Raw genomic sequence first — 60948 nt, forward strand, 5'->3', positions numbered from 1 at the left:
GAGCTCAGAGCAGTGTTTGGGCAGTACGTCAACATGTAACTTCTAATCCCCTTGACATGTGGTAGAAAAATAATGGGTAGGCCATGCTGTATGGGTTCTTGTGTAGATCTTTGTAGGGCAGAGCGTCATACCAGTTTGTAAAAGACAGAAAATATCAAAAGGGAGGATAAGTAACTAAGGATAGAGAGGTCAGGACTAGATCGGCCTGACCATGGAAATGTCAGTGGGAGGAAGGAACTGGATACACAGATGATTTTTCTTCTGCTGCAGAAAAAGATCTAACTGGGGTATGTGCACCCAGTCAAAGAGGACTCAACTGCCCAACTCATCTGCCTCCCTCCAGTGTGTCTCACTCTCACTGGGGAGAAAAAGGGTGAGGGGACTTGAGTGTTGGCTTGAAAGTCACTAAGTTGACTTGCATGCCCTCTGACAGCTGGGAGAATTAAAGGTCTCTTAAATGGTAGAAAAATAGATGGAGATGAAAAACTGCCAGTGGTCTGGGATTGAAGAGAAGAGGGCAAGGGTTCACGCTGCAGAAGAGCCCTCCCCAGGCTGGCAAGACTCCTAGAGTGGAAATATCATTGTTACTGCCCTTAGGAATAAGAAGATGCTGATGATGAGGGAAAACAGGGAATTCAGGAGCACAGCCACCCACGATGGCCTGTGGCTTTGTGGCCTTCCTTTCTTTTCCTTCCTGTTCCCATAGACACTGACCTTTATGGCCTCTGCTTGTCCCTTCACACCCCTTTGCAGGACTTTAGCCCTGTCCTCTCCCTCTTCAATTGCAGATTCCCCACTGCGGTTTCCCTGACTTTTCTAGAGGGGTGCTCTGCTCTGCGGGACATGGGCCAATACCCTCCATCTCTGGGGACCTCTTGCCATGCAGCGTAGGGGGGATTCCAATGGTGTGCCTGTGCCCAGCCTGGGCTCTCAGCAGCTCCTCTCCAGTTTCGTGGGTGTGCCGGTATGTCGGTGGTGCAGAAAGCCCGGGGACAGCATTTGCATCCTCCCTGGGAGCCTGTGTCCCTGCGGTGTGGGGGGATCCCAGCCAGCTGTGAGCACTCCCTGGCAGCAGGACGTTGGCACATTGTGTACACAGGAGTGTGTGAACTCAGTCAAACTTCACAAACAAGGATAAGAACAAAGCCAGGACGTAATCTGTGCTCTAAATATAGCAACTCAAGGTTTCCTGAGAGAGAGAGACAAGCAGAACAGTGAGGCAGAGCAGGTGTCATGGTCCCTGCGGCTTTCGCTTCCCCTTACCTTGGCTTCTCAGCTGGAAGCTGGTGCTGGCCACAGGGCCCAATTTAGACTACGTGTAGCAAAACAGCCCGTCACAGAGAGCTTGTTGCTATGCAGGACAGGAGTCTTACAGTGCCCTGCATGGTGGCACGTCCCTGTGCTGTGCAAGTCCTTTGCCTCCGGCAGAGTTGCTGCAGCCAGCCCCCACCTCCTCCCCATCTCCATTGCTAGCTCCAGTGCTGCTACTGAAACAGCCGAGTGTTATCCCAGCCGGCATTTTGGAGCAGCCTCGCGACTGGCTCATGGACCAACAGTTAAGGGGCTGTGTAACCCCTCCTCCTGCTCTGCAGAAGGAGCCAGCAGAGATGGAGGTCCAGCAAGGAAGCCAGCTTCCCATATCACAGGAGTCTCCTGTCACAGGAGAAAGGTGAGGTGGGTTGAAATAAAGCTCTGGAGCCTGGAGGTTCCCCCTCACCTCCACATCAAGAAGTTAGGCAGCTGGAGTTCCTATGAACACTGACATTCGGCTTGCATCCAGCCCATTGCTTCTTCAGCAAGGGGATGAGTAACACTGCTTGCAACACAGCTACTGGCCAGATTCAGCCCAGCTTGTCCTCTCTGACAGGTCTGGCCACAGCTTTCAGACAGTGGAAGGACTGGCTTTGTGAAGCATGCTGTGAGCCAAGGAGGCTTCAGTCTCTCTGTCAGCCCGTGGAAGACGTTATGGGGAGGGTGGCAGCTGCCCAGCATTCCCTCCCTGGCACGGCTTGGCTTGCTGAGTGCCCCCCAGTGCTAACAGGGTCGGTGCTTATGATTGCTGCCCCTCTGAGCCCACAGGGAGCTGCTGTAAGAGCTGAGCTGGGGCTCCCTGGCCATCCCAGGCAGGCTGCATGAGGAGAACCACCTGTAGCTCTCTGTAGGCTTGGGCACACCTTGGAATGAGGTAGCTGTATATTGGGCATGGCCTGAGAAAATGGAAAGGGGAACCTCTGAACCTAGGGCTAGGTTTACACCTCTCCTAGGGCTGGATCTAGGCAAAAGCTGGCTCGTGCTCAAGTAGGGACTACCAGAACATCAGCAGCCTCAGAAGAAGATCCTCTCTGTTAGAGGCATCACACATGCTTGGCTTTCCTGTTGGCGTGACAGCAGCATGGGCAGCAGGCACCGTGGCCATCGTGGCTGTGCCATCACCCTGGCCTACTGGTTATACCGAAGCAAGGACACTTGGCAGCTGTCAGTGTCCTGTGAAGCACATCTCTCTCCTGACCTGCTTAGTCAGCCGGGCTGGCTGCTTTTGAACCCGGGTGGTGGTACCACAAGTCTTGTGTCTGGAAATAGCTGCTCTCTCAGTGCCCTTTTCTGACTCAGAACAGCAGGTCTGTGAGAGGACACGGCAGCTAAAATGGGACGAAGTCAGAGGACCAGGTGCAGCCTGTGCGAAAGCTTTCGTAGCGTCCCAGGTGCTGATAACGTACTGAACAGGGGAGGGAGGAAAGGAGAGAGAAACCAGCCGCATGCTCCTGCACATGCACGGCACCTCAGGCTCCAGACCAAAGCCCAAACCAGGTGTTTCCTGGGGGGGCGCGAGTGAGGGGGGACTCTGCAGCTACCTCATTTCTGCAAGATGCTTTGGTCTCAATCTTCCACCTCTTCTCCCCTTGTGCCTGCAGACAGCGTGGGAAGTGGAGCTGCCTCTGCACCACTGAGATAAGAAATGCGTCGTGTTGCTTTCTGCTGCTCCTGCACCCCACAAAATCACTCCTTCCTCTGGTTTTGTGCTCTGACCTGAGCACCAGTGGGTAGCTGGGGGTTGTGGCCAGCAGAGAGTCCATTGCAGTGGGGCTGTGCTCCGTCTCCATCCATCCCGATCAGTGTGGTTGCCTGCAGTCACAGGGTTTGACGCAGGCAGGCGGAAGGGACCTGCACCCAGGTGGCTAGCTGAGTTGGGTGAGGGTCTCTAAGTAGAGGTGGCTTACAATGCCTTCAAACTCTCCAGCTCTTCAGGGAGCTGGTGGTTGACTTGCAAGTAAAATGCCACACACCAGCAAAATCCCGCATTAAGGGATTGAGAGCAGCCCTGCTGAGAAGGATTTGTGGGTACTGGTGGAGGAAAAGCTGGGGATGACCAAGGCCTGTGTGCTCATAGCACAGCAAGCCAACCATATCCTGGGCTGCATCAAAAGAAGAGTGGCCAGCAGGTGGAAGGAGGTGATTCTGCCCCTCTATTCTGCTCTGGTGAGACCCCCCCGGAGTGCTGCGTCCAGCTCTGGAGCCCTCAGCACAGAAAGGACATGGACCTGTTGGAGCGGGTTGAGAGGAGGGCCACAAAAATTATCAGAGGGGTGGAGCACCTCTCCTGTGAAGACAGGCTGAGAGAGCTGGAGTTGTTCAGCCTGGAGAAGAGAAGACTCTGGGGAGACCTTACTGCAGCCTTTCAGTACATAAAGGGGGCTTATAAGAAAGACAAACTTTTTAGCAGGGCCTGTTGCAATAGGACAAGGGGTAACGGCTTTAAACTAGAAGAGGGTAGATTTAGACTAGATACAAGGAAGAAATTTTTTACAATAGGGTGGTGAAGCACTGCAACAGGTTGCCCAGAGAGGTGGTAGGTGCCCCATCCCTGGAAACATTCAAGGTCAGGTCGTACGGGGCTCTGTAGTTGGAGATGTCCCTGCTCATTGCAGGGGAGGCTTGACTAGATGACCTTTAAAGGTCTCTTCCAACCCAAACTATTCTATGAGACTATGATTCTACGTGCTGCTCTGTCCCTGGGTCAGCCTGCTGATGGACTGAGCCACCATCCCAGTGCTGTCTGGGTGCCCACTGCTGGAGCGGTGTCCTGCAAGGGGGTCTGTGGTTCATGCAGCACCTGCTTCATGCACGGCTATTTAGTGGCCTGACTGTGCTGTTTCCCAAACCTGAATCCAGTCCTCTATGTGCCCAGTGCTGCCCACACCCTGCTCTGGTGGTGCTCATCCCTGTCCCACCCTGGGGAGCCTTGGCCTGGCAGAGTGGGTGGCTGGGTTCCTGTCTACCCTGGAGGAACAATGTGTGGGTGTGGGTTGAACTAGTTACCAGCTTAGGAAGTTTTTGAGCTGTTCGTAGTCCATCCCAGTACCTGATCTGAAATATCAGTGCATGTGGCCCCCGGAGGCACTTGATCCTTTGGGAATGCTGAACAGCCCAATTCGTCATCCTACCAAAAGGTCTCTGTGATGCCAGGCAGGTTTGTGTCCCCATGTCTGAGTAGCACAGCACAGTGGAGGGAACAAGTAACGTGCTCACTGGGCCGATCTATCTGTTTTGCAACAGGAATGGACTCTGTGAAGAAAAGTTAGAGTTTTTCAGAGTTTGGCAGCTATGGATGGCAGCCATGGTGCATCTGATCGAGTTCACAGTGCTGGCTGAGCCTCTTGGCTGCTCTGTCCCACGCCAGGTGCCAGTCCTCTGGCGACACCAGGAGCTGCTTCAATGGCAATCACTTTTGGCTTTTCAGGGGAGCCAGTGCTAGAGCTAAGAGCATGCTGTAACCCCACAGCTCAGTCGCTGCCTGCAAGCTCTGCAATGCAAAATGCCTGAGAGCCAGCGATCCCCGCGAGGCAGCAGCAGCAGCACGCTGGAGACATAGCAGGGAGGTCAGACTAAACATCAGCTGTGCGCAAGGTTGTTGATGTTTTGTCCTGGAGGAAAAGATCCTGAAAAGACCTTGAGGAAGCAGTGAGGTGAGGTTCCGTGCCTGGATGGGACCCTTTCCCCAGCCGCAGCCTTTTTGGAGAGACCCTTAGCATGTGCATTCGGCTGCTGGCAACGCTCGCTGCCCTGGCACACGTCCCCGGCCTTGCGAGACCCGGGCGTTTATCCCAGAAAGGGGAGGCAAAACAAGCCCCGAGCTTATGCCGTAGCTCAAGAGTCACTTTGTGTTTCGGCATGCTGCAGGAGCTGTGTCCCCAGGGAGGCAGCAGCCGGACCAGCCCCCCTCCTGAGCACCAGCATCCCGGGTTGTGCCTGCGCTGCTCGGGCCGTGGCACCAACCAGGCACTCGCCAGCTGCCACCGAACGTGCCGGCTCTGCTGGTCGCCACCAGCATCGCTTCTGCGGCAGAGCCTGCTGGGCAGGTTTGGCTGGGGCAGGTGCCCCTGGCCCGGGCAATTAGGACCGTCAGTTAAAGTGCGCCAAAAATAATTGAGAAAAAGGGTCTGCTGAACTGCTGTGTGCTGCTCCCGGGCTGGAAGGGGTTGGTACAGTTGTGACAGCATGGGACATGCTGGGGTGTCGAAGAGGAACTGCATGTTCGTGAGATGATGGCATGTGCTCTGTAGAAGGCACCCCCGGGCAACAGTCTGTGGGTTAACGTTTTATCTAAATGTGTCTTTGCCTCTCCTTTATTTATTGCCTCCCATGATTTGCCAGATAGGGGCATAGTCCCTACGGGTCTGAGCTCCTCTAAAATGGTGGGCTAAAGCTTTTTGGAAGTCTCAGTGCAAAATGCTGGCATAAATTATCCCATTTCATTCTGTCTCCAACTTGAAAACGTCCTTTTTCTTTGAAAAGCAGCATTAAAACAGAAAGGAGAGTTGGCTTTCTAGCCTGTCTTGGGAGGGGGAGGAGGAAGAACGGTCGCTTTGTTTGGGGGATGGTTTCGGTTGTTTGTTTCTTTAGAAGCAGACACAAATATCTGCAACATTGGCAGACTTGGGTTTCTTCTTTTTGGATGTTTATTTTTTTTTTTTGATTTAGGAAATTAGGTCTTGATTGCACTCATTTTTCCTGGAAGACTTTGCCCAGTACCGGTGGTGTAGAAGATGGATTTGACACAACCCAAGCAAGGGGGAAAAACAAGAGCAACCAAGAGGCAAAAATGTTTTAGTCGACCGAACGATTCGAATCATACATGTTTTATGTTGGTTCCTTTTAGCAGCCGTTTGTCTCCAGATGTCTGGCAAGTGGTCGGAAGAAGCTTTTTATGTGAAAATTCAAAGAGTAGTTGCTGCTTCAGCCAGCAATGGAGAAGGTTTCCATCTTTGATTGTCCTTATCTAACCGTCTTCTTGTGGGAAACAGGAGGGAGAAAGGGGATGTTAGGGAAAGCTGGTCATGCAAAGAGAACCCAACTCGGGATTAAAAAAACCCCCATAACCCAAACCCCTTCTTGGCTACTTTGGGTTTTTTATAAACCAGAAAGCAAAAGCTCTACAACAAATAAAACTCGGACAAAGCCACAAGTCGCCTGTGACCTTTTGGAGACCGTAAGCGACTGTCATCTTTGCCCCTGGGAGTGACGTTGCAAAGGGCTGACTCACTCTGCAGCACCAGCCCTTTTTCTACCTGGGGAGGACACTTCGGCTTACCTGATACAGTTTGTATCTTGGGAAAGATTGAAACTTGCCTCAAAAAACCTTCTGCATGGTCAACCACTGGCTCTGCCTGGCCGAGGGAGCTTTTACAAAATGCTAACAGAGCTTTTGCTGTGGAAAAAAAAAAAAAAAAAAAAAAAAAGAAAGGGGATAGCTATATTGTTGCTCAAATGGTCTTGGAAAAAAAGAGGTAATTGCATTTGCACGCCATGGGCCCAACAGCTTGAGCAGAAATCTGCAAAAAGCCTGGCTGCCACGGGGCCCCTGTGGCCCATTTCCACCATCCTCCGCAGCTCGGTGCCTCTCTGAGGCATGGCCGGGCTCAGGGTCACCCCTATCAGCGCTGCCCCCCCAAAGCAGCCCTGCGGCAGCAGCTGCTCGGCTTCCCTCCGCCTCAGCCCAGGGGCCAAAGCCTGTCCCAGCTGGTACCACGGCTCCCCGCGCCTGGCCAGAGGAGCGCCGGGGCGGGGATGAGGGACCAAATTCAGGACCACGGTTCTCCATTCACTGTGCTGCTGCTCCTGGCATCTGGTGTCCTTGGGCAAACAAATGGGTTTGTGATAATTTCTTTTTCTTTTCTTTTTTTTTTTTTTTTTTTTTAATTAAGAATGGAAAGTCAAATCTGCCTTACTTAGCTTGGAAGGTGGAAAAAGAATAGGATGGGAGGAAGCTGACTGGATGTGACCTTTCAAATAGGTGCCTGCCAGCAGCAAAGCAAAAGTTAAAGGAAAAACATTTCAAAAAGTGAAATATTTAAAATTTAAGATAAAAAGAAAGAAAAATCCATCAGTATCATAGCTTGGGTCATCCAATAACATTCTCAAAGTTGTGCTTTCTGCCTGGTTTTCTGGGTAGTGCCAAGAAGCTGCCCAGGACCTGGCTGCCTCTGCCATAGCAGCACTGCTGGTGCTGTGCCTGGTTTTGGGCCCTGGGAAGCAGAGCACCCTGTGCCCTTGTCCCTGCCCTCTCCCACATCTTCCCAAAGGGACCAGGAGAGTTTCTCGGGGCCCTGCAGGCTCCTTGTTGCATTGCCTGGTCCTGGGGTTACTCAACTGTGCGTATGAAAATAACTCATATGTCTCAGTTTATTATTTCTCCTAAGCGGATGAGAGGGTTGGAGGCTGATCAGAGCAGAGGAGTCTCCTGGTGAGTTCATTCTTCAAAAGCTCGGGTGGGCTGCTTCTCATTAAGGCTTGTTATAGTGCCAGGAGAAAAGAATATTTCTCTCTGGATTCATGTGCACATCCCTCTACCGCGGTCCTGGAGCTGCTGCAGCTGCTCCTCTCTTGGGATTTGCCAGGCACAGCAAACCCCGTGCTGTTTAGCCTGCGCGGGGTGCTGGCAGCCGGAGATGGAGGGCTGGGAGCCGCGCTGCCCTGGGCACGGCACCCTTCTCTCCCGCGGTGCTGAGGTGCGGGCACACACTCGATTCATGGACCCCGTGACACATCAAAGAACGACTGAAGAGTTCAGGGGGCTCCTAAACAGCTTTGTTCCTCCCCACCCAAAAAACCCCAAGCCAAAACCCCAAAACCTCAAGAAGCGTCTAGAGTCAACATCATTTAGTGGTGATGGTTGTTTAAAACTGCAGCGAGCTGCGCTATGGGATGGGGCGCCGCTGGAACTGCTCGCGGCCCCTCTCGTCCTTGCTGGTTGCTCCGGGTTTGCAGTGTATTTGTTCAGGCCGGCTGATGAGCATTGCCTCGGGCAGGGAGCCTGGGTAAGACCAGGCTCCCGAAGTAGTCCTCCATCAGAAACCCTTGCCGCTGACTCTGCAATGTGATTTCCACAGGTGTAAGGACTGTTTCTAGTTCTACTGCTTGACGCCTGTCTGAATCAATAAAATAACTTGCATCCAACAGCAAGCACCGACGTGCCTTTCCAACCCAGGTGTTCTTCTGTTGCACTTTGAGCCCCTTAGAAAGAAGTCACTGAAGGATGGGGCAGGAGGGAGCGACGGGTTTTGCAGGGGCCAGCCCCAGAATCTGTTTTTAGTGACTTGCTTTGGAGGCTCATTGCTAATTGTGAAATTATTTCTGCACCGTTGCTTCTGTAATGTCTATTTAACTGGTTTTGCGCACTAATGATAACAGTGATGATCGCAGCACATAAGAGTGAAACATTTAAATGTGATGCAGCAGAGGAGAATTTGCCTAACTGCATCAATGGCTCCGAAAATGTCTGAAAGGGCATTTTGCTCGCAGCCACTCCATCTGCACAAACTCCACCATCTTCTTTGGGTCTTGGTACCCTCTGCTGCGCTGAGTACCCATCCCACACCTCCAGGCTCTGCTGTCCTGAGCTGGGACATCAGCAAGTCCCACTGATGGCTGCTACTGCATCAGCCACGCTGCAGAACGTGTCTACGTGCTGTGCTTTGGGGTCGTAATCTGTTGGGGTTTAAAATTTTATTATTTTTTTTTTTTTAAATTCCTGGATCAGTCCCTCAAAATTGCTTTGATATACTGCTGTAACAGAGTTAAGTTCAAAGGGATGCTCAAGGGCAAACAAAACTACCGAGATAGGACATGGAGCATTTCCCTTTAACGTTAACTACTTAATCGGGATCTGCCAAAATAAGCCATCCTACCATTACCATAAAATATGTTTGCACTTTTCAAATGCTCCTGTCTGGTCTCATAACAGAGCAACGATTCTGCTTAGTGATATTCCTTACGGCTCTGGACTTACAGAAATTCTTTAGTGTTGTCGTTCTGACTGTGCTGTTGAGCATCGGCTGGTCTCTGCTCGGCTGACTTCTTACCAAGTTCACATTTCATACTCACAGTGTGTACGAGCTTCTGGATGCATTTTCATAACAAACCAGAGAGGCTCACGTTCCTGAAATATCCTACTGTCCAACCACCTTTGGAAGAGCCCTCTGAAGCCCACTGGGACCAGAAAAGGGGGAGTGCCCCTGCCCTGCAGTGCGGAGCACTTCCAGGGAGAGTTTCAGCTATGCCCAGCAGTTTTCTGTCAGTTTTTCCCCCCCTTGCAGACTCAAAGGGTTTGATGGGCTGCTCTGATTAGACTTTACGTACTGCTGTCTGCAGATTCAAGTGACCTCAGGGTCAGAGGTTTCTTTCTCTGCTCTTCTGTGCTTGGATGAGCACTTGCCAGGCTGGTTCAGCAACTCTCTTTTGGGATCCCCTGTTGCTGGCTTATCTCTGGGTCCTTGCAGCTTATTGAGGAGGTGGCCCAAAGGTTTTTAGGAACTCCTGAATCAACATAGGATGTATGCGACTCTGAGGGCAGAGTTTGGTTACACTTCACCTGTTATTGCTGCTGGCTGCTACTGAGAAGAGTAGGTTCATTTGCTACGGATCCACCTGCCCCAAACTGCACACTTTTTCTTGCGCTCTTTGGCCCTTTCCCTCATGTTCGATCCAGCAGGCACGTGGTGGCTCACTGCTCCGGAAGAAACCCAACTCGGCAAGATCTAATGAAGAGGATGCCGATGGATCAGTGAGCCAGAGAACCAGCAGAGCTAACAAGTGCCAGCCAGGCACTTCCTTTACTGTCACTACTGATTCAGTCAAGGGGCCACATTGCACCTTCCCTGTTCTCATGACGATGTTCACTAGTGTTAGTCTTCAATCTGGTTTAGTGATAGTTTTTGTCAGAGTTAGGCTGATGGTTAGACTCGATGATCTGAAAGGTCCCTTCCAACCTGGGCAATTCTATGATATCCAAAGCCACCTTTGAAATGCCCTTTCCGGGCAGAGAGGGTAACATGTTACTTGCGAATGAAGCGAACCTGTTCAGATTATGTCAATACGGCTTTCCCTGCCAAACCATTAGCAATGTCTGAGTGTGTCCAAGCCGTTACACCAGCCAGCTGCTGTTATTAATCTTTTAAACCATGAGTTACAAGCTCCTTGTTTATGCAAACATTCTGGTGAGAGAGAGTTTGTGATCAGCACTTTCTAGGAAATAAGCATGGTAAACTGCAAGGACAACAGTGGGCACGTTCTGCAGGACGTGTACCTAACCCCACTGCAGGACACTCATGTACCAATACATCTGTCTGGTTTTGTGCAGTGTTGCTTTATGGTAGGGGTGAGTTTGTTACAGTGTCATGCTAGAAACTGAAGTGGTCCTACAAACAAGACTCAATTGTCTTCATCCTGTTGATAAAAGTAGCTCTACTTAGCACTACAGCCACATTGGAAACTTCATCTCCACCCCCTGTCTCCAAGCAGAAGGCCAGATTACAGACCAGTTGCACTAACTACTCGGGAGATGGTGTAACCACATGCCAGGTAAGAACCGCAGCTTGGGTAGCAGCTCAGGTTTATAGTAACCATGAAGACCATCCCACCTAAAGCATTCCCCAGTCATACTCAGGAACCACCTTTCTTGAAGGTACCAGGCACACAGGTTTTTATGGGGAAAAGATGCACAACATCTACTGCTCTGCGACAGGGCACACAGTTGGTCCCAGCAGAGGTACTGAGTTTCATTAAAAGGTCAACAACCCAGTCAGTCATTCTCCTTAGCAACTACTTAAAAAGTGCTTTTCATTGCTTTCTGAAAAAAACCCCAAACAATCCATCAAGAGCAAAATAATCACGCTGAGCCCTTCTTCTGAGTGTTTGCTATTCATGTTAGTATTCAGGGAGTTACAGGATGTTCCCAAAGGACTGAGATTAAGCCCATCACATTTCCCCATCCTTATGGGCGATCTGGGAATCCCATTATGTAGGCAGCAATTCAACTCCAGGCACCAGGCAGAGATGAATCAGGACCACGCTGACTAACGTAGACACAACGCAGATTTGGTGCGTATGCTGTCTTGGGTTTCTAGTCCAGGTACAGCCTCTCCAGACCATCTCCCCAGAACCTGGCTCAGGCTACTCATGCTGTTACTGACTCCCTGGCTACAAAGCAACATCTCACTCCCAAAACCAGTTCCACCCAGAAGTATCAGTATTTAGAGGAGGACACTGAACTGCATCGAGCAACAATTCAAGGGCCTCCTCTAATACTGATGCTTCTAGAGCCAGGGAGCCAGTAATGGCATAAGTAGCCTCAGGCTACTCTTCCTTCCAGAGCACAGGGAGTGGGCATTTAACTACCTTCCTTTTTCTCCTCACCCCCCAAAAAGGGGAGAATAAGACTCCTCCAGTAGATGGGAGGAGGGAAGGAGAAGAGGCTCTGCTGCCTACAGCACCCTTGGAGTAAGGGCTCCTTCTCATAACATTTTGGTGAAAGCGTTGAGCATGCTCTACATCAAGTTTTGCTGCTCTTGTGCTAACCGCACTGTAATCACGAGCAGCTCTGCATCAACTGGACAAGGAATCTGGTTTTCAAGGGAAGCACAGCTGAGAAAGGCTTCAAACAGGATCTGATTAGCCGATTAAAACCAGATGCTGTGCTGGCAGACAGGCTGCTGTGGATCATCTGATACAATCCCCTTCCCCTCGTTTTGGTACATAATGTCCTTCCAAGCAAAGCCACCTCCCCCATAGCTATGTCTACATTGCATTAGGAATCTTGGCATTTTTTCAGTTATACATGTTGTGAGTGGTTTTGCCATTTAAAATATTTTAGAGAGACTGTAGAGTCAAGCAGCTGATTGCTTGTCAGAAACCCACCTGGTATTCAGAGGAGGCAGAGGCCACGCTGCAGAGGGCCTAGGGCATTTTAATCTCTGCAGTCCTTAACCTTTACACAGCACTTTCCCCCCCTTCTCCCTCCTGGAGAAAAGAGCTCCATCTACTCCGGGGTCAGAGGTGGAACACACTCCCCACACACTTTGCTTTAGTTTTAAGCATATGAACTAAGAGGACTCTGCATCCCAATGCTGAGGCATAAAACATTTGGCAGGAGACAGCACCTCGCAGCAGCAGGTTCACTCACCTCCCACTGCTCCAGTGTGGCTCAGGGATGCTTTAGCTCACCCGCATCCTTCATCTTAGCCTGCAGCAGAGACTGCACGTTGCCAGTCTACATACTCAGCCATTTATCCTTCTAACTCGGGACTGATTCCTCTCCCATGGGAGACTGAAGAAAATCCAGTGAGCCAGCTGCCTTAGGCGTACGGGCCAGGTATTAGTGTTTGCTCTCCTTGGCACTGGAGGATCACAAATTGAGTTGTCCCAGGTAGACTTCTTACCCTCTTCCCTAAACACAGCTGAAACACTTCCCTGACTCTCCCAAGACTGCACTTGCTAACAGAAGTCACTGGGATCAGTTCCTATTTAGCCAGAATCAACATATTCAGGAATTTCTGTAATATCCTTAGAGGTGCAAACAAGTTTCAGATTGGGACTATTCGTTCAGTTGCTCGGTCACAGATGTAAGAGGAGATTCATCCCAGGGAGGCCAAGGAAAGGGGATAATTCCTTTTGCTCTTGTTTTTCAGTTTGACAAAGGGGAAAGGCTGATAGCAGCTTGTTGAATAGCAGAACCATCTAAATTAATTTCACATGGAGTGTCTGGTCTCAGCAGTGGGACGCTAATCCGTTGCAGCACTACAGCCACCGAAGTGCTCAGGGACAGACCAGGGAGAAGGCCTAATTCAGCACAAAGCTGAGGCAACAAGAGGCACACACGATAGAAAAATACAAGGTTTTAGGCTACTGCTGGGGAAGGGAAGATGATGGAGAAACTCAGCAGTTCCGTTTTCATTCTAGGATCTTGTAAGCAGGAGAGCGCCGGAAGAGAGCAGCTCAGCTTCAAGTGTACGCAGCAAATTCACACTGGCACAACGGCCTGTAGAAAGCTGACATTCTGACTTTGCCCACAACTTTTTGCCGCTTCCTACTTCCAACAGCTTCCGGTTAAGAAACAAGCAGGAAACGCAACAGGAGAAGCAGCCACTAGATACTTTACTGCCTTGGCATTTGCTTCAAACTCTGGCCTGGCCGAATGACAACAGGTAAGCCAAAATACTGCGTCAGCTGTTCGTGGTCAGACATCAGCTTGACAGACTCCGGCTCTTAAGACATCTAATTGCAGTGGCAGCAAGGGAATATAGGATGCTTTCAAGAGAGGTGCGGTTAATGAGTGCCCAAGCACCACATCTGAGTTTTACTGACAATAACTACGTCACTCAACTGCCAACATCACACAGCGTGTGTGTGTGTGTGTGTGTGATGATGTGGTGATGTTACAGTGGCAATAACAACACTCATGATTACCATAATACACTTCCCTACAAAGACTCCCCTTTTGAGCCTACAGCTGGTGTGAAATAGCTTTAAACAAGGCAATAAAACCTTCATGAGAACTTTTAATTCGGCAGTGACTGCACTGGGTAGAGGTGTTAAAATGCAGGCTGCATCCCCGGCCTCTTCAAGAGGAACGCATTGGATCCACCCTTAACTAGGGCACGCCAGCGCTTACCTCAGCCTAAGCTAAACACAGTTCAGCTGGTATAATGCAATTTTTTGCATATTAGAATAAAACAATCAAACATTTTAATAGCAGTGAGTATCCCAAGCACTTCAATGATTTGTTTTTTTTTGTTTGCTTGGTTTTTTTTTTTTCCCCACTGGCATATTACATTTAAAAGCCTCCATTAAAAAAAAAAAAAACCAAACCCAAATTGGTAAATTGCCACAACTCCAGACTCACTGGAAAATACAGGATCTTTGCAGTACGATGCAGGTCTGTCTTTCCACTGAGATTTGCGAGACTCGGGTTAAAAAAAATAAAAATTAAAGCAAAGTCTTTCAAGGGAAAAATACACACAATAACATGCACAGTGCCAAGATCTCCTTTTTCCTTTGCAAATGCTCTGGAGGCAGATTCGTGCTTCACTGAGCCAAGTAATTTCTTAAAATGACTGGATTAGGGTTTGAGAAACGTGCAGACTGAGTCCTAAGAAGAACTGTTTAGGTTTTATGACTCTGAGCCATCTGTGAGCTAAAGGGACAGAAACCATGTAAAAACTGTGAAGTTGAGACTTTGGTTTTCACAATATGCTCCGAATCACCTTTAATCTGCCTATTAAGTGGACACGGGCTATTCTGCAACAGCCCCGCTGAAAATGCCACGGGTGTGAAAAACAGCAGATGGTTAATGGGGGCGGAAAGCTATACAAATCGTTAGAGAAGCATGGAAAATTCATTGCTGGCTATAAAAGTCACTAGACAAGGGCAGCTGTGAACAGGTAGGTGAAAAGAGGAGGTGGGGACACGTGGTAGCTGCTCTGCACAGACTCATGCTACTTCCTTCTCAAAAACCACCAGAGGAGTGCTGAAAGAATCACAAGTGAGCTGACCATAAGGTGCAACACTCTCAAGTATTAACACCAGGGTGGTTTTCCCTTGCGCTACAGTTTCCAGCTTTTAGCAGCACCTTGGATCTGATAATGGAGTCAGATAAGGACCCTGGGGGACACTTAAAAAGCAAACCCACTTGTTTTTTTATATGTTGTATATGCATGACTACTAAACCTCAGCCAAGTGATTACCTTAATCCGTAACTGACATACCAACATGCTGGAGTGTAAACACAACATTAAGCCAGGAGGCCAAGGTAGGAAAGAAGAGAAACTCAGTATGGCCCATCTTTCACTGCACTCCTAACGCACAAAACCCCTAACTTTCAGACTGCAGACACAAAAGTTGACATGCAATTAGATGGCCAAGACCAAGGGAGGATTTTTTTTTCTCCTGATCATCCCAATAATTTACAGTATCTTTGACCAGGAGAGAAAGAGCTATTTCAAATCAACTCAATGGGTGTGAATAACCACCTTCTAAGACATCTCACAATGACTTTTGCTTACGCTTAAAAGGCAGTTATTGCACAAGTGGCAGAACAAGGAAAACTAAAGTTTGGTAAAGACAGAGTAGCAGATACAAGTCAGGGCACGTAAGCAGCTAGAACGAAAACCATACCATCATTTTCATATTCAGTACTGTTGTGACATTCTTCCTACCAGGGATTCCATCCTTCTATATTTTGGATGGCCCCCCCAATTATGTTTTACAAGGGAGCCTTCTCCCTCCTCTTTTAGCTTTCCATTGGCAGACTGAAAAATTTTTCCTCTCTGGTTCCATAAGTACCCTGTAGCTGAGCTCTCTTACACGTATCATGTCTGTCAAAATCAGTGAGCGTCAGTGTAACGGGAAATAAAAGAGACACCCATATCTCTAAGAAACAATCTCTGCCACCAGAAGCTGGAGTTGCAGTCACCGTTTCCCCCTCCCCTCCATACATACTTCAGGCAGATGGCATTCATTTATCATACAAACACATCTGGCCGTGTCAAAGGAGAACACAAACAACTATCGTTAAGAGAAAAGAAACCACAAACGCTTTTCAATTTTATTCTTACTGGGAGGGTAGTGGCATCCTGACATGTCACATCATCCCATGAAGACCGACAGGGACTTTATCAAGGCTCCTAGCTCACCTAGCATTTATGGTACTAAGTAATCTTGGCTTGGCTGTAGTGCTTTGTTCAGCCTGCAGACATGGCATTCCCAATTCCAGATACTTTTGCTGGGTCAAGACCAAAGTAATCAGCACTAACAGAAAGGGAAAGTAATCAGATGTGAAACACAGGGACCATGATGAGCAGTGTTTCAGGCTGGTACTGCACAATATTTGTACAGACCAGTCAGAAATGGGTATTACAAATGGAGCTGGAAAATTTTAATAGCTAAAAGCATGATCAAGCGCTTTCGATGGATTTCCCAGAAAAGAGAAAGTCTGTTCAGAAACAAATGTAACAGCTTCAAAAAGAACAAAAAAAATGCATCTAGTGATCTTTAAATCAACTTTTCCATTGGATAAATATATTTGAAATAGTTGTACAGTTCACAGTGGCATAAAGTTCTCTGATTGCTTGAGTGCTTGAAAATATCTCATCAGTAAAAAAATACCAGAGCTGGGGAAGGAAAACCCTCTCTCTGAATTCTGTATATGGGCAAATGCACAGGTTTTGGCAGGCATCAGGTCGTTGGATCCATGGGAAACCAGCAGCATCACAGGACTGCAGATCACAAGTCAGGGGATGGAGGGTAATAAGAATAGTAAGGCCCGTTTTCCTGCAATGAGATCAGAATGAGCAGTTGAATAAGTCTTCTCCAATATACCTTGGTGCAATGGATGATTTCACAGCAGTAGAAATAAACGGTGTAGAAATAAATAGACAGCTCTATTGGGAATCAGCTTTTGAGCCAAGCCCTCTACTTAGATTATGTGGAAAAAAAATTTTAAGAAAATCGTTGCTCACAGAAGAACAACTAGACTCTTCAGGGACCCTCCCCTTCTCTGTACTCCTAAGATCTGGAAGTCAGCACCTTTAAAGCTCTTGCAGAGCAGAATGGGAGATGCACTAGAACTACATTTAGGAGCAAAGACCAATGCTGGCCACATGCAATCACTTACCCTGGCATCATACTCGAGGACGAAAGGGGGGAGATCAATCTGCTCTGGGGGTATGGCTGTGAACAACTGCTGAAGGCTTTCCACATAGTGGATTTTGTCCTTTAGCCCTGAGACTGTAAAGGTTGTGAAAAACCATGCCGAGACCTGAAAATAAACCCCAACAAAAGCAAATTAAGTTGGCGCTGTTACTTGAAACACTAATTCCATGGCAATAACACAACAAGGTCAGGAAGCGCACACCACTGACTGCTAGCGAGCGCTGTCTTGAGTGCCTTCAAGCTAGTGTTTGCTGACTCCACACTCACTCCTCCCCAACTGCCAGTTTAAGGTCCACTCCTAATGCACTCTACTCTCTGCTTTGGGTTGGCCGAGTGAGCGTGGGTCCTCCTGTTTTGCCACATTTCTTACTAACTTATTCCACAAGAATAAGCCTCATCAACTTAATTCTACAAAATCTTACTTTAAGTATTCACACTTCTGTCTCTTTTGGATGTAAAAAGGATAAGGCCTTTTTGCTTTGCAAAGGCCAGTAAGCCACTACTGATACTTCTACAAGTTATTAAATATTCCTGTTGAGATTGATTGCACAAGCTTTTACTTTTTAACCCATTTTCTCCAAAATTAGGCATTATATTACTTTTTGTTTATTTCTTATCTAGTCTCTTCCTGTCAGACTGAAGGGAAAGAAAAGACTTGTGATAACCAGAGGTTACTGTTCTACAGGTCACAAATGCACCTACTGGGGACCACTTCCATGGTCCTGGGCAACCAGGACTCGCTAACCCTGCTTGAGCTGGGGGGCTGGACCAGATGACATCAGATTGTTTCAGATCCAGCCACTGACACGTCACTCAGAACACACCAAATTCTATAAAGCTTTGTTTGGAGAGCTCTCAGAAGCGGGGAGCTGAGAGGATTCACACAAAAATGCCCCCAAACTCCTTTATTTATATATCAGCAGCAGAAGTATATTTACATGCAAGAGTATGAAAGAATTTGCGACAGCACTTCATGGGTATCTTAATCTCAGTCCTGCTGGTGAAGTGTTCACGCAGCAAGAGCTGCTGCCAGCCTAAAAAAACTGCTATTGCCTATGATGCGATTTCATCATAAGAACAGTTACATTTCAGCAGCACAACAAGAGAATCAAGTTCTTCAGAGATCACAAGAATGCTCACATTGAAGCATGAATAAAGACCGGATTAGTGTACAAAAGTGGATTGTGCAGTGACATGCCCTGTGTTTTAGGATAACTGCTCCCTGCATACTGAAAACCATGTATTCTAGATAGGCAATTATCCTCCGAATATACATTATTTAAGTTTCACATCTAGAAATCCAACAAAGAATCATCGCTGGCGCTACGAAGCACTTTCAGCGCTATGCTTGTTTTCTAGGGACAGAGGAGTTTCCAAGAGGTGTGACGAAAAGCCTCCTGATCCCTTTTAGCCCAGAAATAAGCAATGTGATTCTAACAGATGGCAGACATCCACTGTGTCAGGATTCAATACTGTGGGAAAATGGACCATTTATATAAAAGACTTACGAATGAGACACATGTACAAGGGTGATGGGTTTGGGAAGCTGCATGAATGCACAAGCCTTCCTCCCACATTTGAGACGTGGGGTATTTTACACTATTTCTAGGGAAGGAAGTCAATGGTCCAAGTAGGAAGATGAATGTGCCAAATTTTTTTTTTTTTTTTTTTTTTTTTTTTTTTTTTTTTTTTTTTTTTTTAAGATATTTGAGGCTTCTGGGCTAGCAATCTTCCACAGGGACAACAGCCCGAAAACAGCCAAAAAAGGATGGGAAAGAAAAATCACTCCCTCTAAGCAGCCACCTTCTCCACCAGGACTTTCTGCTGCTGCTGCTGTATTCCCCCATCATGTTTCATAAGCTGATGGTCTCTGCAATAGCCAGCAGCAATCCTACTTGCTGTTCAGTTAAGAGAAAAGGCTTGGCAGAAAGACGTGGACACACATCCTCTTTTGCCTCCAGCTGTGCTGCTAGAATAGGATACAAACCAACTTCATTTCCAGCAAGTTAGAGAGCTCCAATTCTCTCACCCTCCCTGCTTCCCAGCAACTTATCCGCTTCCCCCATAGGTCTGACGAGTTCCACTGCAGCTCCCAAACGGACAGAGAACATGGCAATGGACTGGTGAACATGAGTTCTCATCCTCCAAAAAAAAAAAAAAATAAAAAAAGCAAACCCCAACCTTTCTCAATCAAATAGAAGTGTATGGGAAGTGAGGAGGGCGATAAAGAGCTGCTGGAAATCTAAAACACTAGTGTTTCCTAGCTTCAACTTTTCCACTCAACTTCGCAACCTCAGTAGTGTTATATGCTGGCTCCTACATTTTCAGGAGCATCAGAGCTGGAAGCTCTAATTCTAGCACTCAGACCTCAGATCTGTACCCTGTGGGAATAATCAACATCCTGACAGAAACTGGAATGTATACAGTTGGGAAGCCTCGGTCTCATCTATATAAAAACAAGGAAGCTCTAAGTCTCATGCTGTCCCAGCTGTGCACACGCAAAGGAAATTCAGCAGTCAAACAAATTCTTGCTGAATGTGTGCAAACAGATATTTTTTTCCAGGCATATAATTTTCTCAAATTTGACCAATATCAGCAAAAAGCAGAATAAACACAGAGGTTAATTTGATGTGAACATGGAGGATCACATTTCTAACTGTTTAAACAGGACAAACAAACATCTTAAGAAGGGCTGCTGCTGACAGTTCATCTGAAGTACTTGTACTGCTGCAACGAGTAGCGTGTATGAAGTACAGAAGACAGCGAGCTCCATCCTCTGTTGCCCAACACAGATCATAGCCAAGGGTAATATCTTACTACTTGATGAGCTCAGTTTTTTCATCTCCTGAAGGCTTAACAGGATTTTTCTGCACTCCATCACAAATGCATTCCTCTCATCTTTCTTTGCTACTCCACACTCTATAATCCTGACTAATCTCATTGCTGCTTGACACACTGCCCTCTGCCCTTACCAGGGAAGCCTTAGGTGATATGCAGCACACAAGCAATACCTCTTGGGGGACCGGGGGGGAGGGTGGGGGGAGGAGGGGCGAGGTGAAACATCCAGGAAATGAACTACACAAAAAAGAATTCTAAGAGTTCCTGGTCATGGTTTGTCATCCTGACAGCCAGACAGCAGAAAAAAAAAAGTACAAAATGTTTCTCCTTGAAAGAAGCAGGATGCAAAGCTTTCACCTCTCTCTGTCAAGAGCACACGCAAAACAAGGCAGACAGCTGCACTGCATTGGGGTTCAGCTTATCACTAGGGTTGGAAGACTACAGCTAGATCAAAGATGGGGATGAATTACAAGTACTGACCATGGATCCAGAAGATACTGCCTAATTTTGGAAGTCTTCTATATACCTCCATGCTCCGCATACTACCAGATTACACGCTACCCCCACCAACACCCAAAATGTTCTTTTCTTTTGTGCTATCTACCTCACCTTTGAACGAAATGTTGGGTGGACAAAATACAGTGCCTTCAAGTTCCTCTTGTACCTGGTATAAAGAAAGAAAAAAACTCTTTAAAGGTGACTTCTAATTAAGCTCACCTACACAACATAAGAGTTAAAACACAGATCATTTTGCTTACATGCCTATGATGTAATTTTACAAAGTTAGATCTAATATAAGGCCATATACTAGAAAAGTGAAGTAGAACAATTTTTTTTTTCCATGTAAAGACATCATAGCCTACAGTCTTTTATGTGGACAGTGAAAGTTATGGACAAATTATGACTGCCAACGTTACTCAAGTCTCTTCCCTCACACCTAGTAACGTAGTTTTAACAAGGCCAAGCTCCAGAAGCTCCACCTCTAGAGATAGACAATACACCTGGTACGCCCCTCTAACAACTCCAGGAGGGAGACTGCAGAGCACAGAACTTCCTGGTTTGATGGATGGTTCTGAGAAGGAAAGAAAACATATCTTCCTTCCTCTTGCCCTTGTTATTTTGTCCCAGCAGAACTCTCTCACAAATAAATGGGAAAGCAGATACAGGGAATGACAAACATTTGCACAGCACAGGGGAAGACTAGAGGGATGGTTCTCCTATTGATAACTCACTTGGCATCAACAATATCATAGAGTTTCTTCAAGAAATTAGAATCTAGTTGATTGTAATCATTTGTAAGTGTATGGAAGTACACCAGGACATACTCCTTCACCGCAATATGATCCATGACATGGATGAAATACAGAAGAGCCTGAGGCAAAAAGAAATAAAATTTATATTTGCAAAGAACTCTTTTACAGTTGCATTACATTTTAATATGCTTCATTTAATTCATTCACAAAACAGAAATCATGAAGCTGGGTAGCATGTTTGAGCTACAAAACCAAGATGAACATCCCAGGTCTTCAGCTTTACTATAACCATTTAGGTGCCTTTTTGGTCTAGCTGACCTCACGGATAGAGATAAATTCTTGCTGTTTTCATGAAAATCTGATTTGACTTGTTACGTTCCACTCTTCATGTCTTGGCAGTTATAGAGCAGACCAAGTCTCTTTCTTCTTGAGAAGAAAAAGGAGTCTATGCGAGGCCTGTTTCTCTAGAAATAGTCCAATTCCTCCCCAAGAAAAACCACCTCAATATACACAAAGTTTTATAAGGGAATAAATTTTTATCTGCTGACAAAAATAGTTTCTATTTAAGTCTTCTACAGATAATGTTTTCAGTATTAACACTGAACTACCCCTATAACCAGACTTTCACATCCTGAATATTCATATTCAACCTACACAACTCTAGTTTTACAAAGACTTACCTTTTCCATGTCTATTAATGTTACAGGGATATTCCTTCCAACCACCACCATCACTGTGCGACCACAGTTATCTACACCTACAAAAGAAAAAAAATCCTCTAAATTTTTCTGAGTCATGCCAGGTTTTGGAGCGGTCCCTTTCAAACTAGGGAGAAACAGCCACAGCTCAGAATTTTTGCAATGCATCTGGTTTCCATCTTAAAAAGAGAGGAAGCACGTTAGTTACTGTTCTCACTATACCAGTAGCTATTCTGGTTCAAAAAAGAAGGGTGCATCACATCCCAGAAACTTAAGTTTTAAGGACTGCAATTTTATGTTCCTGTATACTCTACGTTTAAATCTCAAGTAACAACACAGATTGTTAAGAAAATCTTCACTTGCAGTTCTACCACCAAAGCAAACTTCTTCCTAGAAAACAAGCTCCGAAATCTAACGCACAGACTTCCAGAGCGTGCCTTATGGAAAACCTGCAGCCCACAGAGCCTTACCTAAGGCAAACAAAATAATTTAAAATTGCAGCTACTGAGTAGAAGGTACCACACAGCCTTGGTATTCACACAAAGATGAAGGGAAGTATCTGGATTTTTCAGGATGCTAAAGGTATCAGCCAAAGCGCTGAACAGACTTTCTCTGCAGAAACCCAGCTATGCTTTTGAGAGCCTGACTACTTCCTTGTTTCTTCCGCCATGGTACAAAACAGCAGTAAGTCACTTGGACTATGGCAAACTTTTACATCCGAGTATGATGCTACCTAAAGAGTAAAAGCGAACTGAAGAGTACAGGTTCAAGAGTACTTCCCAGGCTGCGAGGACCTCACAGCTATTTTCTTCCACTCAGCCCTCCATTGGGTTGTTGAATCTCTCCCTGATCTCCCCACATACTGAGCTCAAGGTTGCAAGATCTGCTGCCCATGGTACTCAGCCATTAGTACTAGGAGACACGTACAGAGGAGAGCAACACATACCTAACCTGAAGGAAATAATGCAAGCTGTTTTGTTCAGGAGAGCTACGTTAAAAGTTGTTTTGGTAACTGCTTATTCTCTGCACTAATCATCTGAAAGCAACATTCATTTCTTTGTAACAAAAGGGTGGAGATAGTTCATCTTTTGGTCTTAATTATCTCATACAGAGCACATTATGCATTAGCTTAATCTAAAAGTACCGATTTACATCTAAAGCTACAGATAATTTAGGATATGCAGGTATCCTCAGATTGTTAGAGCAGACCAGTTTTGGCGTTTACCACACAGTCTTTCAAAGCCAATCAAGAGAGAATTCCTGCCTTACTGCAGTGATAGTGCCTAGTTCCTGGCCAGGCTTCTAGCTTAATAACATCATGTATTGTATACTAGTCCAAAGAAAATATTATATTTATATTTTGTATTTTTACTTTAACACAATATACATCAGTCATTGGTACCTTAAACTTACCTGTCTGGTACAAGGCTTTAAGAGAAGCAATATCAGAGAGGTCTTCAGCTCTTGCCTGACACAGCCAGCGATTATAACTAGAAAGTTAAAAACATCTGTTCAGATCTAATCCCCGTTTGTATTAGCATTAGAAGCCTGAAAAAGCATATGGGAAGGGAATGACAAAACAAGCTCTTTCTGACTGAGCCCTCTCTCTAATGTTGTGGTTTTCTGACCTATGGAGCAACTATGAAGTTGCTAAAGAAAGAAGCGTTGGGAGAAAATAAAAACCACCACCACCACCCAAGACATCTCAGTGTCGGTTACACACTTAGTGATTTTCAGCGGGGCAACAAATATGCACCAACTAGAAACTATAGTGGCATTGCATTTGGGCACTTCAGTTGTCAGTGTTTAAAAAAAATAGGAAAAAAATTTCTTTAAATAGTCTAGGAGTCAATAAGGACTACACAGCAACCAGTGTCACATATGGCTTTTTTTTTTTCCCCCCCTCTCCTTTGAATGGTGAATAACTTGGTGCCTCATCTGACAAAACAAGCCAAGCATCACGCCTCAAAGGTACTCCAGCTTGGAACTGGCTTCTAAGAAAGTGATCATGCACATAAGGGCTAAGGGAGAAAGAAAAAAAAAAAGGAGAAAAAAGCCTCAGCATTCATTTATTTATCTTTCTGTTTTGAAACATGGAAGAGAAATGTTTTGCTATTTGCCCAGAGCCTCAGGAGCAAGCGGGCAGTATTGAAAGCAGGTGACCTCACTACAAAAACTGGTGACAAAACAGTGACATCTCGTGGCAAAGAGACAAGCCATCTGGTTGGACGCACTGGGCATACTAATAGATTCGTTACTAGCTTCCCTTTTCCTCATACTGGCCCTTCCCTTCTCCCTTCAGGTAAAAGAAGCTACCATAGCGATCCAGGGTGACACCAGGCTTTATCTGTATTTCCTTGCCAGAAGATTAGGCTTTACAGATAACAAAATAATCTTAAGGGTTCGTCCTCTGAAGAGCTAACTAACCCAAAACATTCACACAGACAAGGAAATTCTCACTTCCTCTGATGCTGTTTTTGCAGTGCTGCCTCTGACAACTGTCCCTGAAGGATGAGGCGTCTCTGTTTATCAACGTCTCCCTCCATGCGGGCAAAAGCATGGGAACCAATGAAAGACAAATCTGCCTCCAGACCCTCTTCATCTGAAGCATCTGCAGTAGAAACAAAGGTAGCGTAAAATGTTCAAGCTGTGTACAGGACAGCAACGCTGCGGCTGAATCGCTTGGTATCTCACTGAGCCAACCCAGTCACCGTGCTACAAACTAACACAGAAAACCACAACATACCAGGATGTAGTTCTGAGATCTCACCAGTACCACTGACAGATTACAGCATGTGATTGATAACTACAGATTCCCTTAAAATTGCTTGCCTGGAAACTAACCGAGTTAAGTCCTAGTCATCAGCTTGTGACAAAGGGATAATAGTTAACTTTCTCCGAAAATAAGGTCTGGAGAGAGAGCTGGGCTTTACAGTGTCTACTTGTCATAAGAGGGGAAAAATAAGTGTGCAGAAGGACAGGTGCTGCAGCTTTATTCAGTTTAGAATCTGTACTGTAGAAAGGCCTCACTTTTTATATCATTGACACTGCTTCAACAGATGCTGTAGAGCTGGTGGTAACCTGAATTTGAATATTTTTATAGTATTGTTTACAACATGACTGCGTGACAAAGTAGAAAAGCACAGGTTCGCTTGCTGGTGACAATACCAGAATGCTCCAGTGACCTTAACGTCATCAAGGAACATTGCTAAGGCTTCTAGCATCGTTTCTCTGGGCAATCTGGGTAGGAACTGAATTTCCCAGATTAGTGACACGCTAGCAATAGGACAAAAGCGCAGGATTCTGCTATACCCATTGGCTTCTACATATACAAAATGAGTGATTTCACAATTTATTAGCTAGTGGTTGAACGCCTCATATTAATCAGCCACAGCTGGAAATACCACTCTAACCAGCAGTTTGGACAGGGAAAAAACCAAAAGATTGGTATCTGATCAACAGGAGTAGGTACATCAGATTTCAAACTCTGAACCGGAAAATTAAATTGTTTGTATCCTCATTGCGTATTCAGCCTTATCCCAACTGGACTTGCAAAAGCAGAAAGCCTTTGAAACCATTCCAAATTATCTGCTTTTGGTGGTTTAAGGCTTTGCCTGAAGAAGTGTAAAACTTTCACAGCACTGCTTAACAGATAAGGCAGAATGTGCCAGCTATTCCCGCTTATATATTAAATTGTTTTTCCCTACATATCTCACCTCCTCAACCCTGACATCTAGGCAACCTCTTTAGAAACAGACTTTTTTCACGGAGCTTTAACAGCTATTTCCCAAATAGTGATCTCTGGGTTGACCTCGTTCCTTTATCTTTTAGGGAGTTTCTCCTAGTTTTCATTGAGCATCTACTATTTTGATGCACAAGCTGTATCAACAGAATCTTACCAATTGAGACAACATTTGTCGATATATAAACAACATTTTGCTGATATATAAGATAAGCCATTGACAATGATGTCATTTGTAAGTTAGGGGCTGCACAAGATTCTGCAAAGTTCCTAATCACCTTGGGAGAAAATCTGCAAAGGGAATGAACTACTCCACCTCTCCCCTCCCAAAAAAAAGACAGAGCAACAGCTCTACCACATCCTCTAACCACACCACTCTACACAATGAGGCAGAAAGCAGAAGTTACTGCTGCGGAACACATGAAGCCCAAAAGGCAGCTTGACAACTGTCTTCATTATAGCCTGCTTTTCCTGTTTCTACATTGACTTTCACACAGAGATACTTATTCCAAAGTTCAATTAAGAACTCACCATCCGGAACACCCGGCTTTTCAGTAATCCTGATCTGCCGCTCTGGTACTACAGGCTCCCCTTCTGCATTGCCAATATCTGCAGGGAGGTAAGGCAAGGATTGTATCTCTTCTTCCAATGATCTTGGAAAATACAGAGGCAGCAACTTCTGGTAAGTGGCCTACAAATAAGAAAAATGCGTGAAGGTCTATCACGCATCCTTGCTCTTCAGTTAAGGAACACCTGCCCTTGTAGCAAGGACCTTCTCAGAGGTTGGGAGGCAAAGTACCACTTCCCTCAATGGCTTATTTTGGGCTGCTATCTGGCAATAAAGGCAGACAACCTTGATAAAGGTTAATATTTTTTTTTTTTGCCATACTGACAAATGACCTGGACCCAACTCTGCTTTAACCTACATGAACTCAGGTAGAAATGAAGTTACAATATGCATGGATGACAGACTTCAGCAAAGGTTGCTTATGTTAAAAATGCACCACTATACAAATAACCTTTACTGATCTGACTGAGAAAAGAGAAAAAGCAACAGCCAGCCAAGGGAAAACCTCCCCACATGGAGGAAAAAATCTCTACTGAACATTGTAATACTTCACATGTTCTCTCCAACCGATTAGCAGTTTTAGATGCATTTTTATTTAGATTAGCATCCAGATGCCACAGAGTCTGAACACAGGGGGTGTTCTGCCCAGGAACGGTCATTATCAAGTCCAATATACAAAAGAGAAGTCAATGTTCGAACTGCTAGCATCTGTCTGAACACAGATCATTAAATGTCAAGTTTGTTATTTCAACAAGCCAGCATGCAACATTTAAGATGATGGTAGGTGATCTGTGGGCATGCTAAACTGGCCTTTTGAAAGCTCACTGAGGAGCTAAGGAGGAAAACTTGTATGAGGAATTTCCCTTCTGGCTGGCAGATACCACCCAGCACAACTGCATCCTACAGCCTCTAGTATCAACTCCTGTTCCTGGCTCAGGAACACGGAAGCCAGAAGTGGAAAGGTTCTGAATATGTCCATAGTGGCTGCTAAGAGCATAAACGGTACTGGGAAAGATGTTATGCTAGCAGGAGACAGAAGGATGCTGTGACACCAAAAGTCTATGTGATTTGACGGGGAAATCCGAATCCAGCTCTACAATGCAGCAGTTAATACTGCTGCAGAGAAGACCAAACATGCCCGTGAATGCTGGTGGAATGAACGTCAAGGAAGTACCTCCTCAAGCTCAGAGACTGCAAACACCACCTTCTCCAGAGTCTCTCCATGAATCTCCAGGAACCTTCTAACTGTGCCTGCAAAGATTAAGTGTAGTTAGCAAAACAGGAGAAGAAATTTACACACACAGCTACAAGTAAGGAAGTCAGAGTGCAGAATAGAGATACACATCTCTCTCATATGAAATAGCTTCATAGACTGTACACAAGCATGGATTAAGCGGTAGTTTAACACATGAAATGGGTTGTTGGCCATATCAGAAGTTCCATCTCCCCTCTCTCCTGCTTCTCACTTTGGAGATAGATACAAAAAGAGAATAAGCCTCTCTCTGATTTTAGCTTACTAGGTACTCCTCAGTCTGTGAAATGTGATTCTATGGCCCTGCAAAATCAAGCCAACTCCTTCCTTTACAGAGTCACGTGCAAATGGCCAAACCCATATATTCCTAGAACAAGTCATTGTGCCTTAAGTTATCAGGAAAGCAAGATGATAAGCAAGTCACAGCAGAAGCTGGTCCAAGACAGTCAGCCACAAAAAACTTCTGGGGTCAGCTATGCCAGAGGCATATAAAAGTTACATTTGTAAATCATGACAGAAGTTATTTCCTCTGTTACTTTTTTTTTTTGGACTTTCCCAAAGCTTCAGAATAATCCAGGGACACAATCAAGTTCCTAAGCACTTGCAGCTAAGGGGAAAAAAATGTTCTGTAACCAAGCTCCCAGTCAGACATATCACTGTACAGATGAGGTCTCTGAGCTGCAATAATCTTGATACATGTCAGGATTTTCAAGTGCTTTCCTGTCAGACTGCCAAGAGAGAACGTATCCAAACAAACAGATTGGTCTAGCAGTATTTTTCAAATAGCGTACAGCCCTACAGAGACGAGAGAGAGAGCGAGCGCGCGCGTGCACAATAAAGGAAAGAAGTCTAACCTACAGAGAGTACATCAAAGTGAGTTTTTCGAGAAATAGTAGAGGGGATAAAAAAAAAAAAAGAAAAGCTATGTTCACATACTTCCTGTAGAGGAATTCATGTATAATTGGGTTGACTTGCAACACTACTTTACGGGGCAAATGAAGTTGTGCACTTCCACAGCAAACAGTTTTCTGAACCTATGTGAGCAGATGTCTTCACATGTCTCACTCAACAGGCAGACAGCAGAGAAAACTATAGACAGATCTGTTTCTCCGGTGTCAGCACCTCTGCTAAACAGAGAGTAAGAAAGATTTCTCCAGTCAGCTTGCACAGCAAGAGGAAAACCCACTCCTTCCATCTGCAATAACTTTCCTATTGTGCAGGAGTACCACGCAGGAGGTCCAGGGACTGGGTGGTGGTGGTGGAAAGCAGACAGAAGCAGGCCAATAGAAATTAAAAAGTCAAAAGAGAAAAGGCAAAAGTAAGAACCAGGCAAGTATATAATATTCTTCTCTGAGAACTTTTCTATTCTTTAAGTATTGTCAGCCTAGGAAGTTTTCCGATTTGTTTTTTTAGTAGCCTTCCAATTTATTTTTTTTTTCTTTAAAATAGTTTCCTCTTGAACACAAACAAGTTTGAAAACTTTTAGCATCTACAATGCTTTTTGGTAAGGAGTTACATAAGCCAAATAGCGTAAGCATAAGAGCCATTTCCCCTTGTTTGTTCTGAACCTGATTCATACTAGCATTGTTTGAAGGTTCTTATTTGGGGAGACGGTGAACAGCTGATTCCTATTCACCATTTCCACATCACTCACGAGTTTATAGACACCTATCACACTACCTTCAAATTCGGCGTATTCCAGTCTGAAAAAGAGACTTTAGCTTAGTTAACTATATCTTGCCTTTCCCTATTCTTATTGACCTCCTCAACTTCTAGTTCTGCTATATACTTTTTGAACGTGCAGCTTTAAAGGGTGGACAAAACACAGATTTCTAGCATAATATTCTTAATTTTGTTGTATCTTACTCAGCTTGCTGTTCTGAATTCCAGTGAGCTGTTGTTTTCATGGAACTATCATAATCTCAAGATTTTGCTCCCTAGAATAAGCCCGTCATTTGGCATGTGAAGGCAGAAGCATACAGGGGTGGGTCAGTGGGGAAAGAATATCACTTTGCATTTGGATATGCTGATGACACTAAAATGGCAGATGAAATTCACTCTATTGCTTGAGGTCCATCTGCAGCTATTCAACAGTAAGGCCTCATCTTCACTATTCTGAACAATTTGCTATTACCAGCAAACTCTCTCACCTCACTGTTCAGCATCTTTTCCAGATTAATTAATATATTGAAGACTGCAAGTTTCAGCACAGGTTCCCATGGATCCTTTGATAACCTCTCAAGAGGGGAAAGATCATTCATTTTTATCCTCCATTTCCGGATTAACCATGAAAGGTCTTGCCTTTTTACAGCCTGTAACAAACTACAGCCTCCTAAAAAATAGGTTTCCTCATATCAACAGCAGTCTGTCAGAGATAAGCAATCTGCTGAATACTGCCATCCAGTTTACATCACTTTCCAAGAAACTTACGCAGCGCTATGTGGGTTGCATCCTCCAGAGGGTAGCATCTTTTCAGAGAGTTAATGACACAAAATCCTACAGAGCACATTGCCTGTTCCCTGAAACCCAGAAAAAGAAAAACAAATGAATAGAAGGTCAAATGAGAACAAGTGTCTGTCAGCACAGCAGAAAACACCAGTACTTTTTTTTCCTGCCTCTATGCAGCAGTAATCCTCTTTCAGGTTTGTGCAGAAGGATTCTTTCCCGGCAAGATGCGTACATACCATCATTACGCAGAGGAGAGAACTATTAATGATTCTACACTGTTTGTTCTTGTGTTTGTTCTCAGATTTCTCCTTCTACCTCAGCTATGTTGTTCCTGCAATTTCTCATATCCTGAATGAAGAAGTTCTTCTCTCAAGCTCCCTGCAATCCTTTTCCAAAATACTTTCCTTCCTGGATCAACAGTGAGGAGCAGGAGGGGAAAAGAAGGTGCTCTTTATTGCAAACATTCCCCTGTTCCTTCACCTGACCTATCGCTTGTTTTGTTAGAAGTCTGGACACAGACCAAGGTGTCTTACTCAATCCTAGGTATGATTAGAGAATCATTGGCCTGGAGTGATACATACTTTAAAATCTGTAAAACGCTTCCAGCAGAGACACATTTTTAGAAGAGTAAAGCAGAGGTGCTGCCAACAGTCATCAGAGGAGTTTGCGCAAGCTCAGAGTTGGTAGACAATTCCACAAGTGTCAAAAGTTACTCTAGAGAATAGATTGACTGAAAGGCACTCAGAAATCAGTAAGCAGAATTATTAGAATTTTTAATTGTTTTTAACATGTTACAATCCAGATCTGACTTCGATTGTTACTTCTGAGGCAGAACAAAACTGGCACATACTAGGAACCTTAGCTGTAATCTTGATTATGAAACAGTTACTATTGCACTGTAACACACAGTCCAGACTTGGAAGAATTCATCTTCCCAACTCTAAGAAATTGTTCAGTATATTTTTCTGACATTGCTCTTGCTCAGGTATTTTTTGTGACTGCTACCATCACAACAGCTGTCCAACAGAATACAGGAAAGAACACAGAAAAATAGAAAGCAGAAAGATCAAAAAAAACTATTAGCTAAGAGGAAGTAGAAAATGCCACAGATGTAAGAGGAAAATCTACAAACCCATCTGCAGCAACTGTGGATTTAGAAATAACCTTGCACCCTTGGCCTTGGAATTTTAGGTGTCCATTACACAAAGGCAGAGAGGTCACATATATGACAGCAGTCAGATCTGCCTGTGGATATGTCCATGTGGCTGCAAAGACGCATGAAGTTGCTGCTCGAGCAAGCTCATTTAAAGCTTTTCGCAGCACAGAGCTCAATGCAACTATCAATGCTGCCTCTCCTCAAAGTCACTGAATGCTGTACAGCTCTAGCTCCACTGTTTCAGGACTTGAACCAGCTCAGATCTCTCTGCATGTTTTATCTACACCACAACCCAATAACAAAAGGCATGAAGCATACCATGAAGCCACTAATGTCCTCATGTCCTTAAGCAAATCCAGTATATGTGAGAAGATATTCACAGCCTTTGTGCAGACCCAAGTATCTAGAACAGATACGCCACGGATGGCAAACCCTCAGGTAAGTTGTCGTGTGCTTACTTTGCGAGCTGCAGGACATTGCGGTAGCAGCTGTATAGAGAACTCTCAGCTGCTGTGCGATACCGGCTTTTGTATTTGGGTCCCACTGTGTGAATGATGAAACGCGCAGCCAAATTAAATCCTTTGGTGAGCTTAGCCTCGCCTGTCCTGCACCCTGAAAAAAATAAACGCAAGGATAAATACCGATGTCATGACAAGAAAGCTAGAAGTACTCAAGCCCTTGACTTCCTCCAGAATCAGACAACTCCACTTCACACACAGAAGTCAGTGTTGTAGACATCAAATATAAAGGACAGCATTCTATCTCATAACAGCTGCTCAGTATCACCTAATCACGTTGAGAAGGTGAGAAAGCTGCGCTCATTCCTCTCAATTTTAAAAATACACCTACAAGGAAAAATCAGAAATTGCTAGAAGTGCTGTCTTAATTGCAGTGCTTACTATGCAACATACAGAACCAAAGGGAGAAATGATTCAACAATATGCAGAGAACTGATGCACAAATATGCTACACAACCAGCAATAAAGTCTTTCTGAATTTAACAAGTTGGTTTGGGGAGATTGCTTTTTGGATAAAAGGACTACAAGTCTCCTTAATCAAACCCACCAGCTGCTGGCAAAGCTATTAAAAAATGAATTGATCAAGCACTTGTTTCATGTATGCTTCCAGAACATACACTTCTTTGTTTTTCAAGTTTCTTTGTGTCCCCAAGGCAGAAGTATGATTCTCATGGAGATCATACTTTCTTGACAGACTAGGTGTCTAGTCTCAAGGCAAGGAAGTTCAAGCAACACATTTAATTGCTCCATTCACAGCACCCTCCAGTTACACACTGTCAGATCATTTACTGCATACTAGCATACTTCACATCTTTACCTCTTTTTGGTTTTGATTGCTCTTTGGCCATCTCCTGCAAGGTACTCATACCTAATTCCTGCAGTTTTTTGCAAGGTAAATCAGTTTGTCAGAACCCTCGATGTCATCCATTGACCTATTCCTTTCAGTTTGTCAGTACATTTCTGATCATGAAAAATCCGGGAACAGCTACTGTGTTTGAAGTCTGTGTTTTCTTCGGCACCTGGAAGAAAGGTCTGCTAACTCTCCTCTAGTCCACCCCGGTTCTGGACAGCTGAAGAAATACTTCTAGTCTTTCTCTTTCACCACCCTCAAAGACAAGCATTTTCTACCTTCTTCCTTCTGCTTGTACAGCTGCACTTCAGTTTTCTGATCTGGCTGAAAACTGATTGTTTTTCACTAGATTAGCTTTCAGCCTGATCTTACGGGTTGCCAGTGCCCATAAAAAGGAATGAGATGTGATCAAGCGGCTGTGACCACTCTTCTGGCAGCAGGAATGCAGTAGCTTGGCTTAAGTCAATCATGAAGCTACCCAGTGAATAGGAGCATTCATCTCCCCCACTACACTGTTCCTTGGGGTGCTCAGGCAGGCTATCAGCAGACATGAAAGCACATTTTGTGGTAAGAGACATTCCAGGTTGAGAATCTCTCTTAGTCAAAACTTTAAGCATGTCTGTTTAACGGCAACAACACACTGCCTTTAAGCCAACATCTTGTAAATTTTTTGATCCAATGTATCACATGATTAGCTTCTACAGACCTCCACCTTCTTTCATCTGGGTCATCACAAGGAATGCGACGGCATACTGAAACTAAGCATACCCTTCTGAATTACTGCGCATCCTCTGAGACACCTCAGCTCAAGAGAGCAACTATATAAGCACGATATGGAAAAAGCAGAAGCTAAAACTGAAACAATGTACCAGATATCAAGTTACTGCTCTTCCTCTATGATGCATCCAACTAACACAACTTCAAAAGAACAAACAAGGATCTGTAGGAAAAACTGTCTTGTGAAACAGAATGAAACACGTTTGACCAAGGTATAGTTGTGAATTCAGTGGGAAAACTAATAAATGCGGATAACCAGGCATGGCATCGGTAATCTCTTAACTATACTTAAATCGCACTTAGCACTTCCCAAATGCCTTCTGCCTGGAGATCTCTACAAAATCTATAAAACTAAAACAAGCAGCAAGTACTATTCCTATTTGAAGGCACAGCGTGAAGTGACCTAGGCAACTGAGCTGCACAAGGTCAAGGTCTGTGGCAAAACTGGGAACAAATTCAAGATCTTATTTCTTTTATCCGATGAGACTTCAAACATTAGTACAGCTTTCTCTCCAAGTTTAAAATGGAAAGTCTGAATCCTCCACATGAGGCACGCAGCAGAGAAAAAGTCTCGCTGGAGTTGGAAGACTACTACGCATTGCTCTTACAGAAGGTCTTTATTAGACTGCAACAAACGTGTTGCTAGGCAAGCATGGATCAATAGCACTTCATTTGCAAGCTTGGACCATTGGCTGTAGTATTTCTGTGTTAATCAAAACTACACACTGTTCCCAGGAACATGCAAGTTAGCTGAGCCTTAAAGAAAGCACAGGCCTTTGAAAGGTCAGCACATCACATGGTTTAAAATAATGATTTTTTTTTTCCTTGGAGTCTATGAAATATGGCTCTATACCAAGCAGTAGGAATAAAGCAGGAGAGAACTAACTGAAAATCGCCACTACACCCAATTTACAGCTTTAGAGTAGAGACCATACATTTTCACTTTTCTCCCCAAGAATTATGAAAAAAGTTCAAGGTTAAATGGGAAAGAGTGCAAAGAGTCAGAGGTTACAGAAGAACCATAAACTAATTTCTTAACTAAGCTCTCTTCCACTTCTGCTATCGTGAGGAACGCATTAAGGGTACACAAAAGCCAAAGCTGCAACACAGTCTCTCTTTCCACCCCCCACACAACTCGCCAGCAGAGTGCCACAGAACTGATTTCTGAAAAGCTCTTGTCACAAGATTAAAAGGAAACTGCCGTGTATTGGGAGTTGTGAACCTGCACAATGCATTACAGAGAGAAGACATCAGCATCATCACAGGGGTGAAGGATGCAAAACTACATGTAACGCAGCATGGTAAAAAGGAATTTAAGAAGCTAAGCCCAGCTTTTACAAATAACTCCCTACAGAGCTGACAGATCTCAAATTTTAAGGACTCCTTGAAATGTTGTCCCTCTTCTCAGCATACAGTGCACACCAAAGTTTATTTCAGAAAAGTTCTAGTGTACATAGCAGGGTCCTAACTATTCTATAACATCTACTGCATTTTAATAGTTGTTTCCACCCAGAGGATGCACACTCACTTTTCCATCTCCTATGAAATGGTTACTCCTGTTTTACTTCCAGGTTACTCACAAAAAGCAAGCTGAATCAGAAAAACATGATTTTATAAAAACAGAGGATGTTTATTCTATTGTAGTTTAAGCTACCAAGAGTTTATATTAGAAATATTATGAGTCATTCCGTTATTCTGTGATAAAGAGACAGAGCTGTGACCCAAGAGAGCGAGCATTGTTAATCAGGGATCAGTTGAGTCTCAAAATTCAGCTCAGTACCATAGTTACTAGAAGTGTGGACTTTTAACTGAAAACTGTATTAGACTTCTGTATGACCTTGGGTAACTATAAACTCTTTGTTCCTCACACACAAAATAAGGAAACTCTTCTTTTTGTTTAACAGGCACTGGGAATAAAGCAGAGTATTTGTAAATCTTATTATCAGCCATAAACTCTGTTAATAAAGAATCTAGGTAAAGCAAACTTCATCCATTTCCAGAACAGCCTTCCATTAGGGAACATCTTGAAACTTTATTAGAAAGTAATTTGTTGTGCAGAATAGGCAAGGAACCAAACAAGTTAAGTGATCACTAACACTTTATTTAGACATGCAGTGTTTTATCATTCCATCTATTATTGCCATGGTTTCCTGAAAGACTGTGTGTGTATATTAATACCCTGAAAGAGCATACACAAAGTGTATATTAGAACCCACTGAATTTCTGCAATTGTGAACTTCAGTTCCTGTCTTCCACAGTTTAAGGATAAGAGCAAAATCTGAAGATGTAGAAGACTGGTCCCTCAAGTAAAAGCTCTGATAAGCTAAGTACTCGAAGTGGCTTCAAATAAAAATGGGAATTATTGTATCACAAAGTGAGGTCTCAGCAACTTGAACACCTGCCACAGATTTTCAATGATCTGTAACCCAAATGGCAAAAAGAGACGAGACTAGATTGGCATGCGTTCCCTCCATTTATTTCACATTAACACTAGACATTAGGGGGGAAAAGCTATACCTTGATTTCAGTTTACAGCCAAATCCTGATGCTTTGTACTATGCAAGGACAGTAGATTTCAATAAGATAAAAGTGTCTCCAGCCACTTACCTTTAAGCTTCTGGAGTTCATCCTTCAGGTCAGGCCCAGCATACATGAATATACTTTCAGATACTGGATTCTTATCAGTGAGAGATTCATTACTGGTGTTTACTATGGCTGTGCAGTTCAATAATGCTACATCTCCTTTCCTGAGGAAACAAGGAAACAGTTTATTGCAGGCTAAATGTCAGACTAAGCAGGATATTCTCAAGTAAGTGCTGACAAGCAAGGAAATGTCAAGTTAAAGGAAAAGCATTAATAGTACTCGAGTGCCCACACAGCGTAGCGTACCCTGACATGCTCACCATGCAAAACCATCCTTTGCCTCTAACGAATAAAGACTGCATGCCACCCGTCATTTCCTTAAAAACTCACAGCCTCAGCAGTAACTTAGTGATGTACATAGAAAAGGCAGCGTTGTAGTTGTACGTAGCCAGCAGAACATGTACAGTAGCGTGTTAAACTGGTGGAGTGTAATATGTTCCAAAAAAAAAAGTGTATTTTCTCTTGGAAAGAAGAGGACAGTCCTTATAATGTATTACTTTCAAAACATCAACAGTTTTTTCAATGTACTTTTTCGGTCTGCATACACACTATCCAGGGCACCTTACTACTGCTGCTCTTCCTAGGCCACTGAGGATCTAGAGTGACACTGCAGCTAGCCAAGTTTTTATTGCTTTAGTTCCAAAATTTGAACCCGCAATTTGATCATGTTCATTCTGCCGTTCAAGGATCAGACATGCAGAAGATAAATAAAGCAGAGATGCACAAAAGACAATGGAGTAGCAGAAATCTGACCTGCTTTTTATCGCAACAGCAGCCAATAGATTTTGGGATCAAAAAGCATAGGAAAGGAAGGGAAATAAAGATTCCCACACACAAGGAGAAATTCAAATAGCAGTTGAAATTGCACACATTTATTACACCCAAGCCCAAGTCATAAGAGATGTTTAACCTTTTACTTCTCTCTCTCTCTCTTTACTTAATCAGGTTCAGGAAATCCATGAACAGTCCCATTTCCTGCATGTATTAACCAGAAAGAGGTTCAGGCTGATCCCTGAATCTGTGTCCCTCAGAAATCCTTCTCTCTTCATATTGATTAACAGTAACTCACCTAGAGAGCAGGTTTGAGTATCTGAGTTAGAGGAAACAAAAACTGAGGGAGTAAGTTCACCTCAGCAGACTGTACTTTATCAATAGATTTTGTTAAAAAACATGGACACAGAACACAGAAGGGGAGGGGGGGGGGGCGGGGAGGGAGGAGGGGAGAGCCAAAAGCAAGCCATAAGAGCCACATGAAAGAAATACTGATGTAAACCAGAAAAGTGAAAGCAGAACAAAGCCAGCAAAGAAAGAAAAAAGCTAGCAGACACCAAATATATTTTTTAAAAATTTGTATCGAAGTGCCCAATTAAGTTTGGATATTAAGCATACGGTATGACAGTAGGGAGTACAGCTCCAGTTTGCACCATCAAGGAAAGCCTATGAACATGGAGTTTATAACCTATGGCAGAACAAATCTCAGATTTGCAGATTTACAGAGAACAAAGATCGTTTTCTTTGCAGACCTGTAACATTTGATGCAAGAAAAGAGGGCTTGAAGGCTTTATTCTATAGCAAAATTGTTATATGTGAGGCAATCATATCCCAGCAGCAAATGGAGAAGTGATGACAAACACACGATAGCCATATGCAACTTACCATAAGATTATTTTTGCATTGATGTCTTTCCTGTATGGAAAAGGTGATCTAACACCAACTTGAGCTTTTTCGACAGGATTTTGGTGAGAGTCCAGCTGCTTTGCCTCATAGGCATCAGTCCAGCTTGGCAAACTGTCAACATCCACAAATTGGGAAGGAGCACCCAAGGGATCCATGGAATGGAAACAACAACTCCTTTCCTCTGCTAACTTGTCACACTCCAATTCTCACTGGAGTCTTCCACGTGCTTTAAAGGAAGAAAATCATACCAGATCATCAGCTGTTCATTAAGACTAATTCCTGTGGAGCCAAACCTTTCACAAGACTGCAATGCAATTACATCAAGCGAGAAACAGAAAAACAGATTTCCATCTCAACCACTCTCTTTCTCGCTAGTTTTGCTATCTCTATGCAAAAAAAGCAATGCAAATACTTATGGAATACTTGCAAAGACAAGCCTTTTCCAACAGCACAAGACGAAAACACCTTCTTTACTAAATTAGTCCCACTGACTTGTGATTCTGTATTTTGAAAACACTGAAAACAAATTCCCAAGAGTAGAGAGGACTTTACTCATTCTGAAAATTGTTATTTCTATATCTAAACAAAAAGCAAATTTGTAGCAGGGTATGTATAATCAGAGGTTTTGGTCTAGCCCTGGGTCATACTTAAAAAAAAACCACAAACCAAAAGAAAATACCCCCACCCCCAAAGCACCACAACCCCCCAAAAGCTAAAAACCCTAAATGCCAAAAAAACCCTTACAAACCAATGAAAACATTCTCTCTTCCACTAAATCACACAACCCTTGCAGTTCAGTGAGTTCTGAAGCACTGCAAATAAGACTTACATTGCTTAGTTCTTACAGTCATGCAGTTAGGCACAAAACACTTTCACCCAAAAGGGTTTTGCAAGAAAGAGCAAAGATGTAAATGTGAATGCTGGCCAATGAACCTGCAGACTGAACTTTGCCATCTCACCCTTTTTTGTTTTTTTTCTTAAAGGCTGAGATGACACTGGTTGGTAGCGTACGATTCAAACTCGGTGAAACGTACTTTCCAATTACCAGCACATAACGCCCACGCTACTACATTTTCATTGTTAACTACTAAACTATACTAGTGAATTAAGCTAGCACAAGCACACTCGCATAAGCAGCTTCGGTTTGCCGTATACACACCTACTATTTAACCCTTTTCACAGGTTCGTAATTGATAACAATTTTGAAAAGACAGCATCCACAAGCGGTAACTCTGGAACATGAACGAGAAGATATATTTACTAAGAAAAAAAACCCAAACCAGACATCCAAACTCAAACCGAGGGGTAATAAAGGCTGACGCTAGAACAAAGATAGACATAAGAGCACCTAAACAAGAGTTTTGCCATGAAGAGCTGGCTGAAAAGCAACGAACAAGAAGATAAGAGCCGTTAGAGCGGCTCCAACCAAAAGCTCAGCCACAGCAGCATCTTTCGCCTGACGAACAGCCAAAACCGGGGGCCTGGTGCGAGGCGGACAGCAGCAGAAGGGTGCACCGAGGCTCCCCTTGGACATCCCCCCTCCCCAGGCTGTTGCCCGGGGCCCTCCCGCGGCAGAGGCCGTCCCGGCGGGGATGGCGGCCTCGCAACGCGGAGCAAAGCGCTGCGAGCGTGAGCCGGGGCCCCTAAAGCTCCCCGGGTGGGCTGTCGTGCTCCTGTCCGGGAGGAAGGCACCGTCTCTCCCGCAACCCACCGCCCGGTAACCCGCACCGCCGGGGGCGAGGCCAGCGAGCGGCCGGTACCTCCCCCCAACCCCTGTCAGCGCGGAGCCGCCGCCGCCACTAGCAACAGCGGCCTCCTTCCCCCCGGCCCGCCCGCGCAGCAACTCACGGGCAGGCTGCGCCGCTGCCAGCCCCGCCCGAACAGAGTCTCGGTCGGCGCCGGATCGGCGACATCACCCAGAAAAGCGGAGCGGCGGCCGCCGAGCGCTTCCGCTTCCGGGAGTAGCCCCGCCCCCTCGGCCCAGGGCTGCCCGGCCACCGGCTTCAGCGCCCCGCTTCCGGCGGGAGCTGTCCCCGCCCACACGGACGCACTTCCGGTGTCGGCGGCGAGGGGACGGGCGCGCGGCACGTGTGGCGGTCGGCGGCACCGGGAGGAGACACGGGGCGTCCTCGGCGCCTTCCCTCCCTCTCCGCCGCCATGGGCCTCACTCGGCAATACCTGCGGTACGCGCCGGCCGCGCTCTTCGGGCTGGTGGCCAGCGCCCGGGGCAACGCGGCCTTGGTGGGGCTGCGCGGCGAGCGGGGCCGCTGCGTGGCGGTGCCGGCCTGCGAGCACGTCTTCGTCTGGGACACGCGGAAAGGGGAGAAGGTGGGAGCGGGGCCCTCCCGGGGCTGCGGGGGGTGGGGGGCGATGATAAGCACGGGGCGGGTGTGGCGTGCGGCGCTTTGGGACCGTCTGAAGCAAAGCCGTGCGTTGTCAGCGGGCCGCTTAGAACAGGCGGGTGTCACAGAATGGTAGGTGTTGGAAGGGACCTTCGGAGATCATCTGGTCCAGTCGCCCTGCCAGGGCAGGGTCACCTGGAGCAGGTTGCACAGGAACGCGTCCAGGCGGGTTTCGAATGTCTCCAGAGATGGAGACTCCGCCACCTCCATGGGCAGCCTGTTCCAGTGCTCTGCCACCCTCTAAGTAAAGAAGTTCCTCCTCATGTTTAGGTGGAATTTCCTATGCTCAGGTTTGTGCCCATTACCTCTTGTCCTGTCCCCGGGCACCACTGAAAAGAGCCTGGCCCCATCCTCCTGACACATGCCCGTTAGATAATTATAAGCATTAATGAGATCCCCCTCAGTCTTCTCCAGGCTAAACAGACCCGGGTCTCTCAGCCTTTCCTCAATAATGATGAGGTGCTTCATTCCCTTGATCATCTTCGTATCCCTCTGCTGGACTCTCTCCAGTAGTTCCTCGTCTTTCTTGAACTGTGGGGCCCAGAATTGTACACAGATTCGGCCTCACCAGGGCAGACTAGAGCGGGAGGATGACCTCCACAGCTTCTCTCCCTCCCCCCTTTTCTGTAGTCTGGGCACAGCTTGAGGTTTGCTTGCGGTGCGAGTGTGCAGCTCTGGGTGTGCCCTGGCCGAACCTTGCTGTTGATTCTTTGAGATTTGCCAGCAATACCTCAGTTGGTGAAGAGTAATTGCTGCCACAGCAACGGGGAAGCTGTTCTTTCCTTAGCTGGTGACCAGCGGCAGCATTGTGTCAAAATTCTGGGATGAAACAGGGGTGTCGTGGAGTTTGTGTTTCAGCTGTGGAACTGGGCTTCCCATGTGAAAGCTGTATCCGCTTGTGGGGTTGTGAGATTCAACTTTAAGGACTTTGCCACATGTTTCCTCTTGTCAGATTCTGAAATCATTGTAAGTGATACTGTCCACTACAAACTGAATTCAGGATTTGCTTTAGCAGCTGCTAGAGTGGTGACTGCTGGCATGTTGTTTTGGAGGTGTTTTTATCATTCTCAAGTTCTTGTGCAGTCTGTGAAAAAGCAGCTCTGTCCTATACTTGAGAAAGAGAGGATGAGTCAGGAAGAATGTTTCAGACTTTACTCTTAAACAACATTCCTTGCTCTATGACATTTAAAATGCAGGGGCAGAAGTTTGGGCTTCTGAGTTCTGCACCTCATTCTGCACCAATTTCCTGTTTGATTATGAGAAACTCCTTCCCTTCTAGCTGCTGTCTGCCTTGTAAAATGGGGCTAATGACACTGTCTTCAGCACAGGAAGCTGAAAAACGAACTTCTAAAGTGGCAGAAGCACTCAGTTGGAAATTCAGTAGAAGAGCAGAGTGTATTCTTTCTGCTGTCTACGTGTGTGGCTCTGACATATCATTTATCAACAGTGTATGTGTTTTGTCTCCTAAAAATTGCAGGTTCTTATCCTTAAGGGTCTCAAGCAGGAGGTCAGTTGCCTCTGCCCTTCTCCGGACGGGTTGCACTTGGCTGTTGGATATGAAGATGGATCAATCCGTATCTTCAGCCTCCTAAGTGGAGAAGCGAGTGTCACTTTCAATGGACACAAGGCTGCAGTTACAGCCCTGCAGTATGACCATCTGGGTGGCCGGCTGGTGTCTGGCTCAAAGGTGAGGGTTGTACATCTGGAGGACATCCCTTTCATAGAGATGCTCCATGGAGAAGGCTGACCTGCACTAAAATGTTTGGTATTTTAAGTGGGTTATGTGGCCTCTGCCTATAGCCAGAAGATGGCAATGAGAGGAATCGGGCCTGCAAGACAGCGATGGAGTTGGGGAACCTGGGGCTAGGAGAGCAGCGAGGACTGCAGGGCAGGAGCGTGGGGTACTAGAAGAGCTGTTAAAGATGAAGAAGCTTGTGAGGTCAGGAATAGTGAAAGGCAGGGCAGAAGTGCATCTGTTGGTCTGAATGTACCTCAGGGGAAGGAATGTCACTTGCTTTAATCATCCCTAACATTCAAATTCAGAGTGGAAAAGCTTGCTGTCAGGTAGCCTTTTCTGTCTCATAGCAGAGGTAGACATTTTGCAGGGACAAATGCCAGTCTCTTGGAGATGATCTGTCTGTTCCAGGATACAGATGTCATCGTGTGGGATGTCATTAATGAGAGCGGTCTGTACCGGCTGAGAGGACACAAGGATGCTGTCACTCAAGTCCTTTTCTTGAAGGAGAAGAACCTATTGGTCACCAGGTGAGCCGGCCAAGTGTAGTGGTCAGTCAGGAGCCACTTGTATTTTCTGTGATATCTCAGACCCACCGGTATCTTAGAATATGATTTTGTTGTGTCCACATATTTCTTAAGTCCACTGTCTGAATCCAAATATGGTAAGCGGAACTGAAATGGCTATCCTGAAAAACAGTGTTTGAAAAAGGGTTTAACTTGCTGGTAAATATAGCAGCTTAGAATTGTTACAACAAGGAATGGTGATAATATGTTCACTATATAGGTAACCGTTTTTGCTGTTTATCTTGAAAAATTAAGCAGACTTACCTTTAGTATTTGTAATTCACGCAGCAAAGTAACAGAAAAGTTGCTTCCTAGTAAGCTGTAATTATAGGAATTAACTAAAAGGTGATAGATGTTCTTTGAATGGGTTTTTAGCTGCTAGTATCCCTTTAATAATAAATGGTTCACAGAAGGTACACTTGCTCAAATATCAGTCAATAATTTTTTTTATTTATTAATGTAATCTAATAGCTAAATAGAAAAGTGCGTGCAATCAGTATAAAATTAGAAGTTGTTTCTTGTGCTTTTTTTTGTTGTTTCAAATAGAAAAAGTAGTATTTTGTTGGTTTTGTAGGTGATACCTGTTTCATAATGCAATTTTGAGTCTTTGCAGTTCAGCTTTACAAATGCTTCTTAATTCTCTTGGTAGCTAAATTGAGATAAAAAAATTCCTCTCTATTTTTTTTTTTATTAACAGAGTAGAGATGTTATCCTGTTTTTCTGGAGATGCAAAGTTTTGCTTCCTTATTTTAGCTTGCTTTTTTGCCCAGGAAGCTAACTACAGTCCTTTGTGTACAGAACTTTTTGCAATATTTTCATATATCCAATTTACAAGTATCTTTGGATCCTGTGTGACAAAAGAGATGGATTAACAATAAATATTACTTGTAATCAGAATATTTTTGTCCTGATGGAGCTTAGTAATGGAACAAGTTTTATATTTTTATTTATTTGAAACTTATTGAGGAAAATAGGCTCTAACAAAGTTACCAAAAAGAAAAAAGGTATTAATTGTTGTAGAGTGTACTGAAAGAATCTGTATAAATGTTCAAATTACTATTCTTGGGTGCTCTTGTAGTATTGGGGTGTCATAATATAGCCAGAAATGTGTTTTCAAGGAGATCTGATCCTACGGAGGCTTTGAAGGACAAAACAGCTGTAATTCTTTGTTAGGAGGAGCAGTTCCAAATCATTGTTCAAAATGAAGGAATTCACTTTTCTTGTAGCCTGGTCAATGCACAAGCGTGGCATAGGTTGAGAATGTGAACGGGGTGTGGGGGGGTCGTTTTAGAAGCAGCTGTAGAATTGATGAGCACTTTGCACTTATTGTTCTCGCTAAATAAGCGGGAAGGGAGGCTGTGTAACACAGGCTTGCAGCTGAACCCAGCGGAGGAAGCAGTTTTCAGTGACTTGCTAGGTAGCTTTTTGTAGCATCTTTGTATTGCTATAATTTGTCCTTGTGAAATTCGATGTCTGAGCAGCTGCTCTGTAATATGTTGTGGCATGTTTTAGATTTTTGTACTTCTACAACTTTTCTAAGCATGTGAGCTCTGGCAGTCTTTCCTCATGTCTTGAGTTTTTCTTCTTTGTTCCAGCGGCAAAGACACACTGGTGAAGTGGTGGGATCTGGACACCCAGCACTGCTTCAAAACTCTGGTTGGACACCGTACTGAGGTAAAGAGGATGTGCGTGTGGGGAGCTGTTGGGATGGAGGGACTTTGGATTACATGTCATGGCTCATTTTGTGCTTTCAGGAGCTGTAAACTGGCACTGTGTTACATTTTGCTTGCCATTAGGCTTTAGGGATGGGCAAATGAGAAACTTCCAAACGTTCCAGGAGCTGTCATCAATGTGTAGTAGGTGGCAATTCCAATACAGATGTCCCCGGAGGAGGTCCTGGCTAGATCCAGTCTCTTCTTGGTTGCCATTTAAATAAATCAATTAAAGATGCTCTGCTGTTTTTATGATAGTTAAAGGAGCCATAATCCAATTCCTCACATTGTGCTTCTGGACAGGTTTGGGGGATGGCTTTGATATCCGAAGAGAAGCGCCTGATCACTGGGAGTGCTGACAGTGAGCTGAGGGTGTGGGATATCACATACATCCAGGAGGTAAGATATTCCCTCTGTAATCCCAGTCTTGCCCAGCTGCTTGTCTTTGGACTAAGATGGGACTGGAACACGTTAGATCTGATTGATGTTCTGGGAAACAGAGCCAAAGCAATGTCTAAGGGGTCCAGAAGCTGCTCTTGGGATAGATTTTGCGGTTTTCTGTGTTTTGAGCTTTCAAGTGAAGCTGTGAGCACTTCCAGAACAAGATTTCCAGAGTGTGTCAGATCTTCCTGACTTTAGGCTAGAGAAGACAGTCTTGTGGGTGGATGATAAGCAGGGGAGGACGTGGAGTGTTTGGTGCCTACAGGCATGCTGTAGGCCATTCCTTTGTTGCAGTGTGTGATGACTACTTGTTCCTCCAGGGAAATGAAGTGCAAGTGAGACAGAACCAGAACACTGTAGCTCTTGTGGTTTAAGATACTCCTTATATATTTTTTTGTCTGTGAACAGGTAAAAGACCCCGATGAACCAGAATCCAAGAAAATCAAAGGGTCTTCACCTGGAGGAGAAGAAAACACTGAAGAGGATGAGACCCTAGAGTTGGATGAGTCTCCTGAGGAAGTAAGCTCAGTTTTCCATGCTGTCTGTGGGGTGGTGTATCTAACGCCATTTCCACGGTGCTGCTTGTAGAACTAGCAGGAATTTGAGTCGCTCACATGTTGCTTGTGTGTATTGGGTTTATACCCCGGGTGTCAATTTTATCCTATTAGGGAAAACGTAGTAATTCTTGTCTTCCTTCGTAACATCTTCCTTGGCAGCAGTTGCTGCCTCATCTACCTGCAAAACATCAGCAGCAGTATGTGTGCCAAAACACATACACATGTTATTCTCCAGTGAAAGCTTTTTTTTCGCCTTCTCTCTGGGGAGGACTAGCGCATGTTTAAAGTTCAATAATGCTAACAGAGCTCTTTCATCAAACAACAAGGGAACAAAATAGTTACTAGCTGGTCTGCAGCTCTTGAGTTCAGTGCTGATGCTCAGCTTTGCAGCTCAGTAGCAGAAGCTGAGAGGTCAGAGTTGCACCATAACAAAATATGATGTGAGATTTGATTGCAGAAAGCTGTTTCCACTTGTGCTGCTGGTGGAGACTTTACTGAATCTGTCTTTCCAGTGGAACTTTCTGGGCTCCTCCTTAGATGTCAGACTATAGTTTACGGTAGATACCTGACCTTTTTAAATGTTTTTCCAACTTCCTCTCCAGAGGATTTCTCTCCCTTCAATTACCCATTTAAGAGTCTCTGTTCTTGCCTTCTCTGCCTCTTCTGACAGAGGAACTGGGCTCTGCTGCCTTTGTAGCATAAAAATTCAGCTGTATCTCTATGTATGTCTATAGTTTGCCAATAAAGTTAAATTTTTCTTCCACTGAGGCTGTTGATGACTATTTTCAGCTAAAATGCAGCAAAACATAAGGAAGTAATCCTGTAGCTCACACAAGTGCTTGTTTTGTCCCGTGTTTTATCCTTGCTATCAGGACCCTGTAGGTTCATTTCCTCCTCTTCTCCTCTTGACTTCCCTTGCCAGTAGGTTTCTGAGTTTGCTCGAGAAGATCACTTGACCTTTCAGACCAAAGTTGTTCTCCTTCTTTCCCTGTAGCGCCTCGTAAAGTGCAGCAAAGTTGGATCCATCATGCGGGAAGGCAGAGACCGAGTAGTTACTCTTGCCACAGACCGAACAGGCAAGATTTTGGCCTGCCATGTAAGTAATGGGGCGGCGGGGGGTCGTGTCTCTGCTATCGAGCTGTAGAGGAAGCTGTTAGACACCTTGGGTAGTTTACGTGAGGGCCAGCCAGGGCTTTGCGTGCCTTTAACTTTGTTTGCTCTGTCTCTAGGGAACAGATTCTGTTCTGGAAGTGTTCTCTGTCCTTTCTGAAGAGGAAGTCCAAAAGAAGTTGGAAAAGAAAATGAAGAAAGCAAAGAAAAAAGCAAAGTAAGCAGTTTTTGGATGCTGTCTGCATCCAGAGAACTGTTAGAAAAGCCCTTCAGCATCATGACACAGTGGTTGAACTCCAAGCTATTGGTCATTCTGCCTGTGCTAGCTGTTGTATTTTGGGGTCGCTGTTCCTGTGCATCCTTTGTGCTTGTCTGAATGACACTGCTCTCAGAGACTAAGGAAATACGTAAGCAGAAGCTGATCTCCCTTTTTAAAATGCAGCTATCTGTTGTCTGTTTTGTACCCATCTTTCTAAGGTGCCACGTTGAAGTGCTTTGGCTCTAGAGGGGTTGCCTTTTTTAGGACAGATTATCTCTTTGGTAGTCTGCATACCAGCATGAACTTCACTGTCTCACCCTGTTCTTAAACGTAGTTGCAGTGCTGGATAAGAGGGTGGTTGTTTTCAGCAGGCTAAGTGGTTTCCCTCTGTTATTCTCTGTCCCTGTGTTAGTTTGTGGTGCCTGTGCCGAGTTATTTAACTCTCCTCTATTGTCTGACATTTCTAGCCAAAACTCTGAAGAGGAGCCTGAAAGGAGTGTGGAGCTGAGCCTGCAGGAGGAGATTCAGCGGGTCACTAACATCAGAGCTTCTTCTAAAATCAAGTGAGTGGAAAGCCTGTTGTAGAGCCTGAGCTGTGGTTACGGAGCTGCTTGGGGAGAGCTCTCCCCAGCTCATTACAGGGGGAGATGGAAGACATTTCCCCCTCAACATCTCGTTCAGCTTGGAGTTGGGGAGGGGCCTACCACAATCTGCCAGTCCATTCAACTACGTTCCACAATGGTCCCCTTCTTGGACACCTCTCTGGCTTAGTGTGCACTTGCTTGTGGCGTGGACTTGGTCTATTTTCCTCTTTCTCAGTTGTTCTTGATATTTTATCCCTCCTACATTTTGTCTTATTGCCGCTCTGTACAGCTCTGATTTTGTCTAATCAAACAGGTCATTTGACTTGATTCTCTCTCCAAAAGGAGAGCTGAAGATCGTACTGCTGCTCCAGAACAACATCATTGAGTCGTACAACCTGAACCTGTCAGCACAAGTCCCACAGGCTGCCCGTGCATCCAAGATAACCATTGGAGGCCACCGCAGTGACGTCAGGACGTTGGCTTTTAGCTCTGACAACATTGCCATTCTCTCAGCAGCTGCAGAGTCTGTGAAGATTTGGAACAGGTACGCAGTCCAGTCGTGTCAGTTCCCTCTGCTCTATGTGTGTCAGTCTCCCATGACTCAGGGATGCTGTGTTCAGAGGGGCAGTGGTAAGGAAGAGGGGGCGATGGAGAAATACAAAATAGTGAATGAAGTAAAGGAAATAAATAGAAAACTATTTGACTTCTTTCTTTATTAGGGAAACTGAGAAGCTCTAGACCTAAAACTGCATAATTAACTCACGCAGTTTGATGCTGTAAAGCAGCACTGAGGCTAGTTTAGTGGCAGGTATGGAAAGACAAATCTCTAAGCACAAAGGTCATACGTAGCAGTCAGGTAGAGACTTTATTTTGTTGTGGGTTTTGGTTTGGTTTTTTATTTTAATTTTTAATAAGAGGTACTAACTGTTACCCTAAATTAGCTACTGCCTGTTCTTAGGGAACATGTGGGTTTCTTGGCATCTTATCTGAAGGATCTAGTATTAGACTGAGTAGGCTGCTGTTTTGATCTAGAGTGTTGTCCCAGTGTTTCCTGAGTGGTGCTGATTCCAAGCTCTGTTTCGTTTTGAGCATGCTATCTTATGTTCTTCTCTCCTCTCGTGAATGACAGGAATTCCTGTTTGAGAACAGGAGCTCTGTCCTTGCTCATGACAGCAATAAGTCATGATGGTGGACTGTGTAATGGCATGATTTTATGGAAAATGTTCTTAGCAGTAATGCTGGATAGCATTTGGGTGATAGGATGGTGGTGGTGTATCTTCTAGCCTCAGTGGAAAAGACAGCTGTGGGCAGAGGCTGCTCTGGAGCACGTCTCACTTAGTGGGCCAGATTTTGTGTGTGATGAGAGGTTTTGTGCTCTGCCTTTGTCCACAGATCGACCTTGCAGTGCATCCGGACAATGGACTGTGAGTATGCTCTCTGCTCACTCTTTGTCCCAGGAGATCGGCAAGTCATCATTGGCACCAAGGTAAATAGTGTCCTTCTGCTCTTCAGACTGCCCAGGTCTGAAAACATGTTATGAAAATGTCATTAAGGCAGCTTTACAGAAAATACACTGCATCTCCTGACCTGAAGCACTCTGGTTTAAGTGTAAAAACCTCTCTGACAGTCAGGTTCTACTCTGTTCCCAGACTCTTTATGTAGCTATTGTGGCTTGAGCTGGAGAGCTGGGGAGAGCTTTGGGAAGACCCTGATGGAGATCTGTGTTTGGCCATCTGTGTGTAACAGCCATTGAATTAAGTTGTTGGTTTGGGAGATGGACATCAGGGGTGCTTCTCTATTCGGAGCTATTGTGCGTTGTGAAGGCGGAGGGACTGATTTGTCCTCTGTGATGTGTCTCCCCAGACAGGGAAGCTGCAGCTGTATGACCTGGCTTCTGGGAGTCTGATGGAGACACTTGATGGTCACGATGGGGCGGTGTGGTCTATTGCTCTTTCACCAGACCAGGTAACTCAGCCACCCTTCTAAGCGTCATCCGTTGCACAGCTTTTCATGTTGCTCCTTTCTATAGTGCTGTGTTTTCACTGCTGATGGGAGTATGGGAAACCCTCCCATCCTGGGAGGTGGAGGATGCAGCTGGTAGTGTTTAATAGTTCTCACACTTCCCTCTAGAAATGGGTCAGTACTACTAAAAAGAGATTTTATTCTTTTTTACTGTGTTCACATTTTACACGCACCCACTCACTCTATTTGACTTTCACAGTTCAGGTTCATACTAGTTTCTGTGAACTTCTGCCTTCTTCTGTTTGTTGTGTATGCCTGCCTTAGTTTTCTTACATGGTCATGTTGCGCTAGAAGCTGTGCTGTTGCAGTGGAATTAAAACAATAGCAAGTAATAACCTGCCTGGCATTTATTTACTTCACAGCTTAAAACATACGGGACAGATTTTACCCTTTTTCTTCGTGTAAAAGCACTTAGTTGAACTGTTCTTCCTTAAGAAGGCTGCACTTGTGGGGTGGTGGTAGGGTGAGTGCAATCCAGTAACAGTGAGAGTGTCAACTTGTCCTCAAAACACATGCACTTCATTACCTACGGCTGAGATGGCTGCTTTCAGTCCCAAAGTTTCAGTCCATGCCTTGATTTACGTTTGGCTTCTTTGTCTTATAGCTGCCTGCCAGAGCTTTTGAAATTGTTTTTGGTCCTGGTGGTGTCCTCTTAGATGTTGGTGCTGTGGGAATGGGGGGCATTTCAAAAAACCTCCTCGTGTGTTGATGATTCCCTGTCTGTAGAATTTTGCTATAACTGGGTTATAGCAAAACTGGTTTCACTATAATTTTATGGTTTTTCCCTGCAGCGTGGCTTTGTGACAGGAGGTGCTGATAAATGTGTGAAGTTCTGGGAGTTTGAGCTTGTGAAGGATGAGAGCAGCGTTCAGAAAAGGTGAGAAAATAAACCTTTCTAGAGTACATCCAGCTGCAGTATCCGTTCTCATTGATAACATGCTTCGGCCTTTGTTGTGCACTATGAAAAGTGCCCAGGACATGTTTGTGGAACATGTGGAGAAGAGCACGAGCTTCATGCTCTTTGATGAAGGTCTGAGCTTAGCTGGGGAAGGGCACTTGCCACGTTCTGGTCCCTTGCTTGTGTGTGTGCGTTTAGCCTCTAATCACGTGATGGGCATCCAGATCATTAAGTGGTAAATTTAGCAGTGAAGTTTATCAGCCTGCAGTGCCGTGCTTTTTACCAGTTCTGTGTTGCTCAAGTCCTAGTGAGGAATGAGATGCTACGTGTTAGAATTAATTTGCTCCCAGGGTGCAATGTCAGAGTTGTATTCATGCCTCTTCCCAACTTGTTTGTTTGGGATAACGATTGGTTTTTTTTCCTTTTCTTGTTGCCAGGCTCTCCATGAAACACGTGCGCATCTTGCAGCTGGATGAAGATGTTCTCTGTGTGCGGTACAGCCCCAACCAGAAACTGCTGGCTGTCTCCTTACTGGATTGTACTGTGAAGATTTTCTACGTTGACACGCTCAAGGTGCAGGACCAAATGGGCTGTGAGGCTGTGCAGGGTGTGATGTAATTGTAGCCTGAGAGATTGTGAACGCACAGGAAAAGTGTCTGTTTATTGCAGGACACTAGTAAGAATCAAAGAGAGACCGTGCATCCCACTTCAAGTGCCTGTTTGCTGGCAAACTTGACAGAGCCATGGCTGGCCCGCACTGGGGAAGAAAAATCTGGTTTTCCTCTGGAAAGTGTAGAGTGAACCTGCAGACGGCGAGGTTCACTCTAAACCCTGTGGGCATGATGGTACTCCAGAGCTGCGAGGCACTGTAAGGCTGGGGATGGATGTGTCACATGTGGCATTAAATAGGGCATAGCAGAGGCAAAGCCCTGGGGGAGGAGAATCTTCCTTGTAAGCACGTGTGGTAGTTTTTCAAGTTGTGTATTAGCATGTGAATGTTAGGGAATGACACAAGACAGACCAGCACTGACAGGTACACAAAGAGAAACAGAGATAAACTCCACAGGCAGTGGTGATCAGCGCCAGAGTTAGCTCAGCTTCCTTGGGTGCATCCACCCTCATCTCAGTTCTGCCATCATGGCCCTGCTGCGAACTGTGTTGGGTGCAACAATGAAAGTGGGGCAGTGCTAGAAAGACAGAGCTCCTGAGGTAGAGCAGAACTAGCCTGGAGCCTGAGATTTTCGCACATTGCTACCCAGCATGTCTAACTGAGACATCTTTCTTCTGCTTCAGTTTTTCCTCTCTCTGTATGGACACAAGCTGCCCGTGCTGTGTATGGACATCTCCTATGTAAGTACCATTAGGGCTGTGCATGTGCTGCAGGTGGGACTGTGGTGATGTTGATGACTGTGAGAACCTCTGCTGGCATCAAGGCCTCTAGGATAATGCTTTTTTTGTCACTTCCTTGCTCCTCACTTAGTCAGCAGTTTCTTGATAGGACACAGCAAGACCCCCCTGATGCCACTGTGCTCACTGGGAGGGGTCACGCAGTAGCAGTCAGGACAGAACTGACCTGGGCATTTTGTGAGTGTAAACCAAAATTCTGTGGGGGTTCCCTACATTCATCTTGGGAGGTACAGCCTGCTCTCTGCTGAAGTTACTCTGCTGAAGTGTGAATAGCATCCGAAATCTTCATTAGTGGGAGCAGAGAGCAGGTGCTGAGGTGGAGCAGCCTCTTCATGCCTGTGCATTCTTGGTCTGCATCTTGCTCTGGGGTGTCCTTGGAATGAGGCTCATTGGAAGCCAAAAATGTCAAGATATAGCTATGGTCTTAAATGCCTGCAGAGGTTCAGAAAAGAGCATGGGTGCTGTCAGTGAGCTGTGCCAGTACCACAAGTATGGGCCACCCTGGTGAGAGGAGGTGGAGGGATCAGGAAGGCGTGTTTCAAGAGCCAGGTATCTGCCTACTCAGCACTGCTTTAGTCACTGGTTCAGCAGCGATTCCTCACGGGGCTGCCAGCCAGCTACTCAAACGCTCCTTTCTCTTTGCTGCTCTGTAGGATGGGACTCTAATTGCAACCGGCTCTGCGGACAGGAATGTGAAGATTTGGGGCTTGGATTTTGGGGACTGTCACCGCTCTCTCTTTGCCCATGATGACAGGTCAGTCAAATCCTACAGCATCTCTGGATTGTGGGCTATCTTGATGTCCCAAGGCATTGTCATCCAGCAATGACCCTTTTGTCAAGCGCAGAGTGGGGGGAGGTCTGCAGTGTTCCCCAAGTGAGTGAATTTGAGCCTTTTTCCCTTCCAGTGTGATGTATCTGCAGTTTGTCGCGAAATCCCATCTCTTCTTCACAGCTGGGAAGGATGGCAAGATTAAACAGTGGGATGCAGATAAATTTGAGCACATCCAGACGCTGGAGGTAGGAAATTTTGGAGGCTGTTGAAAGGAAGCATTATCCCTGCATGAGCAGCACTTCCCTTGGGGGCTGGGAGCTGGGTGGTGTTCACGTCTTACCTCTTCTGTCCACCATGCAGGGGCATCACCAGGAGGTGTGGTGTTTGGCACTCAGTCCCAATGGAGACTACGTGGTGTCAGCATCCCATGACAAGTCCCTGCGCCTCTGGGAAAGGACAAGGGAGCCACTTGTTTTGGAAGAGGAGAGGGAGATGGTAAGAGCGTCATCCTTCCTGCCAAAGACAGCTTCCTGACCTGTTTTCTTGCCAGCAAGCAGATTCCTTACTTTTCACTGTGGAAGAGTCTGGCTCCATACTTGGCAGGCTTGCTCATTACTCACCGCAGCCTGGTATTGAGGTGCCCAGGGTTCACTGGCATCTTTCACGTGATGGGACTGTTGTCCCAAGCTGTCTGGAGACAGCACTGGAGGTGTTACTGGTGCTCTCCTGTGTGTCCTGCATTGCAGATGCCTGGCTAATATGCTCTCTGCTTTGCTTCTTTCTTGCTTCCCAGATTTTTCTGTCATTTCCTACAGGTCTTTTGGCTACGTTCTTTGAGCCTCTCTTAGTCTCTTGTGCTTCTTTCAACTCAAGTGTGCTTCGGAGGCAGTTCAGCAGGTGGCTGTTGGGGAGTGATGGAGAGCACTGCTCCTGTTAAATTCGGTTTGTCTTGCTTTCCCCTTTTCCAGACCTGAGAGCTCCGTTCTATCTCAGTAGCAGGCCCCAGAGCTCAGGGATGCTTGAAGAAGCCCCTTTTACTCCTTTTGAGCATGTATTGTGAGGAATTGTAGGCTTACAGAAGGACTTCAACAGGAAGGACACGCTAGGGGTCTCTAGTCCAACCCCATACTCACTGCAGAATAACCTTAAAGCTATATCAGACTGCTCAAAAACTTGTCTTGATACATGAACATCTTGAAGGAAGGAGTTTTTTCCAGGCTGTCTGAGCAGCTATTCCAGTGCTGAACCACCCTTGGGGTTGGTGGATGGATTTGTTTCACATATCCAATTGTAAATTCCCTTGGAACAGTTTGTAACTCTTGTCTTTTCACTGTATCCCTCAGAGGAGTCTGGCTCTGTCTCCTCTTCTTAAACTAGTTCTCAAACCAGAGTGGGGTAAAGGATGTAGCACTGTGTGCAGAATTAGGAGTGGGTAAGAAACCTGCAATAAATGTTGTGGGGTTTTTTTTGTCCCAGCCTGTTTGCAGAGAGCTGAGGTGACCCACAGGCAGCATCTTGATGCCCGGTAGTTGATGTGCTAGGAATGATGGTGGTAAAAGAAAAGACGGAGACATCTCCTTTTCCAGATGCCAGAAAAGTGTGTGTTGGGTGAAAATTGAATAACATAGTGGGCTTGAATATACCAGTAGTGAATTACACACTGATGGAGTCCTGTTCCTGTGAGAGATGCCAGACAGTAGGTCCTTTCCTCTTGTAGGTTAGGGCAACCCAGGGACTTTTCTAGGCTTGTTTCTTCTGTGCTGCGTGGGAGGTCTGATACTGAATTGCTGTTGTCTATGTCTCAGCTTGGTGCGCTTTCTAAGGGCTGTTCCTGCATCCAGAGTAGAGACCTTGATTTCTTTCTGTCTGGGAGATTCCGGAGTTCTCTGTGGGTCTGGGACCAGGGACAAGTGGGCATTTTGCACTGGCATTGTTATCTCTGCTGATTTGTCCTGGTTTTGCAATGGGCTGCATGAAGCTGCAGGCTTCCTTGCTCAACCAGGCTGGAAGGGACTTGTACCCTTGCTTGCTGCCTGCTCACCTGTGTTAATATGTTGTGTTCTCATCTGCTGTAGCAACGAGAAGCTGAATATGAAGAGAGTGTGGCAAAGGAAGAGCAGCCTGTGGTGAGTTGCACCATCTGGGTGTGTGTCAGTCTGACTGTACAAAGTCTGGAATAACTATTTCTGTAAGAGGCGTAGAAGAGGTGTCAGAGAGGACGATAATTTTGTTGCTTTAAGGAGGTGCAGGGGGGGAAGGTGCTGCTGGAGCTGTGGTTGCCCCATGATGCAATTGACTCTGGTACTTCCTACAGACAACTTTAGCAGAGCATGTGGGGCTGGCCAAATTGCTACACAGTAGTTGTGGGCACTGAAACCTTGCTGTGCTGTTGCCCGTCCTATCTCCCCAGTTCAGGTCCACACCAGCTTTGTACCAAGGCTGGGCTGCCTTCGGACAGCTGCTTCCAGGTCTGTGTGGTGCAGGATGGGTGGGGAAGCCTGATCCCTCTTGCTCAGATGCTTGGGTTGTGTTGCTGATCGTTTTGACACTAATTGGATCACTCGGGCTTTGTTGGCAGAACAAGAGGCGTGTTCACCTGTCTCCCAGAGCTCAGTGTTAGCACGGTGCCTCTGTTCCTGAGGAAGAGCTGTGCTCTTGGGAAATCCTGTATTTCCCCAGATAAATGACCAGTTTAGGGAATGGGGTTGATGTTCTTAGTATGGACTGTAGCAGGATGCAGGGTGTGCCTACATGTATCAGCTGCACAGGGAGGGAGCTGCAAACTCTGTATTTTGTAGGTGGCTGGAGAGACGCAAGGAGAGACGGGGCTGGCAGGAAGGAAGACTATTGAAACCATCAAAGCGGTAAGATTGTGTGGGTCCACCAGCATTGCTTTGTGTCTTCATCAGTCTCTCAAGGATGGGGGCTGTCATGGGGTTGGAGCATCAGTTTGAAGAGGAGTAACCTGTGCTGTCACATAAAGGCAGATTGCTTCTGCCTGCAGGAGCAGTCTGTTCTGCTCCATGGCCAACAGGGAAGGGTCTCACTGGAGAGTCAGGCACCAGGATTTATTTCCTCTCCAGGTGTGAGGTTCCTGTAGCTGCAGCTTTCTCTGCCTGTCATGTGTGCGACAGGCAGGGCTGCTCTTGCCCTTTGGATTTTGCAGCCCAAAGGAGCCCAAGGCAGCTGGAATGTTCTCTAGGCATCAGGCCTCTCCCCGAAGGGGCTGCCCAATTCCGTGGGCATCTGTGGAAGGTGGAAGTGTATTGCAGTGCCTGTGGTGGGAAATACAGCAGGAAGGTTTGCGGGTGGGTAGTTTCATGGCTGCAGATATCAACAATCTGGTGCTCTTGTAAGTGCAGAGGAAATCCTTAATCTGAATAGTCAAAATGGCCCGACCCTGGCTTGTGCCTCAAAGGTGTCCCGCTTGCTGGGGGTGGAATTCAATGCCAAGGCAACAACTGAGGCTGCAGCAGAGAGCACCCGGGACAGTGGGGAGAATGTGGATGGTGTTTGACATCTTCAGGACATTCATGTGCTCAGGGTAGTGGTGCAATCTGGAGCAGTGTTACCTTTCCGAGCGAGATGTCCTGTGATGCTCTGTGTCAGCCCCTCTGCTTCCACCTCCATTTGTCCAGTTGGACTTGAGCTTTGCCTTGGCTTGTCTGGTGTCACTGATGTGCCGTTCTTGTGCTGCACAGGCTGAGCGGATCATGGAAGCTATCGAGCTGTATAGAGAAGAGATGGCAAAACTAAAGGAACACAAGGCCATATGCAAAGCTGCAGGAAAAGAGGTAAAAGACTGAGGAATGTACCGATCCCAAGGTGTGTTGGGTGTATCCTTCCAGCTCAGGTGGAAAGGCTCAGCAGGCAGATAAAGTCAGGACAACTGGAAATAGCAAAGATTTGCTGAAAACTTTTTTGTTTGCTGAAATCTTTTTTGTTTGCTGAACAAAATGTCACTGTGCTCCAGAGCACAGTTAGTGGTGTGTTCCTTCCAACAATCTTTATATTTAAAGTCACAGTAGGATGTAAGTTTTGTCCTAGGAGGGCATGCTGCTGCAAATTCATCCCAAATTCTTTGCCTTCATCTCAACACTCCTTTCTAAATAAAGCTCTATGATATAAGTGGGAAGAGTGATAATTAAGAGGTGGAAGAAAATTCATACATGTTTGGATTAGTCATATATATCTGAGAATGAGATTGTCTGGTGGTTGCAAATGAGGCCTTCAGTGATGTTCTGGGAGGGTAGAAGTGTGGGAATTGATGGAAGACACTTGATAAGAACTCTTTTCTACTGTGGGTTAAAGTTTTCTCTGTGAATATGCATTTGTACACACACGCACCTTCCTCATTCTAACCCATTCTGTGTTTCCAGGTTCCCTTTCCTGCCAATCCTATCCTCCGTGCCTATGGAAATATTACAGTAAGTGGGATGCCCAGGCCACAGGCTGTGGGCCATTCTCAGCTGGAGGGGGGCTGGGTGATTTGCTGTCTGAGACAAAACACGGGGTTGCTGTGGGGAGGGAGGACTACTTGGTTCAACTTGAAATGAAAACTCAGCACTTTTGCTTGTGCAAAGTGAACACAGTTTGGGTTTTTTTTTTGTGGGTGCTTTGGTTTTGTGGCTTTTTTTGGTTTGTTTTTTTTTTTTTTTTTATTTTGCACGTGTGTTACGGAAGTTTAAACTCATCAGGGTTAAACATAACGCTGGTGGTAGCCATGACCTTATCATATACCTTATCATGAGCCAGCGGTTTATAGTATTCTCCAAGATATGGGAAAGCTAGTTCAAACCTTTCCTGTGCCTGAAGGCACACCCTTCTGTTGCCAGGAGGGTGCAGTTGCCATGCTACAGAATATTCCAGAGGAGCTGTGCCATCTTACATAAAATACCTGAGTTTGTGTAAGGTTTTATATGTATAATTTGTCTGTTTCACCAAGCTTTTTAACCAGTTTGTACAAGATTCATTGAACTGAATATGAGATGATTTAGCTGGTTGAATATAAATTAGATTTTTCACAATACTCTTCACCAGTTTAGAGTATCCTGAGAAGGCTGGGTTTATGTTTCGGGGAGGGAGGACTTCTCAGACTGGCAGCTGATTAAAGCTGAAGGGGTTTCCTCTTTGTTACATTCAGCTTGATCTGTCCATCTAAGATGTGACTGCATGTTTTTAACTGGGTGAAATGGACCTTAAGGCAACATGTTTGTCCTGGAATATTTCTTGATATGCAGAGCTGGTGTCTTTCCTCTGTTACAGCCTTCTGCATATGTGCTAGAAGTTTTCAAGAAGGTCAAGTCAAGGTGAGTCCCAAGAGCCTTGTTGCTGAACAGGTTTGTGACTGAGTACTGAATTTCTGGGCCTGGGACTGGCTGGAGTCCTGGAACAGTCTCTTGCGCTGGGTTTGGGCAGTGGCTAGAGAGTCTGGAGTTACTGTTCCTGGCAGCCTCTTTTGGAGAGTGCATGGAATTGGGGAATGGAAATTGTTCCTTCCGTGGGGAGTGTTGGATGAAGCTTGTGTATGCGGGTTAGCTGCTTGGAGATGTGAAGAGCAGCTTGGGGGTTCTGAGGAGGGAAGATTGTGTGTCTGCTCCGTGTGCCAGATGATGTCTGCTGGCCTTGGCCCTAGTCTGGACAGCTACACTGTGCTTTGTGAGCAGCCACAGACCAGCAGTGATGAATGCTTAGCACAGCTTTTGAACCAGAACCTGCCTACATGGAAGTGTTTCCCACTCATCTGTAGCAGTGCAGTGGCTGAGACAAATTCTTCTGTCCCTTTGCTTTCTCCTCAGTGAGCTGGAAGAGTCTCTCCTGGTGCTGCCCTTCTCTTATGTCCCTGACCTGCTCAGACTCTTCAATGAATATATTCACCTGGGTGCAGAAGTTGAACTCCTGTGCCGAGCTCTCCTCTTCCTGCTCAAGTGAGTCTTTCATTTGCCCAGACAGATCTGCTGCTAGTCTTAGTTCAGTTGCTATTGCTGTCCAGAACCTGGATCAGAGGAAGCCCTAAGAGGGCTCTGGTCAGTAGTGGGCCTGCCAGTCCTCTGGGCCCCTCATGCTGGTGCATGTCATGAGCTTACTTGGTGCCATTTACCTGAACAGAGAAGTACTCCTTGCTCTTGTGCTGAGTCAGTGCCTTGGGACAGCACAGAGCTGGGGAATATACTCTGTTTCTCGGAGCTGCAAAGATGACATTGCATGCTGTGAACACATGTAGCATAAGAGCGTGGTGAAAACTTGGGCTTTCTCATAGGTCTTCGGGCCTGAAGCTCTTGGGAAGCGCCCTTGGGAATAAAGATGTGGTCTCTGCAGGAGATAAAAGAATCACTGCAGACCACAGTGAATGGCGTAGGGGAAGGCATTAATTGGATGCAGACTGTTGACATGCTCAGATGAGGTTGCTGGTTCTGGTTCCCCAAGTCTCATTGGTATGAAAGATCCTGCATCAAGGCTGAAATGGCACTGTTGACTGACACAGCGTCATTGTAAAGCCCATGCCCTCAGAGAGATCTTCCCCTTGAACCACTGTATGTTAAAGAGAAGCTTCAGAAAATAGCTTTTCCAGGTAAATCTGCCCATGCCTTTTATGTAAGGCTAGTCTGGGGAGACCTAAGTTAAGAAAAATCCTATGTCCAGAACATAGACGTTCAGGAGAGAGGCTTTCTGATGTTTCTAAGAACGATGCTGCAATGTATCACTGCCTCCTTTGTTCCCAGGATACATTTTGGGCAGATCACAAGCAACCACATGCTGGTGACAGTGATAGAAAATCTGAAGAAAACTACTATCTCCAGAGTCAGTGAGGCTCGGGTAAGTGTTGTACCCTCCCCTTTTCCAGGATATGGAATAACAGGATGGGCCTGTTATTTGCTCCTGTCTGGGAGCATGTGTTGTTTGGTGTCCAGTGGGAGAGCTGGTTGGGAGTCTGAGCCCATTTCACCTTCCCCCTGCGCAAACAGGCTGCCTTTTCCTTATGTTCCTGATGTGAGACTACCCAGTGGTGAGCCTGTGCTCATGCTCCCTCCCTCATTTACTCTTCATTTTCTTTGATGTATGTATTTGGGCTTTGGCTCGCTAGTTTCTAAATACGTAGGAGGTAAATAAGCTCTCTGTTTCTCTTGGGCGTTGCTGGGGGCTGCTAGTCTCTCAAATAATGCAGACTGTGCATCTTCCCAGAGGCAACTTCAGGTGCCTGCCAGCAACTTGTCTTTCGGAAAAAACAGTGGATTATAGCTGCTCTTAAGAGAGAACTGCGGGGAACAGAGTGCAGGACTGAGTGTTGTCCTACTCAGATGAAGTTTACATTTAAATAGTGTTGCTTCATTTAAATCTGTGGATTGTCTTGCTTTCATCATTTCTTAGTAGTGGGTGGCCAGTGCAGGAGCCTCTGGCCCTAACAAGCTTGAGATGTGCCCAACTGTGGTGCTGGTCTGTCTCTACAGGATGTGCTGGGATTCAACATGGCAGGGCTCCAGTATCTGAAGAGGGAGATAGAGGCCAAGGATGAGGTGGCATTTTTTGCTGATGCTACGGACCGTTTTGAGGAGAAGAAGAGGAAGAGGAAAAAGAAAGAGAAAGAGAAGATGGTTCTTGCAGTGCTGTAGCATTTGCTGCCCAAGACCCAAAGCACCTGGATGGGGTCATGTAACCTCAGTGCTGGCCATGGAAGTGTTCCTGTGGCTGAACATCTGTGGCGATGTCTGGTGACTGGGACCAAGTCTGTCCCCTCCCCATGTGGTATAACCCAGCATATAAACCCAACTGAGATGAACTCGCTGGTCTGCTGCAAATGTATGCATTTGAACTATTTCTGAGGTGCCTGTCAAAGGTGCACCCACTTTTCCTCCAGTGGAATGCCTGTTAGAAATGGAGTTGATTTCTGCTGCGGAAGAGATCAGCTCATTCTGGCAGCGTTGACCCAGTGGAGTGAGTCCAGCACATGACCTGCTGGTGAGACCATGTCCTATCCAGAGAAGGCAGCTGGCAAGATTTTATGCTGTTTTGACACCTGCTGGTGGTTTGTGGCACTGCTTTGAGCCTCTGGGCAAAGCTTCCTGACTTCCACCAAAGTGTCAGAACTTGGTCTGCAGCCACTCGCTTTTTAGTGGGACAGGGAAAAACATGGCTGTGCTCTATTAAAGACACATTTTTATATGCTTTCTGTGACAACTTTGTTCATGGAGTTTTGTCCTGATATTTCTCTAGTAAAGCCTCAACTGCCTTGCCCTGTGTGTTCACTTCTCAAAAGGTTTTTTCCGGAGAATGGAATCTGGGAGCAAAATGAAAGGGCTGCCATCCAGGATTGTGCTGTTCCTGGAGTTGGCAGACTGAGCATAAGATGTGTGGGTTGTTTGTGTTGTATTTGCTCCGGTTTTTAGAAATTGCCCTGAATTGTTGCAATGTTGTACTATCAGATAAAATTATTTATTTTCGCAGCGGGGCAGGATAAAGTGAGCAAGTCTCTGCTGCTGTTGGTAAATTATTAGTTTGTAGTACATGCTGTTGTTTTTACCAGTGACCACAGGTTTAGTGGATGTGGTGGGGGCTGCTTCTGAGTACTTTGGTGACTGTTGGACTTACATGTCCGACTCGGGTACACAAAGCTGGACTTCTAACTTGAGTTTCATATGGATTTTTAATTGCCTACCAGTTGTTACTGAGCACTGTCTTTGACTTAGGTTCTCTATTACTAGCAATTATGCGCAATTGGGCAAACAGTCCAGTTGGTCAATCTTTTGGCAGTACCTCAGGTGTAATAACCACACCTCTTATAATAACTGGTGTTAGTAAATAACTTTGTCAGGGGCCTGATGGTTCACTCTCTTCTTCAGAGTCTGGATTTTTTTTTTTTTTACAGCAGCACTTCATCCTCTAATTCCAGGAAGTGGGTCTCAGACGCTTTATGGAAATAGCAGTCTTCATACAGCTCTGACAGTTGTTTCTAGGTGCCTATAATTTTATATTTGTCTAGATAGGTATGAAACTTGTGATCAAACGGCTTCACTTAAACACGTCTCCATTCTGACCTATTCTGTTGTGTTCTATGTCATCTTAGTGTATTCTATTCTATTTTA

At 45.5% G+C, this 60948-nt stretch overlaps 2 protein-coding genes across 3 annotated transcripts; one reads left to right on the top strand and one right to left on the bottom strand.

The window, feature by feature from the left end:
- Positions 1-15863: 15863 nt before the first annotated feature.
- Positions 15864-39375, bottom strand: GDAP2 (ganglioside induced differentiation associated protein 2). 2 transcript variants are annotated; one of them, XM_063352777.1, is made up of 15 exons: positions 39252-39353; positions 38563-38635; positions 37383-37629; positions 35691-35830; positions 31397-31550; positions 29765-29853; positions 27257-27333; positions 26046-26205; positions 24233-24383; positions 23186-23262; positions 21755-21831; positions 21054-21193; positions 20431-20485; positions 16946-17089; positions 15864-16602 (listed from the first exon to the last, which is right to left on the bottom strand). In XM_063352777.1, the coding sequence occupies exons 3-15, from the start codon at positions 37556-37558 to the stop codon at positions 16555-16557; spliced, it is 1488 nt and encodes a 495-aa protein (XP_063208847.1). In that variant the 5' UTR covers positions 37559-37629; positions 38563-38635; positions 39252-39353; the 3' UTR covers positions 15864-16554. The 2 variants fall into 2 exon arrangements, with proteins under 2 accessions (XP_063208847.1, XP_063208858.1); XM_063352788.1 differs by lacking the exon at positions 38563-38635 and having other exon boundaries at positions 39252-39375.
- A 59-nt stretch (positions 39376-39434) lies between these two features.
- Positions 39435-60618, top strand: WDR3 (WD repeat domain 3). Its single transcript, XM_063352763.1, has 26 exons — positions 39435-39731; positions 41283-41492; positions 41952-42070; positions 43702-43780; positions 44122-44217; positions 44668-44778; positions 45811-45912; positions 46046-46143; positions 46653-46748; positions 47083-47313; positions 48162-48255; positions 48633-48734; positions 49583-49668; positions 50127-50262; positions 50983-51039; positions 51750-51850; positions 52002-52113; positions 52229-52363; positions 53944-53994; positions 54667-54732; positions 55570-55662; positions 56248-56295; positions 57134-57177; positions 57667-57795; positions 58591-58684; positions 59317-60618. Exons 1-26 carry the CDS (start codon positions 39561-39563, stop codon positions 59476-59478), a joined length of 2823 nt encoding a protein of 940 aa, XP_063208833.1. The 5' UTR covers positions 39435-39560; the 3' UTR covers positions 59479-60618.
- Positions 60619-60948: the final 330 nt, after the last annotated feature.

Source organism: Chroicocephalus ridibundus, chromosome 1 (genome assembly GCF_963924245.1).
Source record: "Chroicocephalus ridibundus chromosome 1, bChrRid1.1, whole genome shotgun sequence".
Taxonomy (NCBI): Eukaryota; Metazoa; Chordata; class Aves; order Charadriiformes; family Laridae; genus Chroicocephalus; species Chroicocephalus ridibundus.

Coding starts and splice junctions, on each gene's coding strand:
- GDAP2 (XM_063352788.1), bottom strand. CDS start 37,558: ATGGATCCCTTGGGTGCTCCTTCCCAATTTGTGGATGTTGACAGTTTG. Junction 21,832..23,185: donor TAAAGCCTTGTACCAGACAG/GTAAGTTTAAGG, acceptor TTTCTTTTGTAG/GTGTAGATAACTGTGGTCGC. Junction 16,603..16,945: donor TCCTCGAGTATGATGCCAGG/GTAAGTGATTGC, acceptor ATCTCATTGCAG/GAAAACGGGCCTTACTATTC.
- WDR3 (XM_063352763.1), top strand. CDS start 39,561: ATGGGCCTCACTCGGCAATACCTGCGGTACGCGCCGGCCGCGCTCTTC. Junction 47,314..48,161: donor TCTGTGAAGATTTGGAACAG/GTACGCAGTCCA, acceptor CTTTGTCCACAG/ATCGACCTTGCAGTGCATCC. Junction 51,851..52,001: donor CTCTTTGCCCATGATGACAG/GTCAGTCAAATC, acceptor TTTCCCTTCCAG/TGTGATGTATCTGCAGTTTG.